This window comes from Danio rerio, chromosome 14, assembly GCF_052040795.2.
Source record: "Danio rerio strain M-AB ecotype USA chromosome 14, GRCz13ab, whole genome shotgun sequence".
NCBI classification, from domain to species: Eukaryota; Metazoa; Chordata; class Actinopteri; order Cypriniformes; family Danionidae; genus Danio; species Danio rerio.
The window spans coordinates 21,293,113-21,365,201 of NC_141034.1; the positions used below are offsets into that span (position 1 = coordinate 21,293,113).

General features: G+C 33.2%; 1 pseudogene across 1 annotated transcript; it reads right to left on the bottom strand.

The window, feature by feature from the left end:
- Positions 1-23,547: 23,547 nt before the first annotated feature.
- Positions 23,548-28,727, bottom strand: LOC147833929 (uncharacterized; annotated as a pseudogene). The gene is made up of 4 exons (XR_015507361.1): positions 28,634-28,727; positions 28,082-28,192; positions 25,592-25,796; positions 23,548-23,835 (listed from the first exon to the last, which is right to left on the bottom strand). The product of XR_015507361.1 is annotated as an uncharacterized LOC147833929 (transcript).
- Positions 28,728-72,089: the final 43,362 nt, after the last annotated feature.

A 72,089-nucleotide genomic window follows, 5' to 3' on the forward strand; every position in this document is an offset into this window, starting at 1 on the left:
AATCAATCATTGCAGTTTAGTTCTCGTATTATTGTGTTCACACAATTTACAAATAAAAATGCTGGATTATTTTCATTGTTGTTGTTATGCCACTAAATGAGTGCTTTTTTTAGTTAAATAAAAGCTTATTTACATTTATTACTGTGCAGCAAATTATGTTATGCAACATGATTTTCAGGAAAGAGATGTTGGGCAGATAATTATGTCAGAATTATTATTTTACTTGCTGAAAAATAAAATGTTTTAATAAAATGCATTATTATATTCACAATAATCTATTTTTAGACTATATACTGTTTGTTTTGTGTATGGTAAAATAAGTTTCACTAACTGTTACCTAAAATCCTGTAATTAGGCTGTTAATAATTAAATTATTATGTATGAGAGACTGTGCTAAACTGTAAATAAAGTCACATTATTTTAAGGCATGTCATCAAATAAAGTCCAAACCTTTCAGCTGTTAATATATTTCCAATATAGCACACTTTGAGTACCTTAACACTTTTATAAAGTGGTTACAACACAATACAAGCTGTAAAACTTAAAGGGCACCTATGGTGAAAAATCTACTTTTCAAGCTGTTTGGACAGACATGTGTGTAAGTATAGTGTATAGACCGTCATATTGGGGTGATATAAACACACAGTCCTTTTTTTTTTTCAATTTAACAACATAAAAATGCTGGACCAATTGGAGCGGTTTTCAAAGTGACCGCAACTTGACATAGCGGTCCCCCCGCCCACCAATATTGATTAGTTTGTTGTTTCACGTCCGCCATTTTCAGTGTGTGTGTCAAAGCGATATCACTACAGGAACACCCTTTCTTTATTTTTAGTTGTAAGGCTCATTGAGCTCAACACAAGATCAATTTTCTCCACATCATCGCTCTAATCAGAATTATTGTTTGTACCTTTTGGTAGGTTTGCAAACATGTGTACTTTTCACTGCGTCTAACGTTACCTTAAACTTCAGCCGTTTGCATTTCTCGCGAACACAGAAGCTCCCTGTGATCTTAGGTGCAGGTAGAAAGGTGCAAGCAAGTTGCCTCATGTGTTCGTCTCTCCTTTGGAAATAAAATATCAAAATTGCCTGCAGGTCACACCAGAAGCGCCTTTCTGCGTGCCGCGGCGCCATGCATTTCATGCATTTCAAGTTTTGGGCGAGGGTTTCTGTCGGGGTGCACGGGGCGGCGCTTCAGGTCGGCGGCGTTTGCCCTGGGAGAGGCTTGTGTTTGGAGTTCTGGAATGCATGGCGCTGCATGGTGCGACAATTCGGGACACTTGTGTCGGGACACATGTTTCTACCGCGCCACTGAGAGTGTCTGGTGTGCCGTGTCGTGGCTTCGAGCGGCACATCTGGGGCCTCAGTCAAAGTTAATTTGGTGTGCGTGGTTATTAGTCTCGGTGTACAAGCTTGGCACTTGAAACTAGCACACAGTTGCCTGTCAAAAATACAGAGACACAAATGATTATTTTACTCTCTGCTTGGTCTGTGTCCGAGTCGTACATGTATCCTAGCTTAGCTTCACTCTGTCTTGCTGTCACAAACACAGAGCGTGGAAGCTCATGGCCCCGCCCCCTTGTTACGTTGGGCGGGAAGCCGAAACTAATTTTCATGTGAAGCAACACGCCCCTAAAACAGCGAGCTGTGGACACGCCCCAACATGACACTTTTGAATACATTATAATAAAAACATCTGAATTGTGTGTTGAACTGAACCTAACTGGCACACTCAGAACAACCATAATATTAATATTAAAACATAAGAAGGGGTAAACTATATGTGCCCTTTAAAATATGAGTTGGGGTTACATTTTGAAGTCATTTAACTTCATTCTTCAACCAAGAAAAAAAAAAAAAGTGAAAGTAAATGGCAATAGAATGTTTCTATACACACACACACACACACACACACACACACACACACACACATTTAATAATAATATGTACATAACTCAATTTTGACAAAAATGTCAGATAGAGCCTTATAATTTTAAGGTGACGATATACATTTACTATTTTAGTAGAGTGCAATTTGCCAATAAGTTGCATCAATAAACAGTATACACTGCTAATATCTGTTAATTAGCAGTTGGCCACAGTTGATTTAAGACCTATGCAACAACAACATATATGTGAAAAAGTTTGACAAAGTGACATACAGTACAGTTTTCGGCTATTTAAAAAAATGTTACTGAGGCTTATTTTCTCATGCATGCTGTTTCTCATAAATCCATCAGAGGCTGCTGTGTACATTTCTGCTTATCTTTATTTCATGTCCTTCTCGTGCGCATTTGTGAGAGAAGCCGAGAGAGTTGGCTTTTCGTTGTGCTTAATATATATGCTTGATATCGACTGACACATCCACCATCTTACCCAAACCCAACCAATAGTGTTTTTAAACATTGCTGGCTGCATGTTTCTACTACAACATTGCATGGCTTTTTTTTTTTTTTTCGGGCGTTTTCGGGCGTTCTGGAATCACCTTCAGCAGACTCGAACCCTGGGCTGCTCCTCTCCACATCCCAAGTCGGACAGTTTGTGGTGAGCTACCAAGCAACGAGTCATGCTGGTAAAGTCATCCATACATAGCTAAGTACCTCTTATAGCATTTGTTTTACAGACAAAATGCAGCAATAAGTACCCACAAGCACATTTTTCTCAGTTCTTTAAAATGTATCCCTAGGTACATTTTACCAATAAGCATGTGTTGACTTTCGTCATGGTCATCAGAAGGTCATTCATTCAAGAGACACTGCTACTTCCTTTCCTATTTTATTTTCCTTATTTTTTTTTATACTAAATCAATAACCTTAAATCACCATTTTATCATTTCATATATATATATATATATATATATATATATATATATATATATATATATATATATATATATATATATATATATATATATATATAACTATAAGTAACAACAATATTTAAAATTCCTAAAATGGGTTACTTTCGCTCCAAGGTTTTTCAGAGAACATCAGCAGACTATTAACAGACTTAAAACTCACATGCAAATGACATTCAATGAGAGACTTTTTTTTTTTTTTCTCTAGCTGGTTCCTGTCTTCTGACCCAACTGTTTCCTGATGACAGATTTAATTGGATGTATAAACAGCTGCACGTGTGACAAACAGCACTACCTGCGTGTGGGAACAGTCAGGATTTATTTATGGCCTTTGCTTGTGTTCAACAGATTGACAGCTATGTACACAGTCTGGGGAATTTCTTAACAGGATATCTCATAAAAAAAGGATCTGATCAAATTTATATATATATCGGCTAGGATAAAAGTAGTTTTATGCATATATATATATATATATATATATATATATATATATATATATATATATATATATATATATATATATATATATATATACATATATATATAAATGTATAAGTATAAAATAAATAAATAAATAAATAAATAAATAAATAAATAAATAAATAAATAAATAAATAAATAAATAAATATTAGAGTGATTAAATGCGGACAGAAACATATTTAGGCTATTTACTCAAAGCCACTTCTATAAATGCTGGTTTGTCTCTTATTTAAGCCATTGAGATGAATTAATCATCTCTGGCTGTGCTACGAGTTCTCTTTTTAAACATTCCCTTTAAAAGCACTGACAGTGTTTACACCTTAGTTATAAAACCCAGGAGAGTACATGTTTCTTCCTGTCAGAGGAACACACAGCAGATGACTGCACACACTTGACATTGCTCACAAAGTGTCACTTTATGCACTAACATGATGGCTGCAAACAATATTTATGTTCTTGTGGATTGTTATTGGCCTCTGTCTGGTCCTTTGAGGACAACCACTAATGCTAACACTTCACACAGAGAGGTAAATAGCACATGAATGAACTAACAGGATCTAAGAGACCATAATAAGGTCAGTCAGAAGTGGCATACTTCAAGCAAGAAAGCAGTTACTTACAGTGAAGATTTCACCTCTGTTAAGTTGTCACCCCATAAAAATAAACAATCTCCAAAACTATGCTATCCATTTGTGCTAAAGTCATTTGAGCAACATGAGGTGGAAAGTGATGTAACATGGTAAATAAATATACTAATAATAATAATAAAAAAAAACTAATATCTCAGACCCCAAACCAGCACAAACATTAATTTGTGCAGTACAAATCAGCACAAACAAATGGCATAGTTAGATTTATTTAATTTTATGCCAACTTCACGGTGATGAAAATTTTGAGATGATTTGCAAATAAATAAATAATTAATAAATAAAAACACATTATATATATATATATATATATATATATATATATATATATATTCCTTATATTTACTTTTTTTAAATCTTTCGTTTAATAATAATTTTCTCTTTTTTTTAATATATATCTTTAATGGACCATTTTTCTATGTGCTAATTCATGCTAGCAACATAATAACTCATAAAAGTAAATTGTTAGACAAACAACTTTTTTTTTCTTTTTTTTTTGCAATGTAAGTTTAATCAAGAGGCTGACTCATGTCACTATAATAAATATACAGTATTGCTTTTTGTTGACCTTATAAAAAAGGAGAAAGTAATAGATAATAAAACCCACGTCACAAATTTCCATAATCATTTGTGATCAAAACTCTACAATTGTTATGATCACCAGCGATCTAGCAACTGCAGATTAAACACACAGTTCACTAAAGAACTACAAATCCACCAGTATATGGACTAAAAGTTCGCTCATGCAACACACACACACACACACACACACACACACACACACACACACACACACACACACACACACACACAAACACACACACCTGCTCCAAGTCTCCATTGATTACACTCACACAGTTGAAGCGGCTAAAAGACTGATTAGTTGGTCACACTGGACTTTTCTCCCCGTAGACTTCCAATTATTCGAACGTGAATGCATCAGACTGGAAACGCAAGCTTGTGCGACAATTTCCGCAGTCCACTGTATTTCAAAGTTGGTGAACTATGACCTGCAAAATCGCATCATTTGACTAACCTAACAGACCAACCGATGATCAAACAAGACATTTGCAGACAGAAATTCAAAATATTGACCAATGACTTGTTTTTTTATTTTTATTTCTTATCATCTTTTTTAATTCCAACCTTTTCGCAACACTGAAATTATACATTTTCCTTGCCTTGCTTTCCGTGATTTGAACCTTGATTTGTTTTGTTTGTTTATACCTGTCTGCTTCTTGCCTTTTTTGACGACTCTGGATTGCCCGTATACGTGTTTGCTCCTGTGTTTACTGTTGCTTGCCTGACTATTCTCTGTTCAATGAAGCTGCATTTGTATCCGCACTCATTGACAGCGTTCGCTTCACTGTAACATCTCCAGTCTCACACATATGGATAACTCTGTGCCATACACTACAAAGTAAGCTTTATATGTTTGTTTCATGTTGTATTTAACATGTAGCACATGACCAACACAATATAAATTAAAATGCTATGTAGTGAATATACATGATAGTGAATGAATGCTGCTTGGTCCAATTATGACAGTCATTTTTACTTCATTTTATTATTTTTTTTTTTTTTTGAACAGAAAAAAAAATGATAAACAAAACTTTATTCCATGTTCATATTCCAATGATATTAAAATAAACTTAATTGTTTCAATAAGTGGAATTTGAACTGTAAAGCAAAATATTAATACAAAATAAATTTTAGTTATAAAAAAATAATTGTAGAAGCCATAAAAGCAATGCCAAAATCTTATGAATAATTACCAAATTTCATTATTATATAATGTTATTTAAAATACACCAGCATTTGAAGTAATAATTCCAACACAGTGTACTGTTGTTACACATACAGAAAATACAACCATAAGCATGTTGGAGAGATGAATAAAGACATGAGCCACAAGATTAATCACTGCTCATCACAAAAAAAGAAAAAAAAAAAGAAGAAGAAAAACACGTTAGACATGCATATATATATATTAAAGGTGCTCAATGTCATTCAAATCATATCAGTTTTGTTGTCATATCACTAGCAGCATTTGTGTTATGATGAGTGAAAAGATGCAGGCTCTAGAAAACAAGGTCACTAGTTCGGGTCCTGCCTGGTCCAGTTGCCGTTCCTGGGTGGAGTTTGCATGTTCTCCTGATGTTCATGTTGGTTTCCTCCGGGCGCTCTGGTTGTCCTCACAATCAAAGACAGTATAGGTGAACTGAATAAACTGTTTTTTGTTTTTTTTTTGTGGATGAGTGTGTGTGTGTGTGTGTGTGTGTGTGTGTGTGTGTGTGTGTGTGTGTGTGTGTGTGTGTGTGTGTGTGTGTGTGTGTGTGTTTAAATGTGAGAGTGTAGTAGTGTTTTTTTAGTACTTGGTTGCGGCTCGAAAGCATCTGACGCGGTAAATCTGATGCATATTTCAATATGCTGGAATATTAATTTAGAGACTACAGAAAATGAATGAGTGACAGTGTAAAGTATAATAACATACTTTCAAGATGATGTAAATTTAAATACAGTCTGTCCATATTATGTAAAAAATACACATATATAGATGCAAATAGACAAGCAATGTGCAAGAAAAAAGTTAACATATTTAACAAATGTACACATGTACATGTAATTTATTATTCACTGTAGCACTTTAAGAGTTTTTTTTTTTTTTGTTTTAATCGTTGATGTCAGCCTTTTTTACAGGGTGAAAAATACACTTTGTGTTAGTGAACTGTCAAGATCTGAGTTGTATGTTTTCTAAAGCAAAGTAATGTAATGGTACATTTAGCTATTTTTCTACTCTTCTTTTATGTCTTATCTTGTCAAAGATCTCAGATTGTTTTGACGCACAATGACTTCTCTTCACTTCAATTTTAGATTCTGTTGCTTTAGACACCACAAAAGCTGGCCCACCTGTCGCTTATAGAACTGCAGAATTGCTCTACACTCAACAAATTTCATATCTTGACAATTTAATGGTATTACACTATAAAGGGCAGAGTGAAAAAGAAAGGCCATTTTCTGATGGAAAATGCTTAACAGAAAATCATGGCATGTCTCGATCACTGAGGGCATTTTCTTTTATCATTGTAGCATGATTCAAATGTGTATCTACAACTTGATTAGTTCTAGAATATAAATACATCTACATTGCCTAAAATATTATTTCAAGGACCAATTGGTGAGACCAGTAAGGCCTTGATTATCTGTTTCAGGTGTGATTAATTAGGGTAAGAGTTAACATATGCAGACCACCAGATGCAGAGTTAGGAAACACATCCAGATTTGCTTACTGAAGTGCAGGCAAACAAGTCCTAGACTTGCCAAAGATGCATCAAACAAAGATAAACATTGCTTTTACAACATAAAAAGTAGATGGAATATTTGAATCGAGATGCCAAACTAAGAGTTGTTTCTTCACAACAGGAAAGCTAAAGTTTCTGAAAAAACATGCTAGTTCACAAAAATAAAGGCTTTTTTTTTTCTTTTTGGAATTCCACAAGTATCATACTAGTTACATCCACAAGTAACTAGTATCAAAACAAAACAAGCATTTGAAATCTGTAAACGTGTGAAGCTTATATTAGTGGTGTGTTGGGAACTTCAGAAAACATGAAACTGTGTTAAGAAACATTTCATTAAAGTTGCCATGACATGAAATGGAATCTTCTTACTTTTTTATGTATATAGTGGTGCTTGGTATAATTGTCATTATCACTATAAGTACCTTTGAGACATACATTTTTCAAAAAAAAAAAAAAATAAATAAATAAAATAAAATAAAATTTAACCACATAGTTACTGTATTAACTAGACCAGAGGTGACCAACCCTGTTCTTGGAGAGCCCCCTTCCTGCAGATTTCAGTTGCTAGCCATATCAAACACACCTGAACTATTAATTAGGCCTTGAACACAACATGATAATTACAGGCAGGTGTGTTTGATATGGGTTGCAACTGAAATCTGCAGGAAGGGGGCTCTCCAGGAACAGGGTTGGCCACCCCTGAGTTAGACCTTAGGCTTTATGAAGTTAATATTGGTCAAGCTTCTGCACTTTTCACAAATATTCTGCAGGCAGAAAAAAAAAAAAAAAAAAAAGTAGCATACACATTTTTATTGAAGTTTTGAGTTGATATAAAGGTTTTATTTATATGCAAATTAATGGGGGAAAAAAACTATTATTATCCTTTAAATTAAACTAAATTTGCTAATGAATGTAAATATTTATATTATATTGGAGGATGAAGGGAATGTTGTAGGCAACTCAAGTTAAACATCTTAATAATACTTTTTTTTTTCTCAGAATAAGGTAAATATTAAGATGTTTAGAGAAATGTACGAATACTTAGGGCTGTATTTTTGTTACAAACAGTGAACTAGCTCCGTTATTTGGACTTTAAAAGGATATCCTTTATATTGACTGAGAGATATTGCCAAAAGGTCTGTATTGTCGACACATGCATCTATTGGTGTAGTAAAAGTGTTGTAACAATAAAATATTAAATAAATCAATAAAATGTCAACAACAATGCATCTGTCCACCCTGTCAATGAAGGATTTGTGATTAGCTGGACAATGTCACATTTGGCTGAAGATGGCATTTATTCAACACAGGATTTACCTGCAGCTGGGAAAATGTTTCCATATTTAAGCTCTTTGTATTGAATTTTAAGCTCTATATATATATATATATATATATATATATATATATATATATATATATATATATATATATATATATATATATATTCAACATTTTTTATTGTTGCTCTCTTTGCTTCTCTTTTTAAAATTGTGTTGTTGTTTATTTATATATATATATATATGTATATATATATATATATATATATATATATATATATATATATATATATATATATATATATATATATATATATATATATATATATCCCTATAACATATGATAACGGTCCGAAAAACTAGTAAACCCAAATTTATAAGTTATTTTGTTAGATAAACTCCAGATTTGGCTACAGTACTGTCTAATTTGATGTATATGCACAAATATAATATTGTATAGCTTCCTAATAAAAATATCAAGGTAAAGTATTTGTGAACTGTATACTGTTTAATGTGGAGTGTTTATGTGGTCATAGTCCATCGAATAATACAACAAGCATTTAGTTAGGGCTAGCTTTTGCAACTTTACATTGCTTTACAATGCCCCTGATGGGTGAACATTAGCCAGTGGGGGAGTGTCTTTTGTCTCTCCAGGTGTGAATTATTCATGACCATTGTCTCCCGCATAAAGGTGAGATGTCCCAAATAGACTTCACAAAATGTAAATTATTGTGATGTTTATTTATTTTTATTTTTTTTTTACCTTTTTTTTGCTACATTTTTTTCTCCAAAACCTACTAACCCTGCATACTATTTTTTTTTTTTACACGCAAGCATGTAAATCAATATTTCTTGAATACTATTGAATCACAATTTGTGCTGAATACAAAAAATAAAAATAAAATAAAGGTTGCCCAATACTATTTAATAAGTAGCTAAAATAAGCAACCATTTCAGGGCATTTCAAAATATCTTAGGGGCCCCAAAATCACCTTAAACCCCAGAGGGTAAAGAGAGAGAGAAAAAAAAAATAAAATCAAAAAGCTAAGAGTAAATGAAATAAGATGGGAATTTATGTTAAAATCTGACAAATTATATTAGTAGATAACTATATCAGAAGCTTCTAAAATAATAATAAAAAAAATATAAAAGACCTTGGGCCTAACATGAGTTTGACCTGAGGCTCCTATTGTGTCTGAATGTGTCTGGCCAACTGTAAAACAGTGTATTATGCAATCTATCTCACACTTTCTGTTCACAAAGCCATGTGTGCTTAGAAACAGATGGGAAATTCTAATGAGGATTGTATTTATTGCTCTGCATCAGTCATTGGCCAAGCTGTAAAGCATTTGTCTAGAGCGACTGAATCCTCAGGCAACCTCACATCCATCTGCAAACTTACAAGTGACAGCAGGATTGAGGCTGCCATTGTACTTGTTATGCTCTGGGTCAAGGGGTCAAAACGTATTGAAGACGGTAATATCATTCCGCTGTCTGTCTCCAATTTCCCCATGACGTAAAGCTGTGACCGTGAGACCCCTGAAGGAGATTACCTGAGGAAGCGTTCTGTCAGAAGTCACTGTTTTAACCAATGATATGAGCAGGGAAGCAAAGCTAGAGGTACGAGGTAGATAAGAAAGTGTCTTTATGATGGTGAGAAGTGAAGTGCTGAGGGAAGAGGTTTGATTCCAATGCCTTGTGCAAGTATATATATATATATATATATATATATATATATATATATATATATATATATATATATATATATATATAATTATTATTATTTATATTATTATTATTATTATTATTATTATTATTTATTTATTTATTTTTTTTTTTTAAACCAGAGGGTGAAATATGACACATATTGGGGAGAACACATTGAGAAACACATTGATTTTAACCAGGTATGAAATTGTTCTAAATTGATACTGTACGTGATTGTCAACATTGTAACAATAAGTTGTTGTTATAATAAGAATAATTTGACTTAATGTATAAATCAGTGTTACGGTAATTATTTGATATGGTACACAACTAATTTGGTCTCAATCACTTTTACAGGTAAATGATTTTGTTACTTAGGAGTTTTTGCGACAGAGTCCTGTATATAAACTCACCTGCAGACAGTTTGTACATACAGTACAATATTCAAGATGAAAGGAAACCATTTTCTTGACAGCAATGAAATGGTATGAAATGAAAACTCCAGCATATGTCTTTCCATTTGCTGTTTTTTAGAAATAATAGACAGGACTGCAATTATTTGTGTTCTATGTAAGCCACAGAATTCCAACTACACAGTACTTTTGAGTGAATTGGTACTTGTGTACTTTTGTGAAGTGTCCTTGTGACAGCTGAACAATACTTCACACACAAATTATCTTTCAGTCACGCTGAGGCGAAGTTATTAACTTTTTTTTTTTTTCATTTTTTGATCTGCTAGGCTTACGATAAACAAGCTATATTCAGTTAACAAAGGGACAATATAATTAGTCATAATCATTTATTATTAGTTGTACTGTACATGTAGTATTTAGATTATCTATTCCCAAGAAGTGTCAGGATTCTGCTACTTCAGTCTTGTCAATTTTTGTTTTGATGCCAGAGTTAAGACACTAGTCCTGTCTTGTCTTGTAAGCTGTGCTCGGCTCGAGTTTTCTCTTCTGTTTGTCTTTTGTATAAGCGCCATTATGGCTGCCAGGCGTGCTTGGGATGTACGTTTTTTTCCCTCTCCGTGTTTTGTTAGTGGCACAGTGTTTTCAATCTAAGAACTCCAGTCAAGTTGGTTTCAGTTTCGGTTGGTGCTGGGGTCAGAAACATGCATGCTGCATGTGAGTGCACGTTGTTTTATTTATCATGTACTTATGTTTTGCATTCTGTCTCGTCTTGGTGTTGTGTAGAGAACTCCATATCTACATGTTAGTTATTTGCTTTAGTGTTGTGTTTAATGTGAACACGCCGTTAACAAGTTCCCTCATTGGCTGCATGTTCTAGTCCTGTTTTACGTGAGCACATGGCTTGTTGCGTTATTGTAACGTGTTCTCCTGTCTATCATCTTGTCCCACCCACCTTGCTACCCCATTATAATTCATTATGTTCACCTGCCTTCTTGTCAGTTTATTGGATTGCTTTCCATATTTATTCTCCAAGTGTGCTCTGTCCTGTATGGTCCATCCTCATTGTCATGTTTAGTTTTGTCATATTGCTGTGTTTTCCCCCCACTGGGTTTCTTTTAGTTTATTTTATATAAAAAAATCCTTGGTTGTTTTTATTTGGATCCTCCCTCATCCTTCCCAACTCCCAACCCTGACCATAAGGTCAAGCAGTGGAATTAAAATGAGTTGTATAGGTTGTTCAGTGAACAATTAATGGTAATTGCATTAATTCTAAGAATCATATTGTTAATTGACATGAAGTTAACTATTTACAATCAGATGCTATTAGCATGTAGCTATCATAAAACATATAGTGACTTTTGTTATAAGTAGTTACCACAGACACATACTTGTCAACTCTTCCGTTTTTCACGGAATTCTCCCGTAGTTTAAAGTTGTTTCCCGCTATCATCCCGTAAATGTATTTTCCCGTATTTCTCCTGTATTTTCAGCCTTTCTCTCAAAGGTTGCAAATAAACATTAAAGAGCTGAGCCTCCCTATATGCAACCCATACTGCCGAACCACCAGTGGCCGCCCCTTGCTCTTAAATGCGAGTCTGTTCTGTGCTTTTGCTTTGTTCAAGCATAAAAACACTTTGAAATAAACATAAAACGACATGATTCCCTTTCTTTTCATTACAGGTGCCATCTCCTTTTCATATTCAATTCTCAAAATAGTCATACAGCGCTGCATGACTGTCAGCTGACATGCTCCATAGTAATAAATAGACGTGGTTTCCTAAACGGATTCTGTACTCGAGATTTGAAGTGGAGCGAAACTCTGGGTTTTGGGTGCGTGTTTAAACAGACTTTTGGAAATAACTAATAATAATAACATCTAAAGATGTTGATCTTGTTTTTTTTATTTATTTTTATTTTTTTTAACACAAGTAATTTTGTCCTAAATGAGCATAGAAAGTAAGAAAGCAATCGAACACTTTTATTGTAACGTTAGATGTGTGCATTTTTAAAGAGACACCTGTTATTTAATGTAATCAAACGAAAAATAAAAATCTAAATAAATCATTCATTCATTGCTTTTTAATCAGACTGTGTAAATTATACAGTAAAGAAATGGGTAATGAGATTTGTTAGCTTGATTCCGTTTCTTTATATTTTTTATATTAGCTACTAATTTTAATAAGCTAAACTGTTTGCTAATTTATTTGCTGCTAATGTATACTTTTTTTTTTTTTTTTATTACTGAGCATGTAACTGTGTATTAGTCCTCAGTCCTTTTGTCAACCCATCATCACCGAAATGTAGTCGTTACTACAGAGGTGAAACTCGACAAAGAATGACTTGGCAACTGATTCACTATAGTCTGTCAGAACAAGACCTGTTTTTTTTTTTTTTTTTTTTTTTTTTTTAATGGTTCGAGCCCATCTGCTCGTCCTGATTTTGCCAAGTGCTAGTTGTCCTGAGACCAACATATTTTATGACGACCCAGGGACATCATTTCTATCAGCCAATCAAACGTTATTACGTCATCATTATGAGCCTCCTGCAGAGTCCGCCAAAAACGCAAATTCAAAAAAGAAAACACACCCACACACCCACGCACAGGCAACTGCCATTTTCACCAGTGAAGAGGACAGGTGAAGAGGACAAGTGAAGAGGTGAGATCACCGGTTTTCTTCTATAAGTTTACAGAAGCATCAATGATTGTAAAATTCATATGTGTTTATGGATTTGGCCTTTTTTCCAGCGAAGTAAACGAGCAACGTTTAACTTTTGTTTGCATTAAGTTAGCCTAATTAGCCGTCCCTACCTAACGTTAGATTAGCGTGCTGCTCTTCCGCTACTGTGATTTACTTTCTGGTATTAATTAAAACAAGCTAACAATATTGTTTTGAATATTTAAATTTAGCAAACGTTATTAAACGCGACTAAACTTACCCTCTTGCTAATTTAGCGACCTTTTTTTTTCCTAATAACTCGGTTTTTAGCATGTATTATGTCAATTTCATTTAAAGACACGCCAGAAATGTGGACCAACACAGCACTAACGTTAGTTTAAACACAAGACAGTAGGTTATTTGAGGTGTTAACTACTGTGAATCGCTGCAAAAATTCAACTAACGTTAGTGATTTAATAATTTATTCTGTTAAATATGTTGGCATCATCACAGGTTTATTAATATCATTTATATTTTAACCTCAGGTCATCATTACTGATTTATTAATATGTTAACCTTAGGTCATCATCACTAATTTATTAATTTATTTAATATGTTAACCTCAGGTCATCATCACTGATTTATTAATATATTTAATATGTTAACCTCAGGTCATCATCACTGATTTATTAATATTATTAATATGTTAACCTCAGGTCATCATGACTGATTTATTAAAATTATAAATATGTTAACCTCAGGTCATCCTCACTGATTTATTAATATTATTAATATTTTAACCTCAGGTCATCATCACTGATCAATTAATATTATTAATATGTTAACCTCAGTCATCATCACTGATGTATTAATAATATGTTAACCTCAGGTCATCATCACTGATTTATTAATATTATTAATACGTCATCATCACTGATTTATTAATATGTTAACCTCAGGTCATCATCACTGATTTATTAATATTATTAATTTGTTAACCTCAGGCCATCATCGCTGATTTTTTAATGTTATTAATATCTTAACCTCAGGTCATCATCACTGATTTATTAATATTATTAATATCTTAACCTCAGGTCATCATCACTGATTTATTAATATTATTAATATCTTAACATCAGGTCATCATCACTGATTTATTAATATTATTAATATCTTAACATCAGGTCATCATCGCTGATTTATTAATATGTTAACCTCAGGTTATCGTCGCTGATTTAATAATGTTAACATGTTAACCACAGGTCATCATCACTAATTTATGAATAATATGTTAACCTCAGGTCATCATCGCTGATTTATTAATATTATTAACATGTTAACCTAAGGTCATCATCACTAATTTATTAATATATTTAATATGTTAACCTCAGGTCATCATCACTAATTTATTAATATATTTAATATGTTAACCTCAGGTCATCATCACTGATTTTTTAATATTAATATGTTAACCTCAGGTCATTAGCACTGATTTATTAATATTATTAACATGTTAACCTCAGGTCATCATCACTGATTTATTAATATTATTAATATGTTAACCTCAGGTCATCATCACTAATTTATTAATATATTTAATATGTTGACCTCAGGTCATCATCACTGATTTATTAATATGTTAACCTCAGGTCATCGATTTATTAATATGTTAACCTCAGGTCATCCTCACTGATTTATTAATATTATTAATATGTTAACCTCAGGTCATCATGACTGATTTATTAATATTATTAATATGTTAACCTCAGGTCATCATCACTGATTTATTAATATTATTAATATGTTAACCTCAGGTCATCATCACTGATTTATTAATATTATTAATATTTTAACCTCAGGTCATCATCACTGATCAATTAATATTATTAATATGTTAACCTCAGTCATCATCACTGATGTATTAATAATATGTTAACCTCAGGTCATCATCACTGATTTATTAATATTATTAATACGTCATCATCACTGATTTATTAATATGTTAACCTCAGGTCATAATCACTGATTTATTAATATTATTAATATGTTAACCTCAGGTCATCATCACTGATGTATTAATAATATGTTAACCTCAGGTCATCATCACTGATTTATTAATATATTTAATATGTTAGCAAACGTTATTAAACGCGACTAAACTTACCCTCTTGCTAATTTAGTGACCTTTTTTTTTCTAATAATTCGGTTTTTAGCATGTATTATGTCAATTTCATTTAAAGACACGCCAGAAATGTGGACCAACACAGCATTAACGTTAGTTTAAACACAAGACAGTAGGTTATTTGAGGCGTTAACTACTGTGAATCGCTGCTAAAATTCAACTAACGTTAGTGATTTAATAATTTATTCTGTTAAATATGTTGGCATCATCACAGGTTTATTAATATCATTTATATTTTAACCTCAGGTCATCATCACTGATTTATTAATATGTTAACCTCAGGTCATCATCACTGATTTATTAATATATTAAATATGTTAACCTCAGGTCATCATCACTGATTTATTATTATTATTATTAATATGCTAACCTCAGGTCATCATCATTGATTTATTAATATTATTAATATGTTAACCTCAGGTCATCATGACTGATTTATTAAAATTATAAATATGTTAACCTCAGGTCATCATCACTGATTTATTAATATTATTAATATTTTAACCTCAGGTCATCATCACTGATCAATTAATATTATTAATATGTTAACCTCAGGTCATCATCACTGATGTATTAATAATATGTTAACCTCAGGTCATCATCACTGATTTATTAATATTATTAATACGTCATCATCACTAATTTATTAATATGTTAACCTCAGGTCATCATCACTGATTTATTAATATTATTAATTTGTTAACCTCAGGCCATCATCGCTGATTTTTTTAATGTTATTAATATCTTAACCTCAGGTCATCATCGCTGATTTATTAATATTGTTAATATCTTAACCTCAGGTCATCATCACTGATTTATTAATATTATTAATATCTTAACATCAGGTCATCATCACTGATTTATTAATATGTTAACCTCAGGTCATCATCACTGATTTATTAATATTATTAATACATTAACCTCAGGTCATCATTGATTTATTAATATTATTAATATGTTAACCTCAGGTCATCATAGCTGATTTATTATTATCATTAATACTTTAACCTCAGGTTATCGTCGCTGATTTATTAATGTTAACATGTTAACCACAGGTCATCATCACTCATTTATTAATAATATGTTAACCTCAGGTCATCATCGCTGATTTATTAATATTATTAACATGTTAACCTAAGGTCATCATCACTAATTTATTAATATATTTAATATGTTAACCTCAGGTCATCATCACTAATTTATTAATATATTTAATATGTTAACCTCAGGTCATCATCACTGATTTTTTAATATTAATATGTTAACCTCAGGTCATTAGCACTGATTTATTAATATTATTAACATGTTAACCTCAGGTCATCATCACTGATTTATTAATATATTTAATATGTTGACCTCAGGTCATCATCACTGATTTATTAATATGTTAACCTCAGGTTATCATCACTGATTTATTAATAATAATAATAATATTATGTTAACCTCAGGTCATCATCACTAATTTATTAATATTATTAATACGTTAACCTCAGGTCATCGATTTATTAATATGTTAACGGTCCGTGTATCATCCGTTCATTTGATTATTCCTTTTATTACAAAAAAAGAAACATAAGAAAAACGATGAATATTTCGTTTTTCTGTTTATTCTGTAGGCAGAAAAAACGGAAACTCATCTGTTATTCTGCTTATTAACTTAAAACGAAATATTAAAACAAACACAAAACCAAAACGAAATAATGAGTCAAAAAATGGTCCGTGTACGGTCCGTGTACATTTTGTTCATTTGTTTTCCATTTTCAAACGGAATAAAGGAAATGGAGAAAACGGCCGTTTTTCCGTTTTTCTTTTGCTCACGAGAAAACGAAAAAATTAGATTTTGGCTGGATTTTCGTTTTTTGGTTTAGGGTAGGAAAACGGATAAACGACTTTAAAATTCATTTTACACATGTAGGCGGTGCTGAAACGCCCACTTTCCTCTAATTGGTCAACCAAATCTGCGCTCGTGACGTCACCCTCAAAATAAAAGCCTTACACGCAGGCTTTTAATTATTATTATTTAATTATATATATAAACAAAGTTTACATATTCTATCATTTGAACCACACACAGTTAGCAGGCTTACATTCATTGCGTATGTATGAATTAAATAAAAACGTAAATCAGCAGTATTCTTAGACATTTGTCATTAAAATAAGGTCATAGTTCACTGCCAAGCTTCTTGCTGCTGTGCACCTGATGCTGAGCAAAGATAGCCATTTCCGAGCTGCACCTGGTTTACATGATTGTTTCAGAGCTATTGTAGGCCTAAATAATAGCCTACTCTGTAAAAAATAATAATTTATTATTATTTATTATCTAGTTATTTGTTAATAAAATAGTGCAACATTATTCTCAGTCAGTGTAGGCTGAAAAAATTAAGATCGCCAGCATTTCAAGGGTGGTTTTATTTTTAGTTCATTGCTGTGACGCCCTATATTTCACTAAGGCTGCATGAGACTGCGCATCTTGCTTATTTTCTCTATTTTACATACAGAACATATCATACAGTCCAGGTTCTACCGTTCTAGTGAGTGTGGGGCATTGCTTTACAGTGGTAAAGTGGATTATTTCTTGGCAAATTCATAATGATTCACTTTGTTTAGTAATAAATTTCATAGTTATAAAATAACTACATTTCAAGAATATGTTAACACTTTCAACTATTTAGGATTATTTATTGCATCAAAAGTAATTTCAAAGTAACATTGAATGTACGTATAAACTGCTTAATTTGTGTGTGTAAACACCTAAGATGCAAAAAGCTTATTTAGACCAGAATAGGCCTACTAAATGCAACGGTCAATGTATGTAAACTTATGACCTAAAATGTCTTAAATGACTAAATTTAAGTCTTTTTAAGTTTTTAAATAATTTAAGTTTAACATAAATGATTTAAACTTTAAACTTCAAATTAACAAAGTATGGCAACTAAATTGTTTATTAAATGGAGGTCAGGTGTCTATCTTAATTATAATTATTAAATATTATGACACTATAATTCAGTGGTGTATTGGAGAGTACGCACCTTTTAATTAATTAATTTTAAATAAGTGGTTTATCCTAAATAAAATGCAATGGGATCGGTGTGCAATGAATAGTTTGAAAACCCCTGGTTCAGACTAGACAAGTTAGCTGTCTGTGCGCTGCGCTAATAACTTGGCATTTGTTCTTTTCGGTGCTGCCAGATGCATTTATAGTGCATAAAAAAATAAAAAAGATAATTCGGTAAAGCGCGCGATGCGCGCAGAAATAAGCGCACTATATGCATATGTCGAATTAAGTTGACTTTTCCATTCGAGGAATTACAGTTATTAATAGCTTAGTCCTTATAAATGATCAGTTTATAAAATACACAATTTACGGATCAATGAAGAATAAGAAGAATATGCAACGCATTATGATCCTTGAATGATCAGAGCGCATTTATATAAACTATATATTTTATATAATCCATAAAAATTAAAAAACATTATACATTTAAAGTAATGGAACATTATATGTTATAAAATCTAAACTATTATTTAGGCTACAGGCTAAATAAAGGCGCCTTTTCGGGGCTGTTCACCGCGTGCGTCAAAGAAAAGACATGACACAAGTTTTTCTCTATAAAAACTTGTTGTTTATTTACAATATCTAAAGGGATATAAAACATCTAACATGCATCTCCATTCTTAACGAGTTTCTGTGTTCTGCATCCTTCACAGACCGAGGTCTCATTCCGAGGTAATCTGTAAATATTCTCATTTGGTTCTGGCACATTCTTGATTAAAGGTGAAACTCACCGGCGCAACGGATGATTTGTCATCTAGGGTGACTACAGTTATAATACAGGTTATGGAACTATTTCACTTTAATTTCATATTATTATTTTATTAAACAAACAAACCAGTTTTTGTTTTGGCTCTGCATGCAGCATATTGGATCTTTGAAGCATTGCACTTCAAATGTTATTCCTTTTTTTTTATTGTATTTTTAATATTTTTAATTATACAACACAAAATTGGTTCTAAACAGATACATTTTCCTATAGGCTATGATGAAGTGTATATTTTTGTTCACACAGGTCTTATACAAAACTGTGTGGATGGATGATTTGTTTCTCCGTGAAAATCACTCATTTAATAAGCAAAACAGGCCAAAATGTTGTTTAGCTTGCGTCAAACTGGATGGACAATTTACAAACATATTGAATACAAAGGCTGGTTATTTTATGCAATGAGGGACAATAGGCCTATTACAAATTAAAGAAAATTATTTGCATATTAAAACGAAAATATATAATACAACAACAGATCCTACCTCTTAAGAAATGACTTTAGATAATGTAAATAAGCATCAAGTTTTTTTTTTTTTTGATATTGTGTGTCTAATTCAGTAGTGTAGTGCGTTCGCGTGGGTTTCCTCCGGGTGCTCCGGTTTTCCCCACAGTCCAAAGACATGCGGTACAGGTGAATTGGGTAGGCTAAATTGTCCGTACTGTATAAGTGTGTGTGTGTATGTGTGGATGTTTCCCAGAGATGGGTTGTGGCTGAAAGGGCATCCGCTGCGTAAAAACTTGCTAAATAAGATGGCGGTTCATTCCGCTGTGGCGACCCCAGATTAATAAAGGGACTAAGCCGACAAGAAAATAAATGAATAATGTGCAATACTAATTTAAAATACGTATCACTAACCTTATATGTGAAATAGCAGGGCCCGCTGTAGCACTTTCTCAAGAAGAGCAAATATCAAATTATTAGCGCAACGCACATGTAGCGAGCTCGTCTGTTTGTCGGAACTACTAGACACAATTTTTTTATCAACTATAATGTGTTTAATTAGTTAATTTGAAATTTATTTCATTATTCCAGCAATAATTGTTGAGTGAAAGAATGGGCTAGAAATATGCATTGCGGCTCCCTTTATTGTACAGTATTGCACTTAAACTTTTTTAGGTTCGGCTCTCGAATTAGTAAGGTTATGAGTAAATGTTATTTAAAATATTTAAAGCCTGCCATCTAGCCTACAATAACAGCAAATTTAATAATAAAAAAAAATAATAAGACAGGCCTACTTTGGCGTTGCAATAAAATAGTATTAATTATCAAATAAATAATTACAATATATAATTAAAATAGGAAGAAATAAATGAAAACAAATGGTACCCTTTGTTTTTATAGCAGGGCCCAAAGTGTTCTTATTCTGGTTCTGCTAACAACTATTAAAAAGAAGGGAAAAAAAACACACCAAACAATAAAAACACTAGTAACTGATAATAATAATAATAATAATAATAATAATAATTGTTATTATTATTATTATTATTATTATAAAGCCCTTGCTCTGAAATAATCATGCAAACCAGGTGCTCCTCGGAAATGGCTATCTTTGCTCTGCATCAGGTGCACAGCAGCAAGAAGCTTGGCAGTGAACTATGACCTTATTTTAATGACAAATGTCTAAGAATACTGCTGATTTACGTTTTTATTTAATTCATACATACGCAATGAATGTAAGCCTGCTAACTGTGTGTGGTTCAAATGATAGAATATGTAAACTTAGTTAAAATATAATTAAATAATAATAATTAAAAGCCTGCGTGTAAGGCTTTTATTTTGAGAGTGACGTCACGAGCGCAGATTTGGTTGACCAATTAGAGGAAAGTGGGCGTTTCAGCACCGCCTACATGTGTAAAATGAATTTTAAAGTCGTTTATCCGTTTTCCTACCCTAAACCAAAAAACGAAAATCCAGCCAAAATCTCGTTTTTTCGTTTTCTCGTGAGCAAAAGAAAAACGGAAAAACGGCCGTTTTCTCCATTTCCTTTATTCCGTTTGAAAATGGAAAACAAATGAACAAAATGTACACGGACCGTACACGGACCATTTTTTGACTCATTATTTCGTTTTGGTTTTGTGTTTGTTTTAATATTTCGTTTTAAGTTAATAAGCAGAATAACAGATGAGTTTCCGTTTTTTCTGCCTACAGAATAAACAGAAAAACGAAATATTCATCGTTTTTCTGATGTTCCTTTTCTGTAATAAAAGGAATAATCAAATGAACGGATGATACTCGGACCGTTAACCTCAGGTCATCCTCACTGATTTATTAATATTATTAATATGTTAACCTCAGGTCATCATGACCGATTTATTAATATTATTAATATGTTAACCTCAGGTCATCATGACTGATTTATTAATATTATTAATATGTTAACCTCAGGTCATCATCACTAATTTATTAATATTATTAATACATCATAATCACTGATTTATTAATATTATTAATATCTTAACCTCAGGTAATCATCACTAATTTATTAATATTAATAGTATCTTAACCTCGGGTCATCATCACTGATTTATTAATATTACTAATATCTTAACCTCAGGTCATCATCACTGATTTATTAATATGTTAACTCAGGTTATCATCACTGATTTATTAATAATAATATGTTAACCTCAGTTTATCATCACTAATGTATTAATATTAAGATGTTAACCTCAGGTCATCATCACTGATTTATTAATATTAATAATACATCATCATCACTCATTTATTAATATTATTAACATTTTAACCTCAGGTAATCATCACCAATTTATTAATATTAATAATATTTTAACCTCAGGTCATCATCACTGATTTATTAATAATAATAATATGTTAACCTCAGTTTATCATCACTGATGTATTAATATGTTAACCTCAGGTCATCATGACTGATTTATTAATATTATTAATATGTTAACCTTAGGTCATCATCACTGATTTATTAATATTATTAATATCTTAACCTCAGGTCATCATCACCGATTTATAAATAATAATATGTTAACCTCAGTTTATCATCACTGATGTATTAATATTAATATGTTAACCTCAGGTCATCACAGATTTATTATTATTATTATTAATATGTTAACCTCAGGTCATCACTGATTTATTAATATTATTAATATCTTAACATCAGGTCATCATCACTGAATTATTATGTTAACCTCAGGTTATCATCACTGATTTATTAATAATAATAATAATAATATGTTAACCTCAGTTCATCATCACTGATGTATTAATATTAATATGTTAACCTCAGGTCATCATCACTAATTTATTAATAATAATATGTTAACCTCAGTTCATCATCACTGATGTATTAATATTAATATGTTAACCTCAGCTCGTCGATTTAATAATATTATTAATATGTTAACCTCAGGTCCTCATCACTGATTTATTAATAATAATATGTTAACCTCAGGTCATCATCACTAATTTGTAATATTATTAGTATGTTAACCTCAGGTCATCATCTCGGATTTATTAATATCATCACTGATGATATATATATATATATATATATATATATATATATATATATATATACACACACACACACACACACATACATACACATATATATATATATATATATATATATTTTTTTTTTTTACATAAAAACAAGCAATAAATATTTTGTTCAGACTTCCTTAACTCTTTAAAACCTAATGAACTCTTTAAGTCGTTTTAAAGCTATAATTTTATACACATTTTAAGGATTGAGCTTCTAGATTTTAGTTTTGTGTAAAACCATTTCAGATTTACTATGCCCAGCAGCACAAACTCTCTTTTGGCATGAAAAAGTAGCAGTTTTTGGAGATGTTATAGTGTTTTATTAAACGTGATGTGTTTTATTGTAATATTAACATAGTACAAACCTTTCAGCCTGTTGTCTAGTCCCTTTATCAAGAAGTCAATTTATCAACTAGAAAATCAAAATCTAGCATCTTTTGTAATTTTGTATAACAGGCAACTCGTGATTGCAAGTAATATTATTGTTGTTTTTTTTTTTTTTTTTTCAGGAGGAGCATTGAACAAGATAAATGTGCAAAACCTGGGCCCTGAATCATGCTTTGATTTGGCAACTCATTTCTTGGGACCACTCGCAGTTGATGTTTTCTTTTCCTTTCTAGAGGACTGCCTGAAATAAGCTTAGTACACAACTAAGGTGGTAAACAAAAAAAAAACTCAGATTACGTTTTTACAATTAGAATTTTATTTCATTTTAGACAGTTGTTCTATTGTAAATGTGATGTTCTAAACTGATATCAGATATACTGTACAAAATAAAATTTAAAAAAAAAAACTTGTTTTCTTTGCGTTTTCTTCTTAGTTCTTCGTACATGGGGTCAGTTCTTCGTACATGGATTACTCAGTTTGCTGGATTTGGATAATGACGATATGACACGATCCAGGATCATTTCGTTCTTCAAAACTGATCCGAGAGTCGCTGTCATAGCAACAGTTCTGGTAGCTCAAACCTGGCCGGGAGCAGGTTCAATTCATATAAACAGGATTAGATTGGGTCAGTTCAAGCAAAGATAATACAGAAAGAATGTACCAGATTCTGACATTTTCTTACAGTAGTGGTTATATACACTTGGGAAAATAGTAAATATTTATTTATATATTTATAAAATAGCTATTATAAATAAATATTTATAAATAAAATATTTAATATATTTACTATTTTAAATAGTAAATATAAATATATATATACACACACATAAATACATACACACACAACAGTTCTGTCTGGATTTCGAAATTGACTGATAGCCGTGATATATTTAAGTAATATAAGCATCCATATTACCTTTTTACCCTTTGTGTATAACTCCGCCCACATACAGCAGACACTACAGTTTGACAAATATTACTGCTGTGACACAACAAAATATACTTTTGAGGCTTTTTTTAGTCGAGAATGTAGTTGTTTTGATTGCAACTATGCAGTTTATTTGCAAGAATAGTGCTTATTTTAAAATATTTACAATTTCTGAGAGACAGCTCGTCGGCGACAGTTGACGTTTTCTATCCACAAGATGGCGACAGAACCGCATAAGTCCTTACGGCTGTTTCACACTGCAAGCGAAAGCAGTGCGTGAGCAGCGCGTATGTCGAGCAGTAGCAGCACGCAGGTGTTTGCCTTTTACACCAGCTGCGTCTGCAGCGCGCAGCTCTTTGGCAGCTGCTGCAGAGATCAACATATCGCTGTCTATTCTATCTAGTTACCCATGTCTCTCTATATACAAATACACTTTTCAAACATTTTATCTGCAACAAGACCAACGGCAACCTCCTCCTATGCTGTTTCTTTAACCTGCAAATCTTTATTTTACAAATTTTATAGATCAAACAGTACTGTATGCTTCTCAAACTCTATGAGGAGTACGTCAGAAGACAATCGCCAGTGATATCATGTCATTTGGTTTTTGATTGACAGGATGTTGTAAGCCTATAGTTATAATATCTATACAGTATAGTTATAATTATATTTTTACATGATCCACTTCAGTGATGTCCAGCGGCAGAGTAACAGCATGTTAATTCATGCTCGTGCAAAGGATGAGATGGATAAAAGTGATCAATGCATGCCCTTCTTTTACTTATTTTCATGTTGTCAGGTTCACAGTGCAAACAGCTCCCAGGTGAAATAACTTGAGCGAACATAAAGCAAAGCCGAATAAAGCTTTCTTCCTCTGCTTGAGCAGCACAGCACACAGCGAGTTCACATCATCCAGCATGCATGTCGAACTACACTACCCACAATACACTTTGCTATGGACTACAATTCCCGTAAATCACTTCCCCTCGCCAAGAAAACTGATACTAAAATTGTTTAACTATTGGTTTTGTAGTTCGGCCTGAAATAAAGGTTTGTTGCAGTTTTTAATGGTTTAAGTTCATTTGATTGACTATATATAAATCAGTTGATATTATTGACGCATTTATTGGGTAAAATTGTTACTTTTTACTGTCATTCAATGTATTTAGTTCATTATCAATGCACTGTCACTTTAATTGAGCGTGAGTAGCGCGTCAAAAATAGACCCAGCGCCGAAACTATCGCTGCACTGCTGCTTCAGCGACGTATGAAAGCTCTAATCTGTTAACATGGACGCCAAAAAAACAAGCACCGCTGACGCTTGCGGTGTGAAACAGGCGTTACGCTTAAAAGATATAACAGTCTGATTTCTAACTATAGCAGATCAAATATTAAACTGGTAAGCACACCTGCCAACACTTCCGTTTTTCATGGGGGTATCATGTATTTCAGACCAGTCTCCCTGTTTGTGTCAGAGTCTCTGTAAATTCATCTTCCAAAGTTAGACCACAGATGACCAATTGTCTCCAAGTTGTTCCTGAAGTACTTGCAGACATATTTGAAGTTCCTAAACTGGCAGTGAAACATCTCAGCCTTTTCCTTAAATTCTTGTGCCTGTAAAAATTGACAAGGAAAATCATGTTTCATGTTGTTAGCATAAAAACTGCTGTAGATTTTTAGGTCATTAAATAATCCTTCACACAGATATATACCCCGGTGTGTGCGGTAAATCTACTGAGAATCTTTATTGTTCTTAAACTGTCTAAATCACTGTAGGTCTATGACTGGATAAACCAACATAACATAATACTATTTGCAGTAACTAAAACAGACCCACCAAACAATCCATGTTTATAACAAAAAAGAAAAGTTGCAAAGTTATCATAAATTATAAAAAGGCATCATAGTTTCACATTTAATCAAATTATAATAAATTAAATAAATTCCTTGTGGACTATGTAAGATCTATGATCTGAAATGTAATTCAGAACAGAATTAAAATATATCTTTATTTAAAACAAAAAAAAACATAGCTCATGCTGTGAAATGCACTTTAAACTGACCTAAAAAGGTATCAATTATTAATTAAGGTTGTTAATATAAATGGAATGCTTACAAATGTGTGTAAAATATGTAAAGTTAATCTATGAAACTCTGCACACCTAGCCTAGTTTATATCTGAACACAGTTGATAAGCAGCATAAATTCATTTTTGAAGGAGAGTAATTGTGTGTGAGAGAGAAGAGGCCAGATGCAAGTGTTATCGGAAAATTTCTCTTAAAATTAGAATTTTTTCTACAGCTCCTGTGTGTAGGTTCTGTAATTGAACTTTGGTGGTAAGTTGTGTTTTTTTCAAAGCCTTTAAAGTTAAATAACAGCATAAACAATAAAAGCTGGAAAATATGCTAATTTTCAGCGTACGACAGTAGAATGTAGTTTGGGTAACTTTATTGACGTTGCTGGCAATCGTTCTTCTCAATATCATTCTTTTTGGTAAAAATAAAATAAAGAGGGGATAAGGATGTACATATTCATATTTACTTTAACATGTTTAATAAAGCCAACAGTCAAATTTTACTAATACACATTTATCCAAATCTTAATATGTATATGTGGAAAATCTATTCATAAGACCATTTGAATCGAATATTAGCAAAACTATCATATTTACACAAACATGTGTAAGCCATAAAAAGGTGTTTGTACAACAAAGTACAGGGGGTATAAAACTGAGTATAATTAAATGACCCTTGAAAATTTACAAAAATAGAGCGCTTACGTACATAATTTTCAATGTTTAAATCAGCCCCGGAAATAATCTGCATGTGTTACTCTTGACCGCACACTGAGAGAAATCGAAAGTAACCCTGTCACTTAAAATGTAACTTTAAATGTCCAGTAGGTGGGGAGTCAAAACCAGAAGTATGTGATAGCACAACAATGATAGCCATTCAAAAATATATGTTTTGATGGGCCGAATATCATTATATTTTTGATGTCAGTTGTGGGCCAGATGGAGGAGGAAGCAGGACCGCAAATGGTTTGAGGGTCGGCAGTTTGAGACCTGACTTAGAGGCTTTTGCATCTGAACTCTTCATACTGTATGTGGGTTACCATTTTATATTAGCTGTCATTAACATTTTTTTCACATATTAAAAATGCATGTTACAAGCTTGTTACCAAAGTAGAATGACACATTAGAACATACAATTGTACTATAAGGGTGCTTTCACACCTGTGAATCGATTCAGTTGTTCCGAAAAAGAGATTACAAATGTTACATTGTTGCTCTTTGCTCTTGGAGCAGTTCACTTTCACACTGCAAAGTTTCTAATCAGACCAAAAGAGCTAATACGAGTCACGTGCGAGTAAACTCTCCTCACATTGGTCAGAGTGTCAGGGTTTATTTTGCAGCGTTCCGCTCAGCTGTCAGGGGGAGGTGGTGGTTTGGTGGTGGTTGACAAGGTCGGAGGAGAGATGCAGTGGGGAGGGGTGAGAAGGGTGCGCGACGATGCCTATTTGAGGACCGGGAGGGAGACGCGAGATTACCGGGAGGTCATCACTTGTTTTCGGGCATCCGGAGACCCGTGAAACTTCCCACCCTACTCATAATTCTCTCTTCATATAGCCGTATGCCTATTACATATCCATAAAACACTGTGATATAACCGCGCTCGGATCGGATCACTTTCTCACTGTAATCGAACCGCTCCAGGGTTTGTTTCTATCGAGCCGAGACTACCTCACTCAGGCGGTCTCGGAGCGATTACTTTGGCGTGGAATAGAGTGCAATTGCCTTGTTCACATATGCCAAACGAACCGCGCTAACTGGCCAAACGAGACAGGTTCTGAAACAGAAGTGTAGGTGTGAAAGCACTATAAAACAAATAGCAACACACCTTTGAACAGCATTTCATCTCTGACATAAACTGTATGATGTGCGCTCTTGAATCTGCCTTTTCAGGTCCACTCACACCAGATTCAGATATTGACAGCCAACAAGTTACTGCCTGTGTGTAATAAATGGTGGAAAAACGTAACACAACATATTTAATATGGTCAGAACTTCCATGACACATTCGAAATTAGGATCAAGCATTATAAGCTTCAAGTTAAGGGGTACTCAAATCAAAGTAAAAACAATATATGTTATTGCTTATTGCTACTTTTTTTTTTTTTTTTTGCTTAAGTGCATCGATGACTGACATAAACGCACAATAATACCCAGATAATGTCAAGTAATATTACAGTATGTTGTGTGACATGTTGCAATGTGAAATAAGCTTAAGCTCAATCCACTGATTCATTAGCAACTGAAGATGAAAAAATGTGAATGGTAATCCTGTTAGAGATTTACATAAAAAAATATATTAATATGACAGTTGATAAAAATAGAATATGAATCTATAAAATGAGGAAAAACAAAAGCAGTATCTTAACTTAGTACTTACTTGCGTTACATGGTACCAACAAAGGAGACTGTCTGACTCTCATGAACACCTTACGGATGGCATTGATTTCAGCCTGGTCTTTTTCAACCATAAAACACCTAAAAAATAAATACTTTAAACTTTAAGATAGAGAAAACAAATACAAAATATTACAAATGTTTGCTCTCCAAAGAATGCATTTTGTTGTTTACTTTTATTTACCTTCTCTAAAAAAAAACAATTTATGCATGAAATCAACATCTAGCAAATAACAATTCTGACCCGAATTCGCTAATATAAAGTAAAAATCCACAATATTAACAATTATGACCTGAGGTTAACGTATTATTAATAAATCAGTGATGATGACCTGAGGTTAGCATATTATTAATATTAATAAATCAGTGATGATGACCTGAGGTTAGCATATTAATAATATTGATAAATCAGTGATGATGACCTGAGGTTAACGCATTATTAATAAATCAGAGATGATGACCTGTATATTAATAAATCAGTGAGGATGACCTGAGGTTAGCATATTATTAATATTAATAAATCAGCGATGATGACCTGAGGTTAACATATTAATAATATTAATAAATCAGTGATGACCTGAGGTTAACATGTTAATTATATTAATAAATCAGTGATGACCTGAGGTCAACATATTAATAATATAAATAAATCAGTGCTGATGAGCTGTGGTTAACATATTAATAATATTAATAAATCAGTGATAATGACCTGAGGTTAACATATTAATAATATTAATAAATCAATGATGACCTGAGGTTAACATATTAATATTAATTAATCAGTCAGTGATGATGACCTGAGGTTAATGTATTAATAATATTAATAAATCAGTGATGATGACCTGAGGTTAACATATTAATAATATTAATAAATTGACGACCTGAGGTTAACGTATTAATAATATTAATAAATCAGTGATGATGACCTGAGGTTAACATATTAATAATACTAATAAATTGACGACCTGGGGTTAACGTATTAATAATATTAATAAATCAGTGATTAAGACTTCTGGTTAACGTATTAATAATATTAATAAATCAGTGATGATGACCCGAGGTTAATATATTAATAATATTAATAAATCAATGATGACCTGAGGTTAACATATTAATATTAATTAATCAGTCAGTGATGATGACCTGAGGTTAATGTATTAATAATATTAATAAATCAGTGATGACGACCTGAGGTTAACATATTAATAATATTAATAAATCAATGATGACCTGAGGTTAACATATTAATATTAATTAATCAGTCAGTGATGATGACCTGAGGTTAATGTATTAATAATATTAATAAATTAGTGATGACGACCTGAGGTTAACATATTAATAATATTAATAAATCAATGTTGACCTGAGGTTAACATAATAATATTAATTAATCAGTCAGTGATAATGACCTGAGGTTAATGTATTAATAATATTAATAAATCAGTGATGATGACCTGAGGTTAACATATTAATAATATTAATGAATTGATGACCTGAGGTTAACGTATTAATAATATAATAAAATCAGTGATTAAGACCTCTGGTTAACGTAATATTAATATTAATAAATCAGTGATGATGACCTGAGGTTAACATATTAATAATATTAATAAATCTGTGATGATGACCTGAGGTTAACAATTTATAAATAATAAATCAATGATGATGACCTGAGGTTAACACATTAATAATATTAATAAATCAGTGATGATGACCTGAGGTTAACATACTAATAATATTAATGAATCCGTGATGATGACCTGAGGTTAACATATTAATAAATCAGTTAAGGCCATGAGGTTAACATGTTAATTATATTAATAAATCAGTGATGACATGAGGTTAACATGTTAATAATATTAATAAATCAGTGATGACCTGAGGTCAACATATTAATAATATACATAAATCAGTGATGATGACCTGTGGTTAACGTATAAATAATATGAATAAATCGATGACCTGAGGTTAACATATTAATAATATTAATAAATCAATGATGACCTGAGGTTAACGTATTAATAATATTAATAAATCAGCGATGATAACCTCAGGTTAAGGTATTAATAATATTAATAAATCAGTGATGATGACATGAGGTTAAAGTATCAATAATATTAATAAATCAGTGATTGTGACCTGTGATTAACGTATTAATAATATTAATAAATCAGTGATTATGACCTGAGGTTAAAGTGTTAATAATATTAATAAATCAGCTATGATGACTTGAGGTTAACATATTAATAAATCAATGATGACTTGAGGTTAACATATTAATAATATTAATAAATCAATGATGACCTGAGGTTAACATATTAATATTAATTAATCAGTCAGTGACGACCTGAGGTTAATGTATTAATAATATTAATAAATCAGTGATGACGACCTGAGGTTAACATATTAATAATATTAATAAATCAATGTTGACCTGAGGTTAACATAATAATATTAATTAATCAGTCAGTGATGATGACCTGAGGTTAACGTATTAATAATATAAATAAATCAGTGATGATGACCTGAGGTTAACATATTAATAATATTAATAAATCAATGATGACCTGAGGTTAACATAATAATATTAATTAATCAGTCAGTGATGATGACCTGAGGTTATTGTATTAATAATATTAATAAATCAGTGATGATGACCTGAGGTTAACATATTAATACTATTAATAAATTGCCGACCTGAGGTTAACGTATTATTAATATTAATAAATCAGTGATGATGACCTGAGGTTAACATATTAATAAATCCGTGATGATGACGACCTGAGGTTAACAATTTATAAATAATAAATCAGTGATGATGACCTGAGGTTAACATACTAATAATATTAATGAATCCGTGATGATGACCTGAGGTTAACATACTAGTAATATTAATAAATCAGTTAAGGCCATGAGGTTAACATGTTAATTATATTAATAAATCAGTGATGACATGAGGTTAACATGTTAATAATATTAATAAATCAGTGATGACCTGAGGTCAACATATTAATTATATACATAAATCAGTGATGATGACCTGTGGTTAACATATTAATAATATTAATAAATCAATGATGACCTGAGGTTAACGTATTAATAATATTAACAAATCAGTGATGATAACCACAGGTTAACGTATTAATAATATTATTAAATCAGTGATGATGACATGAGGTTAAAGTATCAATAATAATAATAAATCAGTGATTGTGACCTGTGATTAACTTATTAATACTATTAATAAATCAGTGATTATGACCTGAGGTTAAAGTTTTAATAATATTAATAAATCAGCTATGATGACTTGAGGTTAACATATTAATAAATCAATGATGACCTGAGGTTAACATATTAATATTATTAATAAATCAATGATGACCTGAGGTTAACGTATTATTAAAATTAATAAATCAGTGATTATGACCTGAGGTTAACTTATTAATGATATTAATAAATCAGTGATGATGACCTGGGGTTATTGTATTAATGATATTAATAAATCAGTGATGATAACCTGGGGTTAACAAATTACTAATAATAATAAATCAGTGATGATGACCTGAAGTTAACATATTAATAATATAAATAAATTAGTGATGATGACCTGAGGTTAAAATATTAATATTAATTATTCAATCAGTGATGATGACCTGCAACGTATTAATAATATTAATAAATCAGTGATGATTACCTGAGATTAACTTATTAATAATATTAATAAATCAGTGATGATGACCTGTGGTTAAAGTATTAATAATAATAATAATAATAATAATAATAAATAAGTGATGATGGTCTGAGGTTAACGTATTATTAATATTAATAAATCAGTGATGATGACCTGAGATTAACATATTAATAATATTAATAAATCAGTGATGATGACCTAAGGTTAACATATTTAACAGAAAAAAATATTAAATTAAATCACTAACGTTAGTTGAATTTTTGCAGCGATTCACAGTAGTTAACACCTCAAATAACCTACTGTCTTGTGTTTAAACTAACGTTAGTGCTGTGTTGGTCCACATTTCTGGCGTGTCTTTAAATGAAATTGACATAATACATGCTAAAAACCGAGTTATTAGGAAAAAAAAGGTCGCTAAATTAGCAAGAGGGTAAGTTTAGTCGCGTTTAATAACGTTTGCTAGATTTAAATATTCAAAACAATATTGTTAGCTTGTTTTAATTAATACCAGAAAGTAAATCACAGTAGCGGAAGAGCAGCACGCTAATCTAACGTTAGGTAGGGACGGCTAATTAGGCTAACTTAATGCAAACAAAAGTTAAACGTTGCTCGTTTACTTCGCTGGAAAAAAGGCCAAATCCATAAACACATATGAATTTTACAATCATTGATGCTTCTGTAAACTTATAGAAGAAAACCGGTGATCTCACCTCTTCACTTGTCCTCTTCACCTGTCCTCTTCACTGGTGAAAATGGCAGTTGCCTGTGCGTGGGTGTGTGGGTGTGTTTTCTTTTTTGAATTTGCGTTTTTGGCGGACTCTGCTGGAGGCTCATAATGATGACGTAATAACGTTTGATTGGCTGATAGAAATGATGTCCCTGGGTCATCATAAAATATGTTGGTCTCAGGACAACTAGCACTTGGCAAAATCAGGACGAGCGTTCCATCTCATTCAAGCAAACAAACATAAATGAAATAAACATGCTAGAGTAAAATAATCAAGAGTTCAGTTAGTTCAATGCTGACCCTTCCATGAGTTCCTATATTTATTTTAATCCATCCCATTCAGAATGTAGATTATTTAATATTTTATTCGGTGTGTTGCTTTTTGCATTATGCTGCATTTTCTGCCACCTGGCAACCTAGGTTTTTAATAAAATTGGGTTTACTGGAAGAGGGTAGGATCACACAAACCAAAACAAACAAATAGTCTGACATTTTAAAGTGTATAATTTTAAAGTTAAAGAATGAAAAACAATCCAAAAAAAAGTAGCATTGCTCTTCAGGGATTCTTTTGTATGCTTAGGTAGAGTTAAGAAATGCATAAACAGCACAGCACATGAACAGTGGAAGCAGTAAAACACTAACGTGTATTCATTTAATGCTAATTGTGCTTACAGGGTCTATTTTTCTTTCAATGATGACTCACTTCTGCACTAAAAAATAGAAATAAAATAACCTTCTTGCACAATAATGTTATAAGCTTAAATGACTAAAGCTGCTTGACAGGATACATTGTAAAAGTGCTATATAAATAAACATGGATTGAATTCAATTGAATTGGTAATCTGTGACTACTCGTTGAGGATCATAGATATACACTAGATATTGCATACATACCCTGACTATGAGTTAATACCGCCATCATTTGTATAGTGCTCTTAGGACAAAAGTCAATTAACCATACCCTAGACTAGAGTCAATCTGAAGATGCTCTACTTTTGCACTGCATACAAGTGTATTAACGAACAAAAAAACAAAGAAAACAAAGCATAAAGCATGGCAATTCATAGGGAAGTTCAACTTGTCCATTGATGTAGAAAAAGTTATTTAAAAAAATAATAATAAAAATTAAATAATTGCATACTGACCACCGGGAAAACTCATGATCATAGTTATGTGTATGTATCAATGGCTTTCAAAGCCAGTACCTAGTACCAAAATGGCGGCTCTATTGACGCATTCCTTTCGTAGGTGATATCTAATGTATAAATCTATGATAGAGGATGACGTTTAACCATTTTAACATTTGCACATTTCCTGGTTTTTCTGTATGTATCACCATTTCACTGGGAATTTGTTTCGTTGTTCATTTGTTACAGTGTAGAACTGTGAAATGTAAATTATCAAAAGCTTGAACAGAATTAAAAAGATAATAAAATGTGTAAAATGTCATGATTAATTCTATATTTCTGTATTAACAATATCTTTGAGGTTTAGTGTTACTGGCCATTCTGACACTGTAGCACACTTAGCTAACATGGGGTTAACCCTAACCTTAATCTAAAGCCTGAATAACTCTAACCTTTTTTTTTTTTTTTTTTTTTTTTTTTAGTACAAGAAGGACATGTATCTAAATGTCTAAATGTACACTAAGTAACATATTTCAAAATTTCAAAATTACCAAAAATGTAGACAGAGCATTCTAGGGTCTGTTCTTCGTACCTCGCTTAAATGATCTAAGATGATTTGGCAGATCCTGGATCTTTTCATCTCGATAACTGATCTCTCGCTAATTTGGTTCTTCAAACAAGTTCGCGAATCAGATTAAAATGTCTGGATAAACTGATCTGAGATCGCTGCGTGTGTTGTGAAGGACAGATCTATCGATCCTCGAGATCATGATCAGCAATGCAACGATTGGCTGACGGCACAGCAGCGTAATGACATCATCTGATTAATATTCAATTATCCATGTGAGCAAAATTACATCAAATTAGTAGTAAACTGTTTGTTAAATATGACATGCAATAACCTTCCACATTTGTTGTGAGCTGCAGGCTTTATATTTTCATGTGTCAACAGTATTCATCATGTATTTCAATGCAAATCAATGTATTTAGTTCTACATTTAAAAAATATTTTCTTTATTATAGTAGCCGTTTTTTTAATCGGTGTTAAGAATAACTGGTTGTTTACAAAAGCATTTTGATATTGGTAAAGGGGTCTGCAACTTTTGGGAAGCATCAAATCACTGGCATATTAACAGTCAAAACATGTTTATGACTACATAAATGTATTACTGTTTAAAAAAAAAAAAAAAAAAAAAAAAAAACTCCATTGTACTAAAGCGATCTAAAAAATAATATCGATAAGTTTTATCTTTGCACCACCAGGTGGCAGTCTTTGAACTTTCATTTCGAGGGTGCAGATTGCATAAGTTTTATTAATATGTATAACTTTATGTATTTTATTAATAACTATAACTTTATATATATAGTTAATTTTTTACCATTTTCCCAAGTGTATAACTACTACTGTAAAAAAATATCAGAATTCGGAACATACTTTATTATCTTTGCTTGAACTGAGCCGGTTCTAATCCTGTTTATATGAATTGAACCTGCTCCCGATCAGGTTTGACCTAGCAGAACTGTTGCTATGACAACAACTCACGTATCAGCTTTGAAAAACGAAACGATCGTGGATCGTGTCAAATCGTCAATATCCAAATCCAGCTAACTGAGTAATCCACGTACGAAGAACCGACCCCTAGTGAATTTGTCGAAGTAAACAAGCAACGAATCGTACTGAAACAATGTAGTTAACGTTTTGAAAAGGGCTGAGGCATACTGTACATGTATTTCCATTGAGCCTGCATTTAGCATCACTGTACTGAATGTTTGACTTTGAAGCATATGTGAATCATGCAATAAGTTAAATTATGGTATTTATTTGCAACAACTGTGCTACAGGCACGTATTTTGCTTAAGCTTGGGTTTAAAAAGTTGCTTTTATAGAACTATTTTTATTTATTTATTTATTTTTTATTGACGGATAAATTACTGATTGCACCTTCTAAAAAAAAACATTTACTTTTTATTTATTGCAATGTGGGCAGTACTGTCTCCCTTCCCCCATCATTTCTCAGTTGAGATTGATGACAAAAGAACGTTAGTGCACTCACTTTAAAACTAATCACCAGCTGCCAATCTTACACAGGAGCCTGAAGCCCCCAGTGGCCCTCGGCAGTAAATAACACATTCTGTCTGACTCCCACTTTCTTGTCCCATGGCCAATTTAATTCTTCCACTGTCTCTCCTGTTTGCTTTGCATTCAGTAGTGCAATACCTCTCCCCATTTTTCTCTCTTTCTTTTTCTCTCAGGATTTTTTTATAGAGTAGCCAGAGGATGGCTTAGTTGAATCAGATGCAGCATAGAAATAACATTACCTTTTGCGTGTGGCGTTCAGAAATGGAGAGGCAACAATTCTGGATACAGTGCAAGAACTGATATATATGCATCCAATGCTAAAATAAATTTCTTTTTACAAACTGCCATTGACCGACCTAAAATTGAGTTTCAGTTCAGAGGAATGTGTTTGGAGGGTTGAGTTCATGCTGAAGTCTGTTGGATATAACATAAAAATTAATAAATAACAGTTTAGCCAGAATAACAAAATATAAATTAATAATAATAATAATAATAATAATAATAATAATAATAATAATAATAATATTATAATACATCAGGGATAAATCAGAAGTTGTTGATTAACTAATCTTAATTAGTACTGTGAGTTTGAAGTAATGAGGTATTTCTTTAACTCATTACCTTCAAAACTATTTTCAAATGTTTGAAATTAGCTTTCAGTAAGTTGAGTTGACTACACGTTTCATTTGCTAAAGTTGACAGTTGGGTTTTACAGTGTGAATTTAAACAGTGTTGCCATTTTTTTTTTATTTAATTACATCATTTATGCTATTCCCCAATATTACTGGTTCACACTGTACAACTTTATTTTAAGAATCAAAGTTAAAGTGGCTAGTTGAGCTTGTAATCTATTATATGACCTATATCACCTTCTGTGCCTTTTTCTTTTTTTAATCCCTAAAAAAGTGTTACTGTTCCTTGATTAATAGGATAGATGGATAGATAGATCTACACAAATACCCTACCTTTGTTACAAAGACAATAACACAACCATAAGTTGGTGTAAATGAAAGTCATATAATAAACCTGTGCTTATTACTAACAATTTAAGCTGCGGTCACACTGGGCTTTTCCTCCCATAAACTTTCATTCATACGCACGCGAATGCATCAGACCGGAAACGCAGGGTCATGCGTTAAGTTTCGCAGGTTGCTGCGGTGCAAAGTTCAAGCTTTGTGAACTCTGACCTGCGAAATTGCATCACTTGTTTGCGTGAGACCAACGGAGGATCAAAAGACGACCTCTCTGGACAAAAAAATTTAAAAGGAGCAATCACTCGCTTTTTAAATGCCTAAAAATCTTGTTTATCACCGCCCCTTTACGCAGCGCCGCACGGCAGAATTTTGCACACACAAACTCTAGTGTGACCGCAGCTTTAATCTACCTACAAGTGCAACATCGCCGGCTTGTTCCTGCTCACTTAATCCCCGCTCTTGCTCATAAACCACATCCATCCAACCCCGTGAACCCTCACTGGCCTTTTAATCATTTGCACCTGTTCCCCATTATCAAAGGACAGTATTTAAGCTCCCCTTCTCCCCTCAGTCATCAGCCAGTATTGAAGTTGGATGGTGGTCCTCACCTTTACTCCTTCCTCTTCTTCCCAGGATGTTCCTTATGTGTCTTCGGATCCTTCACACTGATCAAGGTAAGTGAATATTCTCATGTTGTGTTTACTAGATGATCTATCATTTATCTGATGAACTGTGTGTCTGTATACTCAGCCACGGATGGTACTTATGTGTCTTCGGATCCTTCACATTCCTCAAGGGAAGTGCTTACACTTATATGCTGTTTACTAGAAGATCTGCCATTGACTTGATGAACTGTGTGTCTGCATACTCACCTGCTGATTTTCGTTGCCACGAGCCAACTGTATATGAGATTGCTAACATCAGGGGTTCTGATGATCTAGGTGCAAAGTCCAAAGTGCAGGGCACAAAAGCATAAAGGACGTTACAGAATTCACTTTTGCTATTTTAACTAACTTTGCGCTGTGGCGCATGGTCTAACAGGGTTGGGCTTATTCTCTTAATGAGTTATGGTTGTGTTTTGAGAATAAACCAATCAGAGTCTCATTTGCCATTACCTTAAGAGTCAGTTAAGGCCTTAGCCTTAGCGCATTTGCAATTTACCTGGCAAACTTTGTAAGTGGAAAAATTGAGCACTTCACTAGAGAGAAAACAGTTAAACAGACCATCTGCACCTCCTCATTCTTTACTTTAACTTTCATTCTCTTCTGTGGATAAAAAAAAAAAACGTGTTGTACGCACTGACATCCATTAGCCTACATAAACAATTTTGTTTGTTAAGCGCAAAGATTTGTTTCAAAACTATTTCTAAATTCAGTTCTAATTTCCAGCAAACGAATAATAACAATAATAACAAAGTGTGGTCAAAAAACTTATATATACCCAAATACACATGCTATATCCAAATACACATGCTATGCCCCATATAGTCTTAAACCTGACAGGTGGGCAAATCTAAGCTTTTTTTAATAAAAACGGATATGAATATGTTTTTAATAAATACTACTTTAACATTATTTAAAAGCAAATTTCCATGAATAAACAGAAAAAGCCCCCCGAGATGAAGGCATGAAAGTGTTTTATATATATATATATATATATATATATATATATATATATATATATATATATATATATATATATATATATATATATATATGGAAAATAATCATTTTTGTATTTTTTTTTTTTTTATTATTTTTCATTTGTAAAGATATTTGCATATTGCTGTATATCCTTTGTGTATTAAGCAATGTTTAAGGGAGGCGCACAACTAACACGCTCTGCTCTGGACTTTAGATTTCCTCTCAGCTGGTCTATTGCGCAGTCTATTTTAGTTCCTCAAAATAGCAATGCGCCAGCAATGCGCCTTAACATGTCTCTTTTTTTTAGACCAGAACGCCTATGGGCGCACATATGAGCGCATATGCATTTGCTATTTAAACAGTATGGTGCAAAATGTCAAAATGACACTTGCGTCGAGCTGAAACTAGCAAACAATAATTGCGTCACGCCTTGTGCCGCATTGCGCCGGGTGTATGACAGGGCCCCAGATGTTTACATTACTAAGCTGTTAAAGAATATCGTTAACAGCATTGACACCACTCCCTCACTTCCTCTCTAAGTGACTTTGTTTTGAATAAAATAACCATCCTTGTCTACCAGTGTGACAAAAAGCAGAGAAACATACTAATTTATAGATGGTGATCCTTGTCATTCACACAACTGCTTAACACCATCATGGCAACATGCCTAAAAGTAAAGTAAGGCAATAAACATCAACGTTAAAAGTAACATATCATTCTACTTTGCATAACTGAGGAGGGGAAAAATAATTAACAAACCATGACCATGATTATTCAATGTGTAAAGAAATGAAACAGGATTAAAGGTTGTTCTTTTTTGGATAGATGATGGTTATCTATCTATCTATCTATCTATCTATCTATCTATCTATCTATCTATCTATCTATCTATCTATCTATCTATCTATCTATCTATCTATCTATCTATCTATCTATCTATCTATCTATCTATCTATCTATCTATCTATCTATCTATCTATCTATCTATCTATCTATCTATCTATCTATCTATCATGTTTTCATGCATTTCTATGTTCATATCCGTCATTCTCATGCAAATGATAAAAAAAAGGCATTTCTCATTTATTTTTTTAATTACTGTATGCAACTGTAAAACTGCATGCTAACTGTAAAAGTGTTATAGTTGCTGTAGTGTTTCAGTAAAGCTGTCTGTGCTGAAAATGCTTTCCCAGTACTTCAACTTTTCCAATTTAGGGATTTTGTGCACTCCAGGGTGGCTGTTACTATTTTCATTTGAGTAGAGAAAAAAAATAATAAAATAAAAATATATATATATATATATATATATATATATATATATATATATATATATATATATATATATATATATATATATATATATATATATATATAATGAAAATATTATTTATATTAACTTTTTTTATAAGATTGCTGCATGTAGAATTTTGAATGGTATATAGTTTACATTTATCAAACTTTCTTTGTGTACCTGAACATTTTCATTATTGCCTGCAGATAATGAAAAAGCAGGTTTAAGTGGGGTCTATAGTTTTCACTGTGCAGATTCACACTCATGCTGAGAGTTTATCCTTATGTGCTGCAGTTTTATCATGATTTAATTATGATATCAATATGGATTAAATCATGTATAGAATATCATGAAGCAGTGAAGTCAGCACAACACATTACATTCACTACAGGTGAAGCTCTACTGCCCTTGGAGGAGATCAGGGGGAAAAAATATGTGTGAAAAAGAACCCTTCAGAGGTGAAACATGTGTTTTTTTTTTTTTTTTTTTTTTTTTTTTTTTTTTTTTTTATTATTATGAGGATAACACTTGTGACCAAATGGAGAGGCAGAGATACAATGTGAGCTGTTCTGTGGACAGAAAAGGGCAGTGTTTTAAAGGTATTTGTTTTAAAAATAAAGCTTGGGTTTCAATTATTACCAGAGGATGACTTTGATTTATTAAGGCGACTGAGACAGAATGTTATTTACTATGATGGGATGCTTGCTGTTTGGATGTGGTTGTTATGGAATGTTTCATGCTCAAGGTTTTGTCTGCATTTCAAAATTATTCTTCGAATTTAGTATAGTGGCAATGCTGTGAAAAAAAAAAAAAAAAAAATCACATACAGTTGAAGTCAAAATTAAAGCCCCCCTGTTTAATTTTTCCCAAAAGTTTTGTTTAAAGGAGATATTTTTTTCAACACATTTCTAAACATAATCATTTTAATAACTAGTTTCAAATAATGATTTCTAATAATGAATTATTTTATGTTTGCCATGATGACCGTAAATACTATTGGACTAGATATATTTTTAAGAAATGTCTGTACAGCTTAAAGTGACAAAGGCCTAACTAGATGAATTAGATTAACTAGGCAGGTTAGGACAATTAGGCAAGTTATTGTATAATGATGGTTTGTTCTGTAGACTATCGGGAAAAAACATTATAGCTTAAAGGGGCTAATAATTTTGACTTTAATGTTTTATTATTATTATTATTTTAATTTTATTTTTTATTAAAAGCTGCTTTAAAAAAAAAAAGTCATGTTCAACAGAAGTTTATCAGTATAGGAAGAAACACTAGCTCAGCATGCTCTTATATCGAACTTGTATATCAGAATGAGATCTTGCAGATGACACAAAAAAAATATATAAAAAATAAATAAAAAAATAAGAAAAGAAAAATTGGAATTTCCTTAAAATGCAAATGCACTTCTCTTCCTTATAGAAATTATATTTTTCTAAAGAAGATGAATACAAGTATCACACCCAGGAATAGGCACAGTCTAGCCTAGCTCATTTTTGGCCTGTAATGCTTTTTGGCTGATCTGCAGACAGGATGATTTCCAAGCACAACCAGAGGGCCTGGACAATTTCCAAGACTTGGTTGTGTTTGATCTACTGACCTTCAAGAAGCCCCAGGCAGGTGTATCTGCCAGCTGCGTCCCAAAATGGCAGCACTTTATGGGGCAAATAGGGGTATGGCAGAGCAGATAAGACCTCCCTGGCAAAATGACTTAAAGATGCTCACCACCATGTCAACAGAGGACAATCTGTGAGTGAGAGTTTGTCAGATTGGTCCTGTCACATTACACCAACAGAGTTCCCACTAGACTTGTGCATGTGAATAATTCAGAAGAAAACCGCCATCTATTTTGTAGCGCAAACCTCAGTTTGGCATTTTAATGTGACTAGACATGGTCAAGACAGCCATTTTGGGACAGCAGGGAGCCATTATGACCGATATTAGGGCTAATTAGGAATGCATACAGTGCTGAACTAAATACCAGGGTGCACTGAGGGAAAAGTTTATTCATTGGTTCTGATGGTGGTGAACGATGTGGACTACTCAAGGGAAGAGTTCTGGCTTTGACCTGCAACATCTGCTTTGCATAGAATCATCATCAGATGGTTAGGCTGTTAATCCTTATGCTCCTTATAACCTTAAATGTTCTTCTTTATACAGTATTTGGCTGCAAGTTCAAAAGATATATATATATATATATATATATATATATATATATATATATATATACATATATATATATATATATATATATATATATATATATATATATATATATATATATATATATATATATTAACTAATACTGGTGCACATAATACATGACAGAACCAGAGAATACAAAACTAAATACGTAACTGTTGGTCCCTTTCGTTTGGGTTAAATTATATTTCGGAATCGAACACCTACGGTCAAGTTTAGTTTGCAATTGTTCTTGTTTAGTCTACTATGTTTCTGTTCCAACTGAGAATAAATGTCCAGGTTCAATGTTAATATTATTGTGTAAATAAGTAAATAAATAAATAAATGCAATAGTACACAGGAACCCCAGGGATAGCTTTTAGATGAAAACAAGTCATTTAATTTTTGTTTTAGTGTGGGGGTTACTTTCAAAAAAGTGACTTTGATACACTTGACTAACACGAAACATAATCAAACTAATGTGTTTCTTGTACAAGTAATTGAAAGAAAAAATCCCTGTTGACATGGATCTAACTAGAGGTGTGCATATAGCCAATATTTGTTTCAGTTTCAATCTCAAAATAGTTTGAATCTGTATTCAAATATAATAACATTTATATTAGATTAGGTTCTGTTCACAGTGAGACAATGGTGTTCTAACAATGGCATTCTAAAATAGCATAAAAATAATAAAATGAAAACATTGCTGTTTGTTGTTTAAGAGAGCAAAGTCATATTACAATTGGTGAATTGATTATATGGCCAACTCCATTTGATTGAAAAACTATTATGTGGATGACTGAAATCATATTAATAGTATCTAATATTATTTGACGAAGCATAATTCTATTAACCTTCCTGTAGTGTTCGGGTCAAATCTGACTGATTTACAACTTTAAATCACTCATAAATATTCCGTTTTACATCTGATTGCCTCAAGGCCTTATGATATCCTCCAAACTATGCATTTGAACATATAAAAGTGATAATTACCTCTTTCATTGAATTTTGAGTTTTAATCAACCTTGTTACACCTGTGGTGTTCCTGGTCAAAAGTGACCGCCATAGGAAATGAATGGATATCCAGACTATATTCATTCATCAGACAAAAAAAAAAAAAAAAACATCCCCACACACACTACCCCAACTCACTCACTGACTTACTCATTTCAGACTGAACAATGTCTTTTGCAGGTACACATCTCTTTTATGCATTTATGTGGTGATCCTTCAGCCTGATCTCACAAGGAAACATGACTACTTAACGTTTTGTTAGTTTAGTGGCTAATTCGAGTTCAGTCGTACAAAACTGTACGACTTTTGAAAGGAGGCGTGGCTTTCAACCCCACCCCTAAACCCAATCGTCATTGGGGATAACCAAATTGTACAAAACTGTATGAATGAGATCGTACAAATTCATATGGATTAGCCACTAAATCAATAGGTTATGAATTGGAGTGAAATAGCATTGGATCCTTTAACATAATTCAACTTCTTTCTTTTTTATTATCTAATTTATTTATCTTATCTTATTTTATTCTTTTTGTTGATTTATTTCTCTCTCTGGAAAACACAGAGAAGGAATCTTGTTCCTTTCTTTCTTTCTGTCTTTCTGTCTTTCTTTCCTGCTCTCTTTCTTCCTTTCTTTCTTTCTGCCAATCTCAGCTCAGCCAGTCTAGCAGGAGCACTTTTAGCTCAGCTTAGCAACAATTATTTTATTATATTAGACCGTTATTATTTCTCTCAAAAATGACCAAAGTATAACTAGTGCTATATCTGTGTCCATGCTCACCGTATATACCCTCAGTCACTATTCCCTATATTAGTACACTTGAAGGACTAAAAATTAGATCACTCAGGACACAGGAAAGGATAGTATTTTGTTTGTGCTTTGCTTGTTGATGAATCGTTCAGATGGAATAAAATTACAATTTCTTTGATCAGACCCTGTGATAGTTATTTTAGCGAGCTGTCTATTAGTAATAAAACAAAGTATTTTGATTTCTGTGATCTATTGTTCATTTTGTAATATATTTTCAGCGCCTTTTTTATTTTCATTGCAATTATTGTATGTCTAATTCTGTAAATTCATGTTAAACAGTACTTTGAGACATTGTTCACAGCTAAAGAATGTTGAATAAAATTTTAGTGATGAAAAATGTTTTTTTGTACTAATATAAGAGCAGTTAAAACAGACCGGTCAATTTTGATTGGGAACAATAAAGTAAAGGGCAGGATGTGAACACGATAGGAGGGTTAATGAAATAAATGCATCAAGGATTACAAGTGACAATAAGTAACAATATCAAATGGAAACTTAATTAAATGGGTGCATAAAACCCATTAAAGCTCAGTTATAGTTACCTTACTGCAAGAAACGTGTGACAACAAAACCTAAAAATTGCATTGTTTGGAGGTGGCAGAGTATTCGATTGGGAAAATGGCTGAAAATTGTGTTATTCAAACTGCAAGTCCCTAAAGTGTTTGAGTTGAAATTGCTACCCAGGGGACCTCTGTGCTCATATAGCAGGCAGCTAACAATAAATTATGAGTAGCAGGTTAGAAAAGACTATGATTTGCATATCAAAGGTCTTTTTTACTTGCCTCGGATCTTTTTTAGTAGAAGTAACTGAGAGCTGACAGACACAGGGGTTTTTCTATGATCTGGATGGCAGAGAAAGACAATTGTAGTGAGCGGAAAACAGAAAGCTGTTTTGCTTCAGAATCACAGAAGCCAACGCACATCTTTTTCAGTCTTTGTTCTGCACAGTTTGGCTGTTAGTAACAGGGTAAGCGTTGTGATAGACATCAATCAGAATAGATGGATTTTATTGTTTTGGAAGGTACAGAACTAATGACTTGTGGTTCAAAAAGTCAAACATTCAGTGGTAAAGCAGATGACTGAGTGAGCAGTTTGGTTTAAACTAGTTGCTAATGAGATTTGTACTGATCTAGTAATGCTAAAGAAAAACTTATAAAGTTATATTCATTAAAAAAAAAAAAAACATTGCATTATGACCACATTTGACGTTGTAAAGTAAAAAAAAAAAAAAAAAAAAATAAATATATATATATATATATATATATATATATATATATATATATATATATATATATATATATATATATATATATATATATATATAATGAATCCCTTAATTCATTTTTTTCCATCCATTGATTAAAAAATACATATAAACATACATACACCAGAGCAAGCACCAAGTCCCTTTAAGGCAAATCATTTCACTCGGTGGCCAAAAAAAAAAAAGAAGAAAAAAAAATGCTTTAAAGTGTAGTTAGTTTGCTTAAAAGTAAAGTTTTCAAGTTGTATGTAGATCTGTTATGTTTTTGAGAATTATTTGCTGAGATTCCAGCTTGTTTGGTGACCCCAGAGAGTTTATAACAATGAGGCTGCAAAAACTACCCAGCAAGCATTTTATTTATTTATTTATTTATTTATTTATTTATTTATTTATTTATTTATTTATTTATTTATTTTTATTTACTTTTTATTTATTTATTTATTTTTTTTAAATATGTCTAATAGGCATCTTAACATAGTTGTCTTGGCTAAATCAAGGCTAAATTTGTGCAGTCAGTAAAAATTCAATAGATGTCTTAGAGTATAGGCCAAAACTGGTCATAAAAAAAATGTAATTGAATAAAAAAAATAAAATAAAATACAAAAAAGAGAGAAATGAATGACAATAAAGTCTGGTTATTTGATGACTAGTCTGGTGTTGGCCTATTCTTAAACGTCTGGTTTTGGCCTATTCTTAAACGTCTAATAGATTTTCACTGACAGCCCAAGTTTAGCCTTGTTTTAGCCAAGCAGTCTACTTTTAGATGTATAATAGACATCTATTAAACACAATTGTTTGCTAGGTATCATCAAGAACAGAAGACTGGACCGAGCCCCAGTCAACAGCGATCAATGATTTTCTTCTTTAGGGCCTGTTATTCACTATAAGGTGGGGCTTATTTTGCTGTTGTGGCCATATTGACTGTTACATGTTTCCCATTTCAAAACTGTGAGTTTTTGCAAAATCATGCAACACTGCAGTACTTTTAGCTAGGAATTGCAGCACTGCCATCCCAAGAATAAGTTACATTTTGACATGATACAATATAAAATAGAATTTTTAAACTGTAATACTACTTCAGCATTTCTGTTTCATTCCATTACTTGCTGTAATCAGCCAAGTAACTGCTATTGATATGAATGTCACTGTACCTTGTTGATTTTGCCCTTGAACAACTAATACTTGCATAAACATATTAGTCAAGCAGCCAAATTATGTTCTGCAGGGAAATGACACCACAGCTCCTTTGCAAACAAAATATGCAACATAAACAAATGAAAGTCGGCACAAGGTTAACTTGCTCATCAAATTGATGATCATTGATATTGCTCAATGCAGAGGTTGGCTCTGGGTCGACATGTTTCTACAGATTTATTCAGAGCTGTAAAGTCAACTGTAAACCAACAAACCATTAGCCTGCTGACATTGAGCCACTGGAGTAATCGCTTCTTGATTAACTGTATGAGATGCATCATAAAAAAAAATGAGTTCTGAGTGAGCTGATTAGACTGCACCCTGATGACGATTTTGCAGAAATCCACAGATACATGCCAAGAAGGTTGTTTGGAATTGTGACAGAAGTTACAGAAATGCAGTGCATAAACAGATTATATACAATGATCTCTTCAAAAACTATGGAAGCAAATGAGCTGCAAAATTCCTTTTAAAGGTAAATGCAAAATAGCAATGCAGTGTGTAAGGTGGCGATAACTTTCTGTTATTAAATTAGCATTTACAAAGACGTGCAAAATAAAAACCAAAATCAAATAATGTACTTATACAATTTTAAATCACAATTTTAAAATGCAAATTAAATACTCATTTTAATGCATTATAAGTTGCAAAATTAAACTTAAATTGTATTCGTCAAAATTAATGAGTGCCTGCAATGTGGAAGCAGGAATGTAGCAAAGTGAACATTTAAACTTTACTTTTCCTGAAGCATTTAGACAGCATTTTCAGCAGTCACATTCACTGACGATCTAGCCTGTGCAGATCACTGGAGAACACATCTACCAATTTATGATCTACAACTCTCCTCATGCATCTCAGACACACCAGTTCCTGATTTCCCCTGATCACACACACACACACACACACACACACACACACACACACACACACACACACACACACACACACACACACAGCTATAAGCTCATGATAGACTAATCAGATGGACATAAAAACAGCACACACACACACATACACATCATTGCTGAGGATTGTTAACTGTGCTTTGTCAACAGTATATATGTAAATGTATGTGTATATATATATATATATATATATATATATATATGTATATATATATATATATGTGTATATATCAGTTGAAGTCAGAATTATTAGCCCCCTTTTAATTTTATTTTATTAAATATTTTCCTAATTATTTTTAACAGAGCAAGGAAATTTTCACAGTATGTGTGATAATATTTTTTTCTTCTGGAGAAAGTCTTATTTGTTTTATTTCGGCTAGAATAAAAGCAGTTATTAATTAAAAAAAAAAAAAAAACATTTTTGGGACAAAATTATTAGCCCCTTTGAGCATTTCTTTTTTCGATAATCTACAGAACAAACCATCGATATACAAAAACTTGCCTAATTACCCTAACCTGCCTAGTTCACCTTATTAACCTAGTTAAGCATTTAAATGTTACTTTAAGCTATATAGAAGTGTCTTGAAAAATATCAAGTAAAATATTATTTACTGTTATCACGTCAAAGATAAAATAAATCAGCTATTAGAAATAAGTTTTTAAAACTATTTTGCTTAGAAATGTGCTGAAACAATCTCCCCTCCTTTAAACAGAATTTGGTGAAAGAAATAAACAGGGGAGCTAATAATTCAGGGGGGCTAATAATTCTGATTCAATTGTATGTATTTATATTCCAATAAATACATTGCGGCAAATGATAATAGTTTTGAAGATGCAGTTTTGTGACGGCTGGATCAAGAATAAATAATTTTACTGGTTCTTTTTGAACCAATCAGTTAAACTGAATCAATACAGTATGTATTGTTTGAAATGATTTGCATCCTATGTAGGCCAGTGAGAACTAATCTACACATTGCTTTCTAAATGTTGTTTGCTTTATCTAGTTATTGTGTTTTTGCAATGTCAATGTTTTGATTATTAGGGCTTATATTATGTGTAATTTTGTTCTTCACTTCAGAAACCATGAAATATGGCTATTGATTTGCAACAACAAATTCCAAATTCCACTCGAAATATATATATATATATATATATATATATATATATATATATATATATATATATATATATATATATATATATATATATATATATATATATATATATATATATATATAATATTAATTTTACCTCTAGGTTCATTAGCAAAGATCATCTGTTACACAAGCCAGTTCGGGCTGTTACCCAGGTAAATTTAAATTTAGTTTAAGTTTTCGGGCTTAAGACGTTATGTTGGTTTTGTCAGGTTATACACAGCTAACATGCTCATAAATCAGATTAAAACCTGCTCTAATCAATCGGCTGTAAGTGAAGTGGCATATATCAAAGCAACAAAGCTACTCCCAGACACTGTCTATTAAAGTATTTTAAATGTAAAACATTATTGAAGTGACAATTGTAATTGTAACTGCTGCTAATAATGGCTATATTTTATGAATTATTGTTATATATATTTTTTTTATATTTTATATATTTTTTTATATTTTATTATTACAATATTAATTATATTTGTACTATATTATTTATTTAAATACTTCTGAATTGTTAATAAATATAACTAATGCCTTTAAATTTACATTTGCATTTAAATGTTAACATAAATTAGCTTAAATGTTCATACATTCATTTATTTTCCTTTCGGCTTAGTCCCTTTATTAATCTGGGGTTACCACAGCGGATTTAACCACCAAGTTATCCAGCATATGTTTTATGCAACCCATCACTGGAAACATACACATCCACGCACATACACTATGGCGAATTTTAGCATACCCAATTCACCTATACCACATGTCTCTCAGCCTTTTACGGTATATGTGTTTAAATCCATTATAACTTTGCTAATTATATCTGTCGATCATCAAAAGAGAAGTGAATTGTACTGACTTTCTCATGGGAACTGAATCAAACTGAGTCTCTCATGTTTTGTGTGCTTGGCTATTTGCTGCACGTGTCACTTTCACATGCACACTCTCCAGAGTTGATCACCAAACAGGTTAAACCCTGAGTTAACAGAGAATGTTTATGCCAACCTTTGTGAAATGATTTAACTTGATCTTGATCAGTTTGTTTTTGTTTGGATTTGTCAAATTCAAACTATCTCTGCAAACCCAGAGTTTATTCAGCTAGTTGTGTGCAGCGAGGCTTAAAAATAAATCAACAACAGAGCAAGTAAATGGTGACACTTTTATTTTTTTATTTTATTTATTTTTATTTTTTTTTTTAATTATCACTTTAAGCTAATTGTACAGTAAATGTTCATATAAAGTTTGATTGGTAACACCCCACAGCCAAAAGTTGGTATAGGAAATTTCAAACACCATACAAAGCATTTAACACTAAAGTATTTATTATATGTTACTTTTCATCTGAAAAAAACGTCTTGAAACATGATAAAACACCAACACTCGAGAAAAGAGCTTCTAAAACCCTACTGGACATTTTCAACATAGCCAGCAGCTGTCCCCAGGCACTCAGCATTCCATTATCCATAAACAGCAGAGTGGAGTGGATTATGACAGGTCATAAAACTGTCAGGGCCTGTCATCTCTTTCTCTCACCGCCTTCTTGCATTTGCACTACATTGGGGTCATTGCATCCAGGGCTCTCTGACTTCTGAGTGCTTCAAACCAGACATATCCTGCAGGTAACTTCAAATGATCATCTGAGAATCAATAGCTCTCAGTGGACGCCCTATCCCACAATTCTTTATTCTTCACAGGTGTCCACCCATCATTCACTGCACACAAAGGCAAAGCAGATTAGAATGAAAAGTAGCCTTCTCTAAACATGCTCATTTGGTCAGATCTGAGAGTACTTTTCCATGCATCTTACACTAGAACTGACATGGGGTAAATTTTACCCGTCACTGTTATTCCAATGTCCATATCAGACCTTCAATAAAAAATTTAAGCCTCCCAGTCGTAGACTTTTACTAAAATTGCCTTATTTACGATTCCCAGATATAGATACAAATAAAAAAATTGATACAAATAGATTAAAAAGTGGGACATTTATACCTACAAGCGCCAACATGGGTGAAATTTACCCACTATAAAAGTTATAGTATTTAAGTGCTTGTATTTATGCCCTGGTTATGCTTGAAATTACTCACCATTGACTTATTTTCAATTTCACTCACTGATTTATTGGTTGGGTAAGCTAAATTGTCTGTAGTGTATGAGTGTGTGTGTGTGTGGATGTTTCCCAGAGACAGGTTGCAGCTGGAAGGGCATCTAGTCTGTATGGATACTGTTTCATTTTCCCCTGTGGTGCTAATAACAGATCTCTTTGGAATGTAAAACAAATGTGTAAGTCATTTTTCTTTTTCAGCAATACTTAAAAAAAATAAATAAATAAATAGCGCTCTTCCGCTGAGATAGCTATGGCAATTTCACTTACTGTTAAAAAGGACACTTTTACTACATTTTTACTGTACCATTTTTACTTTTTTATTCACGGTTCACAGGCATTTTTAAAATTTACATTTTTTTTTTTCAGATATTACATGCTCTGATGACAGACAAATCCACTCATTCAGTCATTCTAACAAAATTCTAACTTGCTTACACTGCTGGCTTACACTTCCTCAAGTCAGATTTGTATTGCGTTTTTTTTTTTTTTTTTTTTTTTTTAGCAAATTATTATTTGTTCTTCTTCAGACTATTGTTTCTTATGTCAGAATCTCGGGGTTAAATCATTGTCACACTTAGCAAGACTATTTGCCAAAAAATGCATACTTCAGCTTTAAATATCAAAGAGTTCTAAAGGAGACTGTGTTTATTGTCTGGTCCACTAGTATGTAAGAACAGTTCCTTCAGAGACTCATTAAAGAAGTAAGGAACATACAGGGAGTTACAAATTACAAACAACATGACATTTCGCCTTTGTTAGGGATAGAAAATATGGAAAGGTAATTACAGAACAAAAAAAATGTATTCCTTAATTAATCAAAGATCCAGCACCTAGTGTTCTAATTCTGACCTTATTAGTTTGATTCTTAACTTTTTTTTTTTTTTTTTTTTTTTTGTAGCACACATGAAAAACTGAAAATGTCAGCTCTGCCAAATCAAACCACCATCTAATCTGTTAATGCTTGCCATTATATCAGGTCCTATTCTTGAAGCATGTAAGAGGCTTCTTGAGCATCCCATGTGATTCAGATGAATGAAATACAAATGTCAAGTGAGATTTTATGACAAGCACAGATTCCAAACCAGATTAAATGCTGAGTTTTTCTGATTTCAGAGGGAAGGTGGGTCTGCTGGTCTTCCTCTTGTAAATTCAGCTTTGAGTGGAGCGGGTCTCCAGCGGCGGCTTAATCCTTCAGAGATGCAGCAGTCATAAGGCGGCTCTGTTTCCCCTGGCCTGAAGGGGTGGAGCAGAGAAAGAAAGCCTCAAAAGTGATCTTTTAAAGAAATCTGCAGACCTGAGATTAATGTTTTTGTTCATCAGCCATCGCTTAAAAATGGCTTAAGAACATACTGTCAGTTTCTAATCTGTTAGAAGGCAAAAAATATATTATTTTATTTCCTTTCTTAGGCACTGGCCTTCTTTACACACACACACACACACACACACATATATATATATATATATATATATATATATATATATATATATATATATATATATATATATATATATATATATATATATATAAAGTAGGCCAGTGCCTAAGAAAGGAAATAAAATAATATATTTTTTGCCTTCTAGCCTTCTAGGTTAATTAAGTTGACTAGGCAGGTTAGGGTAATTAAGCAAGTTATTATTTATTGATGGTTTGTTCTGTAGATTATCGAGAAAAACATCTTAAATGGGCTAATAATTTGTCCCTAAAACGGTGTTTAAAAAAAAAAAAAAACTGCTTTTATTCTAGGCGAAATAAAACAAAAAAGACTTTTCCCAGAAAAAATAAAAATAAAAAATTCACACATACTGTGAAAATTCCCTTGCTCTGTTAAACATAATTTGGAAAATATACATATACAAATAAGTATTTTAGAAAGAAAAAAAAGCTGCAAAGTGATTTTATTCATATTTTTTTATTCTATACAGCTACTCAACTATTATGAGAATGACATGAATGTTTTTCCTAGCTCCTCAAAGGGCCCGCCCTCAAGAGACTCTGATTGGTCAGCTTACATAATAAGCTGTGATTCAATTGAAAAAGTGTCACGCCTCTACAAGCACAGGCTTTTGTGCTGTGTGTATATACTGTCAGTCAGAGTGCTGTTAGTGTATCTGTCACCGACTGGGTCCCAGTCATTCCCCTCGCTGGCCAGCAGAGGTCATCATCACCGGACTTCTAGACATTACATCATCCACTTAAACTGATAAGCACACACACCTGTTCCTCATCCGGAACAACGCATGTCTATACGCACATGCCTGTGTGTTTTCATTGATCACATTCATTTACTCGCCGACCGACTGGCATCGAAATCCAGTGGTCTTGCCACCAACGGAGGGACCCGGAGCGCAGGGAGCGCACACATCCATAATATAACACCACATATATAAAATTCTCCGTTAATAACTCGATATAAAATGTTTTTTATAACATCCTCTAGACAGAATCTGTCCAACATTCATCCCAAATGCTCCGGAGAGAACTGAAACATGATTATTTTCCCTCTATAGGCTTTATGACACTTAACAGGTGATTCCCTTTATTTAAAGATGTTGCTTATTATATCTTAAGTAAAGGAAAGTGTTCAGTGTTTCAGCACATAAGAGCAGCACGTAATAAAATATAGCCTATATTTCGTTGCGCTCAGCAGCTATGCACTAAAAAAGCTCTTTATGTATTTAAAATGTCCTTTTTTAATTTTACCACGTCATATAAAAACAAACACACTTGTTTGAGGACACAGAGCACATTTTGAACTTGCAGTTTTCCCCGTCAAAAAAGTGCTGCGCGGCTGCAGACAGAAAAAAAGGTCGCCTAGTTTCTGCGTTCACTCACCCCGAAAATGCTCTGTTTGCATGATTTGATTAATTTAATCGTATCTAAATACTTTATAAATAATATTTAAAACATTTTCCGGTGTTTATTTATTTTTATTTTTTTTAGAAAATATCTAAAATCTTTTTTTCAAAGAGGCTTTTGAAAAATGAAAGTTTAATATAAATTTGAAACAGTTTGATATAGTACCTAATTGTTATGGCTATAGCTTTTGTTAGTTTTATATTGGTTTATTTATTTAATGTGATTTTATTATAGGCCTATCTAATATTTGTAATTCTTTAAATTATTTCAATATAGGGCTATTTTATCTAGATATGACACTATTGTTTTGAGCCTACAAAAGTGGACATGAAATTTGTAAAGTTTAATGTCTTACTGTTGTATTCATATAGTGTATTATCTCCAAAATAAATTAAAACAATAAAAAGAAAAGAAAAAAGCCGCTCGCGGCATCAACAGAGCTATGAATGGAGCGCTTTTTTCGGTCTCGCACACATACACAGGCATCTAAACGCGCAAAAACACACACAGTATTAAACTTGACAAAACCTCTTGAAAACCTTTACTGTCTGCTGTGTCTTTAATATGGTGTAAAGATTATTATGCGTTATTGAAACATCAAAGATGCAGCAAAGAAAGATCATTTTATGCAACAGCCTTATATTTAAAAGAGAAACTTAAGGGCGATCATATGCAAAAAAGACCCCAGCCTATAATTTGTTCCAGATGTTTTCTTTCCCTTATTTATTTATTTGTTTGGCGCATGTACTCGAGTGCGATCGGAAAACTGTGCCCGCCTCTCCTTTCACTCCGCCCCGAAGCCCCGGCTGGCCCTCCTTGGCCCAAGGTATTCGGCGGGCCGAAAAAGGCTGGCCGTTGGCCCCGAGAAAGCCCCGCTTTGGCCCGATTAGGCCCCGGAAGTGACAGTGGAAACGCCACTGGCCTTGGCTCGCCCTGGCTCGCTCGCTTTAGGCGCGATAGTGGAAACGCGGCTATTGACTTTGATCCTCGCTGCCTGCCTTTGACCTATGCCTGAATACTCACCTTGTGTTTGCCAACCGCCAGCCCTTCGACTAACTACAACTGTGTTTTATGTGAGTTCGCACACGGCTAACATCTGTGTGCTATAATTAAACTCTGTTTAATAAATATACTGCAAATGGATCCCTCTGTGTCAGACCCTCCGTTACAGTATCAGTCAGTGTGTACCAGTTTGAGCCTGAATCAGACAGAAAATGAAAAGGGGACAGCTGAATCTCATGCCTGCTCTCTAAAATAACATTTAAAAAATAATTCACATATATTCAGAATAAGCATGTGTAAGTAATATGAAATGTTCACATATCATTTGGGAGTTATGTTCTTTGAGATGTAGCACACAGAAAAAAGTAGCTGCTTAGAGAGACAATGCAGCGCTGGTGAAGATTTAGGGTGTTCACAGGGGTTTGATGGATAAATATGAATTTGTAGCTAAAAGGTTAGTGGCGCCGAACAGGATTTCCCAATGTTTACATCCTTGCACCAAAATTAAGACTAGAAACTATGCATATAATAGATCAATTTTAACAAATAAAAAGTTGTCCCCAAACTTTGTTTGCTGCAGGCTTTGCTAAGCTAACTTTGTAAAAGTCAATGACTCCCTTGGCATTGAACTTTGAGCGTATTAAATTCAGAGATGTTTATGTTCACACTGCTACATTACAAATGAACTAAAGTTTAAAATATATTACAGTGGACCACCCTTTTTCCAAAAAGCATGCTGAAAATAAAGTTGACTTGTGTTTGGAAGACAGATAAACTTTGTTTTAAAGTGACTTTAGGTTGTACAAAATAAATATCTATTCTAAATAAAGTAGCAGTATCTTTAGACTAAACCTACTTTAGCAAAGATGCTTTCAAGAGCCAGTTATGATTGATAAAGTATATCCTTTAATAGGAAAAAAAAAGAAAACACAAACACATTAAATACGTTATTTTATTTACTATTTTTGGTAAATGGGCGATGCAGTGGCGCAGTAGGTAGTGCTGTTGCCTCATAGCAAGAAGGTCACTGGTTTGAGTTTCGGCTGATTTTGCATGTTCTCCTCGTATTCGTGTGGGTTTCTTCCGGGTGCTTCGGTTTCCCCCACAGTCCAAAGACATGCAGTACAGGTGAATTGGTAGGCTAAATTGTCAGTAGTGTATGAGTGTGAATGAGTGTGTAGGGATGTTTTCTGGAGATGGATTGCAGCTGGAAGGGCATCCGCTGTGTAAAACATATGCTGGATAAGTTGGCGGTTCATTCCATTGTGGCGACCCCAATTTAATAAAAGTGACTAAGCCGAAAAGAAGATGAATGAATGAATATTTGGTAAATGATAAAATAAACAGTGATACAGCTTTCGTGATACAACAATAAAGTAAATAAAATAATAAATAAAATAATAATAATAATGATAATAAATAAAACAGATCACCAAAAAATAAAAGAGCCAGAACACATTTGTTTTCATTCATAAACAACAAGTAATGACAAAATTGTGATTGCAGCTGTCAAGCTCTGAAATGCAAATGCACATTCTTATGACAGTGTCTATGATTTGTGTGCAGGTTTGCTTTGTCTGAAAAAAATAAATAAATAAATAAAACATAAAAGTTATTATCTATAAATAAATTAGAAAATTCTCTTTGTATGTTTACCCAAACACACATTGTATTGTTAGAGTGCCACAAGGTTCCAGAAGCAAAGGACAATTTGTTTTTTGTTTTTTACACAGGAAATTTGATTTTTAACAATAGTCGATAAACATTAAAGAATACTGTCTCGAAGCTTGTTAATCAATTGTAAATGGTTTTGTTGAGCCTGCAAAGATTAGTGTGGCCCTTTTGATTTGTTCTGTTGATGAGAGAATTAGTCACTGCAGACACTGGGCTTTCTGTTGAAATGTTCTTAAACATTGATGCACTGTGTGATCTCCACATTTTTCATCGCAAACAAACAATTCCAGCTGCAGTGTTGAACTTGATCTTGACCCGACCTTCATTTGTCTTCAGTGGAAGTCTTTTGGGGATATATAAATTAGTTGGTAACTCAGTTATGACCAATTGTCAGATTACTCTATGAAGATTTGACCTATTGAAGTATGATGAATTATGTCATGTGTTCTCATTCTCAGATCATTATTTAAGGATCTAGTTTAACGATCTAGGTGCAAAGTCTAAAGTGCATGGTGCAAAAGCATTAAGGATGCATCCAAGTCCACTTTTGCTTTAATAGTAGAAAAATATTATTTGCGCCGGGGCGCATGGTCCAACAGGGTTGTGTTTATTCTCTTAATGAATTGGGTATGTTTTGAGCATAACGTGCATTAAACCAATTTAAGTCTTATCTTTGCCATGGCACATTTGATATTTACATGGCAGACTATTAACCTGTATCCTTTACTAGCAAGAAAACAGTTAAACTGACCATCTGCAGAAAAAAGGGTAAAGAACAGGCATCCTCCATTCTGCCACTTTACTTTCTCTTTACTTTACTTTTACTCTTTACTCCTTTACTTTTGTGGATAAGGAAACTGTTTGTATGCATTCCACTTAAGAAATCCATTAGCCTACATATTTAATTTTAAGTGGACAGATTTGTTTCGTAACTATTTGTAAATGTCTTAGTCTTATGCCCCATTTGGTGATGTATATGTTTTCAAAACCCAAACAGGTGGACAAATCTAAACTCGTTCTTTTATTAATAAATTATACTGCTAATAATAATAACAAATGCAAGTTGTCATGAGTAAACGGAAAATGGAGATATTGTTTTTTTATATTTATGTTATATTTTTGTAACATTTTAATCCCTTTATATATATATATATATATATATATATATATATATATATATATATATATATATATATATATATATATATATATATATATATATGCTTACACTTTGCTCAATACACAAATATCTTTACTAATGAAAAAAAAAAAAAAAAAAAATATATATATATATATATATATATATATATATATATATATATATATATATATATATATATATATTTTTTTTTTTTTTTTTTTTTTTTTTTTTTTTTCATTTGTAAAGATATTTGTGTATTGAGCAAAGTGTAAGCATTTTGGAGCTGCTGAAATAGCTGGACTTTAGACCATCTTTTAGTCGGTCAATAGCGCAGCCTAATTCAGGTCCTTAAAATAGCAACGCATAAACAATGAAGTTTAACACACCTTCTTTTTTGACCAGAACATATACGTGCCATATATGGATTTGCTATTTAACAATGGGGTGCAAAATGTGAAAATTGGGGTTGCGCTGGTCTGAAAATAGCAACAATTCACGCCAAACATGTCTTGTGTCTAATTGCATCCAGTGTATGACAGGGTTCTTATATGTTATTAAAACATTCCATCAACAATATATTAATGTTCAATGAACAGTTTTCAATGAAACTTCTAAGAATATTGTTCATGAAGACATTCCAAGACCCTTCCTTTAATCCTGTTGTTGACATCATTTTAACAGGAGAATAAAAAGGGAAAAAAAATGGTTCACCTTGAACATTAAAAATAAAAAAGAATTACCCAATTAGAAAATAATTTTCTATTTTAATGAAGAGTGCACAAATGTAGGATACAAGGGTTGTCCTGTGGGTCAATTTAGAAATAAGTAAATAGAAAAACACCTTAACAACACTGGGACACACATGTACGTTTTGTTAACAATGAACAAAGAACATTGCCTATAAACCTGCACAAACACATACATCTATCTTCATATATTTAATTCACAAAATGTTTAAGTCACAGTTTAAAATAATATAATGTCGCCTGAAGGGTTATGCAAAGAAAGAAACCAAGGGATAAGGGAGTTGTACTGTTGTCAAGTACCAAAGACACACTTTGCTTGGCCTTATGAAAGTGTATGAAACAGTATATAGTATAAACAGGCTATACACAAATGCTACTCTTGAAAAATGGGGCAGTTCCTACTTTTCTCAGATAGTCTGATGCTTTTAAATTAGAATCTGTGAGCATTTTTTTTTAATAAAAAAAAAAAAAAATATATATATATATATATATATATATATATATATATATATATATATATATATATATATATATATATATATATATATATATATATATATATATATTCATTCAATAATTTTCTTGTCGGCTTAGTCCCTTTATTAATCCGGGGTCGCCACAGCGGAATGAACCGCCAACTTATCCAGCAAGTTTTTTTACGTAGCGGATGCCCTTCCAGCCGCAACCCATCTCTTGAAAACATCCACACACACATTCTCACACACTCATACACTGCGCTCAGATGGCAAGCTTCAAATAGGAGCATTAAAAGTTTTCTTCAGTCTCAGTGCACAGGACTTTTGTGATTTATTTATAAACAGTTCCTCACAGAAACTTTAACTTTAAACACACTAATATAAAAACTGGTATTTTATTATTTTGATGTTTATATTAAAATTTAAAGGAATCAATAGACCAAGCAAACTGAACTGTAAATTTATATCAAACTCTGCTCACCTTCTATAAGAAAGAAATGCAAGAATGGAACAGAAACATCATTTCATTATTCAACATTATAATTAAATTATGACATTATTCCCATATAACATTTATTAGTAAGTAAACATGGTAAATATTATATTATAGCAATGTTTGCTTTCATGCTCTCATTTTGCTTATGGAACTTAGTGTGCTTAGGGTAATTGGGGAACAATAATGTCACAGTTGTGCTGAAAGAAGAACAACAGAACACTGGAGTACAAAAAAAAAAAAAAACAACCTAAATTTAATCAACCACAAACAGCACATGTTTAACAACAAAAATATAACCTGAAAAGACATTAAAAACAAGAAGTGGTGAGGGCATACAGAAAAAAAAAAAAAAAAAAAAAGAGAAATTGGAACTTTATTTATGCAAACTAATCAGGGTAACGCTCCGGTTAGTAAAGTAACTCTCGTACCTCGAGGGGGGGAGTGTAAGTATTATGCCGGCAAGCGGTGGATGTGGATGGTTCGGCTGGGGGGGCGGCGGTCTTACGTTTCCCTCGATAGATTCTGCCCATCGCATCCGACTGCATCACCATGAATTCCTGAGTGAATTCACCGACTGTGTCGCCAAACAGGCCAGCCTGGGATATGGACGAGTTAAGAAAGCGAACTTTGGCAACTTTGCGCTTATTTGCCAGGTTCAGCCAGAGGTGGTGCTCCTGGACCACTAATATGGTCATCGTTCTTCCAAGATCACACGCAGCAGACTTGTGATCTGTAGAGCAGCTTCTGTTGTGGTGCGAGGTCTTGTGTAACAAGCCTGGGTCGGAACCACCCTCGTACAGTTGGGTCAGCGACTGCGCTTGGTACCGCTGGAAGGTGGCCACAGCAGGCAGGGCGGAAGCAGCCTGGCCTGTGGCTGTGTGTGCTCTGGCTTAAAGTGAGACAGATAGCCTACACTCCTTGGATGGGAGACGAGGCTGACTCAACCAGGAAGAAGCACTACGCAAGCCTGCAATGGCACTCTCAATCTGGTGAATCGACTCGTACCCCCTGGCTGCTCTGCCATCAAGGAATGGTAAGGACGAAGGCACATGCAGATCGGGCAGAGAAAGGTGCCCTCGAAGACTGCGTGAACCTACTGTGCACTTCCGAGAAGAAAGGGACGGGAGGCTTAGAAGGTCTTGCCTAGTTCACATCCTCCACATAATACCCATCTAGTCAGTTTGGCTGCAGGGCTGGGAGATAAACCATCTCCTGGCTTATGGCTGAAGCAGCCATGGAAAGCTCGGTTATCATGTCTGCATTTAGATCCGACGCTTCGCTAGCAACCCTGGAGAGAGAGAGCGGGTTCGAATCCTCATCACACAATGACAGCCCATCCTCCGATGCAGAGATGGACAACTGAACCATGATGTTATCAAGTGAGAGGGCGACTTTCTGAGGACGGAGCGTTTTACTCAAAGATTGAATGGAGCACGTGGAGTAGCAAGAGTTACAAAAACCCACAGGCGGCAGATTTGTTTTATTTATTTATTTTTTTATTTGCTTGTTTATTTTACAGGGACAATACACTTGACATTGTTATACAAAGATAACCGATGTTGTGTACATAGGGCATATAGCATAAAGCTAATTTGCAGCCCTCGTCCCTGGTTAGGCTTTACATTATAAAAAATAAATAAATAAATAAAAAAATAATAATAATAATAAAGAAAACCGGCAAGAATAAAACACAATACAGCAAACATGTACAATATTTACAGAGCCATAAACATAAGATGCAAGTCCATATGGATAAAGAGAAATGTAAATGGGACCAACCTGAAAGAGTAATGCTTAATGTTCACATTGCTGTAAAGATTTCAACCATTCTTTCAGCTTTACAGAAAAAACTGGGAGTTCTGATTGTAACTTTAAATGAACAGGCATGGCATTCCATAGATGTGAACCTTTTACTGAAAAGGATGACTGACCCACAGCGGTTCTGCATCTGCGGATTCTACAATTCCCACTTACTGCCCCTCTAGTCTTCGCCCCATCACTACTGAATTTATTTATTAACTCACAAACTACTTTAGGAGCAAGACCATGTATACACTTAAACATGTTTTTTAAAAACGAAAACTTTAAAAAACTATCAAAACTTAACAAATTATATTTTTTTAAGAATTTGACAATGGTGCCATCTTATTGGTTTCTGATCCATTACTTTTAAAGTTTGTTTGTAAAGAGATATTACAGGCTTAACAACTGACTGGGTTGCTTGACCCCAGATTATTGCACAATAAGACATACTGTACGTGAAAATATCATAGCATGCACAAACATTTGCACTGCTTCAAGAGATATATATGGTCTTATCATACGAAAACAGTTACAATTTGTCTTAATAGCCTTAGACATTTTCTTGATGTGGGCATCAAACTTAAGTTTCAAGTCTATGATGACACCTAGGTATTTAAATTCACTCACTTCCTTAATTTCCTTTTGGTCAATTTGGATTTTAAATGCATTTAGTGCTCTGTTTTTTGAGGAGAAACACATTGAAACTGTTTTGTTGTAATTTAGAGTTAGACAGTTCCCACTGTAACCCTCATATCTGCCCGAGTGCCAACCGCAGAGCAAGGGACTACTGGGGTGGGTGGCCCTTTTGGAAGAGCAAGCCACAATCTGTTCAATAGACATGCCACCGCAGTGATCCAGAAATGCACAGTCGAAGCAACGTCTTAAAAAAGATTTGCTGCACAACCGTGTTATAAATTTCTAAACAATACAGCTCTGAAGGACCAGGCCCTCAAGAACATCAGGCAAGGGAGAAACGTAGCTCAACACACCAGCACACTCTGGACCAGAAAAAGCAGCCTGCTTTCTTGTTTTCTCTCTCTCTCTGTCATAACAGTCAGAGAAAACCTTCATATGACTCTCGCAGAAGCTTCGTGAAAGAGTCGGAAGTGAAAAGGATGCTTTAGCTTTGCACGTGCAGCACTTATATTACAAGATTATTTGTAAGTAGCGCCAGCTATGCACGCTGACAATGGCAACTCATTGGCATTTCATTAGCCCATTTATATATTATTTCAGATGATTGGATTCTGAAAAAAAAATCCCCATTGTGGAAGTTTCGACATAGCATTGAAGTTCCCCTCATTCCTTTCATTTCAATTCCCCTTGCATACATCCCATTAACATTCAGACAACAGAGAGGGGTGGACACAGTGGAAATGAGAAGAGGGTCAATGACCGAAAGCCAGGAGGCAAGGAGACAACGGACAAGAATAGGGAGGAAGAGATGGTGGGAGCTGGAGACCCAGAACACATCCAAGAGGACAACCATGGAGGAGGAGAGACCAATGATTTTTGGGGGCTGACTGAAAGAGACGCAGTCAGTGGAGAATAAGATAACTGCAGGGCCAAATCTAGGTAATGGTGAGTTTGAGTGCTGACAGAAGCGGAATAGTAGGGAGGGCTGTACGTAAACTGCTCATGTCAGGAGAGTGTATAAACTGCTCTTTGATCATCATTGGTGGCTACACATCTACGATGGTTGGCTGGTCATCCTCAGATGTGCAAACAGTCCACTGAGAAAAAAAAAATAAATAAATAATCACACAAACTAAAAAAGGGGAAAAATAGTTCACAAACATCATGTAGAGCTTTCAGTCTGTTCTTCTGTATAGAAGCATGATAGAAACAAGTAGCACCACTGAAGGGGTCTCAATTACAGTACATTACAAATCTGTTGGAAAGACAAGTGGAGACACAGACCTAGGCCTTGTTTATATCCAGTCACTCCATGCTTTTTTCCTGATCAGATAGTTGATCTCATTTGTGAAATGTTCCATTTACACTTGATCATATAAAATGCATTTATTTTAAATTATGTTATGTTCTTATTTATTTTTTTAAATATTTTTTTATACAGAACCATGAGCTATATATCTCATTAATTTATCTGATTAATTAATCTTATTCCTACATATCTTCATTGATTCATTTATTCATTCATTCATTTTCTTCTTGGCTTAGGTTCTTTATTAATCTGGGGTCACCACAGCGGAATGAACCGCCAACTTATCCAGATAATGTTTTAAACAGCGGATGCCCTTCCAACCACAACCCATTACTGAGAAGCATCCATACACATGCATTCACACACATGCACTCTACGGTCAATTTTAGCTTACCAAATTCACCTATACTGCATGTCTTTAGACTTGTGTGAGTGACCATAGCATCTGGAGGAGACCGATAGAATACGCAGACTCCACACAGAAAGGCCAAATAACCCAGCCAAAGCTCTATCCAGCGACCTTCTTGCTGTGAGGCAAATGTGTTACCCTCTGCACCCTCGCGTCGACAACTACATATCCTATTAATTATTTTCTTTATATGTATTATACATAAGGCTTTGTACTTTGTTGCAGTCCCAAACATCAACACAAGCACACACACACACACACACACACACACACACTCACACACGACAGGCTCCATTATATCTATTACTTTCATATTAACTCTAAAGGGTATACATAAATTATTAATTTAATGACTGGTCAAAATTAGAATTAAATGAAAAAAAAAAAAAAAAAAAAAAGATAAAAACATCCCTAATGGTCTATGGTGTTGCTTTGAGTGCATTGGCACTGGTTAAATCTGATTTGTAGTCCACAACACAATCTCACACCTTTAATGTTTTACAATTTTGAAAGAGTAGAAGTCAGAATTATTAGCCCCCCTGAATTATTAGCCCCTCTCCCCCATTTTCTGTTTAACGGAGATAACTATTACACTAAACATAATAGTTTAATAATTTGTTTCTAATACCTAATTTATTTTATCTTTGCAATGCTGACAGTAAATAATATTTTACTAAATATTTATCAGAAGAGTATGCAAAACCACTCTTTGACGTTAGATGATGCTACATAACTTTAAGCTTCTGACACCCGCTTGCAACACAGAAGAAGACAGAGGTTTGACACCTCTGCTTGTTGTAAAAGATACTGGTGATTTGAACATGGATGGATAGTTCAAGTTTGCGTGACACGCTGCGAGTTACAAGCCCAACAGTGTAAACCCGACATGATTTCGGCTACTCACTACTCAACCTCCCGGGCGACTGGCCCAGCCCAGTCCAATAAAAGCCCTGGCTTGCACTGGCCCGACAGTGGAAATGTGGCTATTGTTCACCAGAGCAGTAAGCAGCTACATGTTTATATCGCCTCTGGGCATCTTCTTTAATGTGTGCTCGCATTGTCAGTTTTGCGCTTGAGCGCCTCCAAATGCTGTTCACTGTAGTTTTAGCAGCTCCATGCATGTAAACAGAAGTGGCAATCTGATAGGTGGAGAAGGTTTTGGCTTGGCATGTCAAAAACAAAAAAATAATAATAAAAAAAATCAAAAAACAGGAGCATGAAGCATTTCTTTAAAAATGATGATTTTATGCCCGCCTTTTTGCGTATTGGTGTGCACTAACACATTGCCGCTCTTTATTTAGTCACTAAGCAATAAACGTCGATGGAAAATGCCAGCAAAAAGCATTCCCATGTGAGCAGGTCTTTAAAGTGACATGTAAAGGCTTAACTGGGATAATTAAGTTAACTAGGAAGGTTAGGGTAAGTAGGCAAGTTATTATAAAAGGATTGCTTGTTCTGTAGTTTTTTTTTTTTTTTCAAAAAAAAACAAAATAGTAATAAATAAATGAATAAATAAAATATATATATATATATATATATATATATATATATATATATATATATATATATATATATATATATATATATAATTTTTTTTCTTTTTTTTATTCATTTATAGATTAAAGCTACAAAGCAAATAAGACTTTCGCCAATTGTATGTATATATATATATATATATATATATATATATATATATATATATATATATATATATATATATATATATATATATATATATATATATATATATAATTATTATTATTATTATTTATTTATTTATTTATTTATTTTATTATTTTTTTTTAAGCAAACTATGTGGCAAAATATGACAAAAATATGTTTGAAGGGAAAAAATAATAAAATAACCCAAGAGCTTTTCGAGTCTGGACATGGTAAAATCCAGATTTGCCACTCATCTCCTTTTAAAAATGACCCTTGAAAAAAAATATAGGCATATCGGCCTGTCCAATTTTGCCTAAAATGTGTCCCAGACCACCTCCTGAAGTAGTTTCAGTGATAGGATTTATATCCGTCTGGAATGGGTTTTAGGGGGTATTTACACTTTTTTTTTTTTTTTTTTTCATGAACAGATCCAAAAATTGCATGAAGTAACCAGGTATAAACAGCCCCATAGAAACCAGGGAATAAAATAGATATACATACAAGTGATAATCTGGTGAATAAAGAGGGGATGAGGTAAAACAAATTAATTAACAAAAGGAAGAAAAATCTGGGTCACAGAGCACAAAGGGAAGAAAAACACAACAAAATCACACAGAACACAGAGACAATGACAATCCTGTCTAATCAAATAATTACTTCTTTATTTAGAATGGTTGTGTTTTTTAGTAACGTGTTGCATTGTGAAAAAATAAAAAAAAAATAAAATAAATAAATATTTGCCCAGAATAATTCCTAAAAAAAGTGGTCCTGTGTAAAATCTGTAAAACCTTTTTTTTTTTTTTTTTTTTTTCCACAGTCTACCCATTTCTCTGTATCTACCTCTATGAACTGTTGAATAAAATAACATGAGTGAGATATTGCAGCCACTTCAGGTGCCTGACTGAATGTAATATGCTGTGCTTGTGGGTTTGCCTGTTTCAATAGCACAACTAAGCCACACAAATACTCTAGAGACAGAGTTTCCGCATGGAGTTCAACAAGATGAATGGCTCTTTTCAAACAAAACAACTTACACTTTTCAGCCCCCTGCTTTGCCGTAAACATCTATGATATGACTATTCATCCACCCCCTTTTCTTCCCAAATGCCACAGAATTTGAGTTTAATTCATTCTATAGAAAGAAGACATCCCTGATTTTAAAATGGCACTTTCAAGTGGATTTCCTCTTTCAAGGCCTGAGTCTTTTATAGAGGGACGATCTTTCTCACAGCAGTGTGGGAAACAGAGATGGTCCATTGATTCCAGAAACTCATTACACACTGCATGGCCCAGGTCTTTTGAATAAGAGGCCACCTCGACTCTAATAAACTTGCCTTCCCTTTAAAACACCATGGCTTTTCATAATAATGAAGTCTTTGGCCCAAATGAAACACCCCTAGTCGTACTCTGTAACTGTCCTTCAACGCCCGAAGGCTAGAGACCAATATTCCTCCAGTAATGCCTTATTTGAAACTGTGATGAAGTGTGCATATAGTATCTCAACATTCCTGCCAGAGGTTAATGGAAGTTGCGGTTTTTGTAATGAGCTCATGAGGTATCAGCTCAATTTAACCATAAAAAGGGTGAAAGGCTAACACGCTTTTTAGGTAGTTTAATGTAGCACTAGGTTTCTGCAGTGTAAAGAACAAGTAGACAGGGTCTCTGAATTAGTTCTTTTGGCAACAATTCAAAAACTTCCAAAGTCAATAACTCCACAAGTCAAGGGTAAAAACAAGTCAATATTAACCAAGTTGCAAATGGAGGCCAGCAGTCATAATATATCAAGTGAAGTTTCAAGAGTGTTGATGGTTACATGGTGAGGCTATTGCTTTCAATTCGTATTTCACCACAGACGTGAGCTGAAAGAAGACATTTTTTTTCAAGGAATAAGCACCTTGCACTTTTGCACCCATTTTGAGATTGAGTTATAGAATGTGTGGTGTACTGAATGTTTTTGTTTACAGTCATTTAAAGGGGCACATGAAGAAAAATAGTCTGCTTTCCAATGAATATGCTAAGAAATATGCTGATTATCATCCTAAAGTGTCCCTATTGTGCTATTTATATGTTATTAATTTGATGTTCAAGGACTTTTACAATAGGTTCTCATCAATCTAAGAGCAAATCCTTTGAATTTATTTTCTAAATATTCATTGTAGACTTAACTATTTTGGCCTCTTTTGAAAAATATTTCTTAGAAACCTTAATTTTGAAGATGGACTTAGTGTTGAAGTGTTATTTAATGCAGAGAAGTTTATTTTGTGTCAACACATTTTGAAAAAAAAAATAGTTTTAATAACTAATTTATAATTATTAATACATGTTATCTTTGACATATTGTCTTTTACGGGTGTACTATAGCAGTAAAGTTTGTGAAACAAGGGTTGTATTTATTTACATATCACACTTTCAACAGGAATATGAACCACAGGCAGGATGAGGAGTGCCAACAACACAATACTGAACAAAGAACTAAACAAACTCAGGCGTATAAATAATTTGATAACATAATTGAACTAACAAACAGGGGAGAGACACAGGTGGAATTAACAAATGGCAAGACAACTGAAGAAAGTAATCACATGACAATAGCAGAAAGTACATGGAGCACAACATATGACACAACAAACACATAAAACAACACAATGAAGACACCAGGGGTCCATTCTTCATACCTCGCGTAAATGATCTAAGAAGATTTGGCAGATCCTGGATCTTTTAATCTTGATAACTACTACTACTACTAATAATAATAATAATAATAACATGCAATTTTGTTATCGCATTATTATGGAGAACAGACAGGCAATGTTTTTCTCAGGATCAGCCTGTCATAAGCGGAAGAGTAGGACATTAAATGACAGCAAAATTGGTGTCCATCAGCATTTTTTATGTGGTGGTGTTCTGTGTGTGAGTTTGTGTGTGTGTGTGTGTGTGTGTGTGGTGGGGGATCATCTCAGAATCACTCAGAGTCCATGTCAAATGAATTTCCAATAGACCATGAGACATCACTTTCAGAACCTACTTCTCCATCAGACTCAGCATCATCAAGGCTCTGAAGCAAGGCTAAAAATGTTCGTAAATCAATTTATTTATTTTTTCCTTACATGTCTGAAGTAAAGTTGTGCTTTTGCCATCAGAAAGTTTCTAGGCAACAGAGGCATGCATATTCAAAGGCATGGGAAAAGCACACGCTAAAATGCATGCTGTCAGTTTGTCCGCTATGGACATTCAAGGCAGACATACTCAGATTTAATTTCAATTCAATAACAATGTTTGAACTAAATAAACAGACACCTGGAAAAAGTCAGAGTAATTTATCAATATATAGGGTTTTTTATATAGGGTATATTTGAACAAAGTTATTCAATTACAATAATGTAAAACACTTAAATAGCCATCTCTGTATTGTTCTGGAATTATGCAATACAACAAATCAATAAGCAAATCATTCAAAAGAACAATAGACACATTTTCATACTGTATTTGTATAAAGCTATAAAAATGTTAATGAAGTTCTGGTAGTCCCTTATTCAAAGCATTTTAAATGTGTTTGAAATATAAATTATTACATTTACAGCCATGAAAAGCACAGTCATATCACCCAATAGTGTATGTCCACTGAAGCTAAGGAGGGCTGAGTTTGGTTAGTACTTGGGTTGCTCTTGGCAGTGCTCATTCTGCCATCTGTGTGGGTCCATTGCTCCTCCATAGTGAAGGGGACACTATACGGTAAGTGAGCACCATCTTTAGGATGAGATGTTAAAGATTCAGACTATTTGTGGTTATTAAACATGCCCATAAAGAGTAGGTGTGTATCTGATCAAGTGTCCCCTGGTCAAATTCCCTCTCTTGTTATGATCACCAGTAAATTTGTCACTTATCAAACTACAAATCTCATCATGCACTTTGTACACACACCTGTTCCGGTGTTCTGTTGATTACACACACACAGTTAAATAGAAGCTGATCAAGGACTATTTATACAGCACAGGCACACACATCAGTGCCAAGTCTTGTTAACTGTTTTGTGATGTTATAACATGTTTTCCATTGTATAGCCTAGCCGTGTTTTGACCCTTTGCCTTATGTTACTTTGATTCATTGCTGCCTGTACCGACCATTTGCCTGTTCTATGACCATGACTTTAGATTGCATGTAGATGTTTGACCCTGTTGACCATTGCCTATCTGACAATTATTGTAGTAAGCTGTAGTGAATCCGTATTTAGCCCGTATCCATCATATCTTTCTAATCATCTCTGAATCTACTGAATTGACTCTGTCACTGTCTCTTCTCTTTGTTTGCAGCTGGTATGGCAACTGTTGCCTCATCCAGGTGGATGCTGCACACTGGTTTTATTGTGGAGAGGCTCCACTCATGATTGTGAAGTACTTTGGATGTACAGTGCAATCGGAAAGTATTCATAGCGCTTCACTCTTTTATGTTACAGCCTTATTCCAAAATGGATTTAATTTATTTATTTCCTCAAACATTCCACACAATAGCCCATTAGGACAATGCAAAGAAATTTCATATTATTTTTTTTTTTTTTTTTACATTTTTGCAAATTTATTAAAAATAATTAAAAAAAAAAAAGCTGAAAGATCACATATACATCAGTATTCACAGCCTCAATACTTTGTTGATGCACCTTTGACACCAATTACAGCCTTAAGTCTTTTTGAATATGATGCCACCAGCTTGGCACACCTGTCTTTGGGAATTTTTGCCCATTCCTCTTTGCAGTACCTCTCAAGCTCTATCAGGTTGAATGGGAAGCGACAGTGCACAGCCATTTTCAGATCTCTCCAGAGATGTTTAATAGGAGTTAGGTCCGAGCTCTGACTGGGCCGCTTAAGGACAATCACTTATATTTCATTGATATTTTGTCAGTGTGCTTTGGGTCATTGTCCTGCTGGAAGATAAACCGTTGCCCCAGTCTGAGGTCAAAAGCACTCTGAAGCACTCTGATACTGCCATCACCATGCTTTACTGAAGGGATGGTATTAGCCTGGAGATGAGTGGTGCCTGGTTTTCTTCAAAATAATGCCTGACATTCACTCCAAAGAGTTCAGTTTTAGTCTCATCAGACAAGAGAATTTTTTTTTTTTTTCATATGGCCTGAGAGTCCTTCAGATGCCTTTTGGCAAATTCCAAGCAGGGAGTGGCTTACATATGGCCACTCTACCATGCAGGCCTGACTGGTGGATTTCTGCACAGATGGTTGTCTTTCTGTAAGGTTCTTTTTTCCACAGAAGAACACTGAAGCTGAGACAGAGTGGCCATCGTGTTATAAATCACTTCCCTGACTAAGGCTCTTTTCCCCCGATCACCTAGCTTAGATTGCCAGCCAGCTCTAGCAAGAGTCCTGGTGGTTCCAAACATCTTTCACTTACGGATAATGGAGGCCTCTGTGCTCAGTGGTACGTTCAGAGCAGCATTTTTTTTTTCTGTAACCTTCCCCAGTCTTGTGCCTCGAGACAATCCTGTCAAAGGTCTACAGACATGCTTGGTTTGTGGTTTAACATGCACTGTCAACCCTGGAACCTTATATAGACAGGTGTATGCCTTTTCAAATAATGTCCAATCAACTGAATTTGCCACAGGTGAACTCCAATTAAGCTGCTGAAACATCTCAAGAATGATCAGTGGAACCAGAATGTACCCGAGTCAATTTGCTTCATGTCAAAGGCTGTAAATACTTGTACATGTACATGTGAGTTTTAAGGTTTCTATTTTTTTTTTTTTTTTTTAATTGGCAACAATAAAAAAATATATATATATCTTTTTCACTTTTCCAGTATGGGGTATTGTGTGTGGAATTTTGAAGACATAATTAAATCGATTTTGGAAAAAGGCTGTAACATAAAAAAACAAGTAAAACGCTATGAATACTTTCAGGATGCACTGTTTGGCAATGCACAATAAACATGCTCTATAAAGTGCATCCCTTTAACAGTCTTACCTGAAATAAAGTTCCAAAACCTGAAAATTGTGACTTGAAAATTGTAAATAAATAAAACTGCATGAAGTCCACGCTGTCATGCCAACAAAGGTCACAAACATCAATGCATGTTGTTCAGTAGCATAGGGCAGTGAGATTAAAAGTTGTGAATCAAATTAGATTTTTTTCTTTCTACTTAATTTTTGGCAACATTCCCCAAAGGTTGAAAAAAAAAAAAAAATCCAAACCATGCATTAAATAATGTATTTATTCTGAGGAGTGTAAAAGTTGATGTTTACTAAAAACACACTGCATAAAAAAAAAATAAATAAATAAAAAAAAAACTATATATATATATATATATATATATATATATATATATATATATATATATATATATATATATATATCAGATTTTAGTAAAAGGTTCACATTATTATGCTTTTTGCAGAGTAGATTGTACTTGCAGGTTATAGGTGTACTTGCAGAGTTATGCATAGTGAAAAGTTTTGGCAGTTATTAACCTGACAGATGACTAATACTCTAATGGAATGTAGTTACAAAAAACCTTAGTCAACAGAATGTCAGAAAAGGCTCATCAAAGTACAGTGTTATGAAATATGTGATAACCACTTTTGTTCTGGGGTTCAAAAAGTGCTGAAGTAAAATCTGAAAACTTTGCTCAACGTTAATAAGTGTTCATCTTTACACCATCTATAATCTCAGACCTGCGTTAAGATAAGCATTTCCATTTTTAAAGATCATCATTAACTGCCTCATTAATTCAAGTAGAACACGCTAAGGTATAAGAACTTCCAAAGCTCATTAAAATCAGTGCCAGAGCAAACATCAAACCCCCATCAAAGCATTATTAGGGCACAACCACAAAGGTTTACAGTCACTTCTTTGAAAGTCTATTCTTTTTTTTTAAGCAATACTGCATGGATTTAGAATGTAGTTTCTTAGTATTAGATCAAATGGGGATTGTTCATCATAAGAGTCCCTTGTTCTGACACGAGTGGGTAGACAGGGGTGAACTTTCTATATAGGGATGAAGAAAAAAACAGATCTATAATCAGTCCTGAAATAACTGCATCTTAAACATGAGCTTCAAAAGGACA